Here is a 66,936-nt window from a genome sequence, read left to right as displayed (position 1 = left end):
ATCATCTTGAGGGCACAGCAGGTGCAGTAATAGGGACACGGCGGCAGCGGCTCAGTATTGGGGTATCAGCAGGATGAGGGGTCTGTGCAGGTTGGGAATAGATGGGGACGGGGCCCGAAATGTAAGGAGTCAAATGTGTCTTTGTTGTGATCTCTGCGGACCTGAGACTCTGAGTCCTGGATGGAGAAGTCGTCGTGTCGGTCTGGGCCAGATGGAAAAGACGGGAAAAGTGAACAATTTAATCAGAAAGAACATCAGCTGTAAGTCACTATATATAACCGTGCTGTGATCACTATGTTCTGAAGAACTGGCATCTAATAAATATGTGTCACCATATGGCGGTAATATCAGTGCTGGTCTTTGTATAGAGATTATTTTCAGTAACAGCGCGGTCATCTGCTGAGGTTCTCCTCCATCCACTATCTGGGTGCACCACCATAGTTGTAATCAGCGTTACCTGGTTAGGGGTCCACTCAGAAGTTTCGCCCCCCCCCTTGAACCAAAACCCTAGCTACGCCTCTGCGTACAGGAGTCAATAGCTGTAAGCCAGACACTGTGCGTCACACGTACCTGTGTGACTGGCGACCTATGCAAGCCCCATCTGCGTGCATTTGTACTGCACAGCCGCCCCCTCCATGAATTGGTCGGTGTGTGAGTGGCTTTTTCATCAGTATTTTGCACCTGTGCTGCCCCCTGCCTTTATGATGGGGCTGCTGTGTCCTGCTGCACTGATGTTGTAACCTGATGTTGGTGAGTAAGGATTATGACTTGTCTATGATGCTAAAGTGCTGGGTTTGGTGGAAGTGAATAGTTAATAAAATGCATTGTTGTTCGGCACGGTCGCCCCAGCATACAAAGAGAAGGTCGTTCTAGATGCTCGCATGGATATAGGACAGGCCGATCACGTTCTGGACAATTACAGCAGGTATGGGAGATTTTCTCATGACCCTACAGTGATCACCGGGCGAGCACAGAAAGGTGATTTTTTTTTTTTTTTTTCCTTGGCTTTAGGTGCAGAAATTTTTGCACATTTCTGCATCTTTTGGCAGCAAAAAACACCCGGTTTTGTGCAGATTTTTCCCCACTCATTAATCTGGGTGAAATTTGAAGCACAATCTCTGATTAAATCTGCAAGTCACAAATAAGCAGCGTGTGCAGGAGACTTCAGGATTCTCCTTTACTGGCATCAGGAACGACTGCGCTGCAAAACCGCAGTGTGTGCACACAGCCTAAACGTCCGCAGTGCAAGAAAGTCAAAATTGATCTTCATGTATTGAATTCATGTTTTAATAATTATGAATAATGAAATGGAAGAGCTCTTTTTTTTTTTTCTCCCCACAGTTTTCTGTGTCTTTCGTGCCCACACGCTGTTCATGATTAATTATTGCTGTTCCCATGCGATCGGTCTTTATGTCTCTTCTAAGTTCTTCCCAAGATCATAAAGTGTAGCTACGACTACGGCCGTACTCCGCGACATATACACAGCAGGTTTTTCTATCATATGGAAATACTTTTTTAATATTTCCAAAATAAAGATGAATTATTTTACCAGTGTAAGTGGCGATTATCGTCCTTTTCTCACCTGCAGGATTCGGCCCCGTGGTACGACGCTGATCTGAGCATCAATACTATAGAAACGTGGTGAGATCACACATTTTAACAAATGTTTGTGACACGGTTAAAGAAAAAAAAAAAAAACCCAAGCGCTTCAATCCAAACGTATGGAGCCGCCTCTTATCCCAACCAAAAGTTTGGCTCCTTTTCGAGAGTGATGGCCGTGAAAGCACCCATTGATTTAAATGCAAGAAACGTCATTTGTATAACTAATCGTTTCCAGTTGCGAGTATGAGAAGTATATAACTAAAAAATGCACTTGATTTACACACTTATAACTGCAGGTGGGAACTATAATAGTTATGCAAATTGTGTTTCTTCTATTTAAATCAAAGGGTGCGTACGTGCCGATCGCGCCCCAAAAGAGCCAAAATTGTGGGTGAAACTAGAGGTCGGGCTGGTGGCTGAGCAGAGACAGGAGGCGGCTTCCTCTGGTTACACTTCAGCGCTTTTTTTTTTTTAAGTGTTTGAGAGTGTAACTCCGGAGCGAGCGCAGTTTGGTGGATTTTCACTTTTTTTTTTTAGCAAATTGAATTTGATAGCTCAAACATGCCCCCGATCCATGAGCAGCTTGTATCCAGCACTGTGTAATCTCAGCCTGGTATCTTAGATTGTGAACTGCTGCAGTCGCCCGGGGTCCGAGCTGCAGAGGAGACGGGCACGTGTCTGATACGTGGTGCCCTGGAGGGACAGGTCTCCGCCCGCGGGCACGTGTCTGATACATGCTGCCCTGGATGTATAGGTCTCTGCCCACAGGAACGTGTCTGATACGTGCTGCCCTGGATGTATAGGTCTCTGCCCACAGGAACGTGTCTGATCCGTGGTTCCCTGGATGTATAAGTCTCTGCCCACAGGAACGTGTCTGATACGTGCTGCCCTGGATGTATAGGTCTCTGCCCACAGGAACGTGTCTGATCCGTGGTTCCCTGGATGTATAAGTCTCTGCCCACAGGAACGTGTCTGATACGTGGTGCCCTGGATGTATAGGTCTCCGCCCACGGGCACGTGTCTGATACGTGCTGCCCTGGATGTATAGGTCTCTGCCCACAGGCACGTGTCTGATACGTGCTGCCCTGGATGTATAGGTCTCCGCCCGCGGGCACGTGTCTGATACATGCTGCCCTGGATGTATAGGTCTCTGCCCACAGGAACGTGTCTGATACGTGGTGCCCTGGATGTATAGGTCTCTGCCCACAGGAACGTGTCTGATACGTGGTGCCCTGGATGTATAGGTCTCTGCCCACAGGCACGTGTCTGATACATGCTGCCCTTGATGTATAGGTCTCTACCCACAGGAACGTGTCTGATCCGTGCTGCCCTGGATGTATAGGTCTCTGCCCACAGGAACGTGTCTGATCCGTGGTTCCCTGGATGTATAAGTCTCTGCCCACAGGAACGTGTCTGATACGTGGTGCCCTGGATGTATAGGTCTCTGCCCACAGGAATGTGTCTGATACGTGGTGCCCTGGATGGACAGTTCTCTGCCAACGGGCACGTGTCTGATACGTGCTGCCCTGGAGGGACAGGCCTCTGCCCACAGGCACGTGTCTGATACGTGCTGCCCTGGATGTATAGGTCTCAGCCCACAGGCACGTGTCTGATACGTGGTGCCCTGGATGTATAGGTCTCTGCCTGCGGGCACGTGTCTGATACGTGCTGCCCTGGATGTATAGGTCTCTGCCCACAAGCACGTGTCTGATACGTGCTGCCCTGGATGTATAGGTCTCTGCCCACAGGCACGTGTCTGATACGTGGTGCCCTGGATGGACAGGTCTCTGCCCACAGGCACGTGTCTGATACGTGCTGCCCTGGATGTATAGGTCTCTGCCCACAGGAACGTGTTTTATACGTGCTGCCCTGGATGTATAGGTCTCAGCCCACAGGCACGTGTCTGATACGTGCTGCCCTGGATGTATAGGTCTCTACCCACAGGAACGTGTCTGATCCATGCTGCCCTGGATGTATAGGTCTCTGCCCACAGGAACGTGTCTGATATGTGGTGCCCTGGATGTAGAAGTCTCTGCCCACAGGAACGTGTCTGATACGTGGTGCCCTGGATGTATAGGTCTCTGCCCACAGGAACGTGTCTGATACGTGGTGCCCTGGATGTATAGGTCTCTGCCCACAGGAACGTGTCTGATACGTGGTGCCCTGGATGTATAGGTCTCTGCCCACAGGAACGTGTCTGATACGTGGTGCCCTGGATGTATAGGTCTCTGCCCACAGGAACGTGTCTGATACGTGGTGCCCTGGATGTATAGGTCTCTGCCCACAGGAACGTGTCTGATACGTGGTGCCCTGGATGTATAGGTCTCTGCCCACAGGAACGTGTCTGATACGTGGTGCCCTGGATGTATAGGTCTCTGCCCACAGGAACATGTCTGATACGTGGTGCCCTAGATGGACAGGTCTCTGCCAACGGGCACGTGTCTGATACGTGCTGCCCTGGAGGGACAGGCCTCTGCCCACAGACACGTGTCTGATACGTGGTGCCCTGGATGTATAGGTCTCTGCCTGCGGGCACGTGTCTGATACGTGCTGCCCTGGATGTATAGGTCTCTGCCCACAGGAACGTGTTTGATACGTGCTGCCCTGGATGTATAGGTCTCTGCCCACAGGCACGTGTCTGATACGTGCTGCCCTGGATGTGTAGGTCTCTGCTCACAGGCACGTGTCTGATACGTGGTGCCCTGGATGGACAGTTCTCTGCCAACAGGCACTTGTCTGATACGTGGTGCCCTGGATGTATAGGTCTCTGCCCACAGGCACGTGTCTGATACGTGCTGCCCTGGATGTATAGGTCTCTGCCCACAGGCACGTGTCTGATACGTGCTGCCCTGGATGGACAGGTCTCTGCCCACAGGCACGTGTCTGATACGTGCTGCCCTGGATGGACAGGTCTCTGCCCACAGGCACGTGTCTGATACGTGCTGCCCTGGATGGACAGGTCTCTGCCCACAGGCACGTGTCTGATACGTGCTGCCCTGGATGGACAGGTCTCTGCCCACAGGCACGTGTCTGATACGTGCTGCCCTGGATGGACAGGTCTCTGCCCACAGGCACGTGTCTGATACGTGCTGCCCTGGATGGACAGGTCTCTGCCCACAGGCACGTGTCTGATACGTGCTGCCCTGGATGGACAGGTCTCTGCCCACAGGCACGTGTCTGATACGTGCTGCCCTGGATGGACAGGTCTCTGCCCACAGGCACGTGTCTGATACGTGCTGCCCTGGATGGACAGGTCTCTGCCCACAGGCACGTGTCTGATACGTGCTGCCCTGGATGGACAGGTCTCTGCCCACAGGCACGTGTCTGATACGTGCTGCCCTGGATGGACAGGTCTCTGCCCACAGGCACGTGTCTGATACGTGCTGCCCTGGATGGACAGGTCTCTGCCCACAGGCACGTGTCTGATACGTGCTGCCCTGGATGGACAGGTCTCTGCCCACAGGCACGTGTCTGATACGTGCTGCCCTGGATGGACAGGTCTCTGCCCACAGGCACGTGTCTGATACGTGCTGCCCTGGATGGACAGGTCTCTGCCCACAGGCACGTGTCTGATACGTGCTGCCCTGGATGGACAGGTCTCTGCCCACAGGAACGTGTCTGATACGTGCTGCCCTGGATGGACAGGTCTCTGCCCACAGGCACGTGTCTGATACGTGCAGCCCTGGATGTATAGGTCTCTGCCCACAGGAACGTGTTTTATACGTGGTGCCCTGGATGTATAGGTCTCTGCCCACAGGCACGTGTCTGATACGTGCTGCCCTGGATGTATAGGTCTCTGCCCACAGGAACGTGTTTGATACGTGCTGCCCTGGATGTATAGGTCTCTGCCCACAGGAACGTGTCTGATACGTGGTGCCCTGGATGTATAGGTCTCTGCCCACAGGAACGTGTCTGATACGTGGTGCCCTAGATGGACAGGTCTCTGCCAACGGGCACGTGTCTGATACGTGCTGCCCTGGAGGGACACGCCTCTGCCCACAGGCACGTGTCTGATGCGTGCTGCCCTGGATGTATAGGTCTCTGCCCACAGGAACGTGTCTGATGCGTGCTGCCCTGGATGTATAGGTCTCTGCCCACAGGAACGTGTCTGATACGTGCTGCCCTGGATGTATAGGTCTCTGCCCACAGGAAAGTGTTTGATACGTGGTGCCCTGGATGTATAGGTCTCTGCCCACAGGAAAGTGTTTGATACGTGGTGCCCTGGATGTATAGGTCTCTGCCCACAGGAACGTGTCTTATACGTGGTGCCCTGGATGGACAGGTCTCTGCCATCGGGCACGTGTCTGATACGTGCTGCCCTGGATGGACAGGCCTCTGATACATGCTGCCTGTGGATTAGGCAGCACATTTGGTTCAGTCCGTCATTCGGGTCCGGAGCTCTTTGCACAGACCCCTGAGGAATCCACCCAGGACGTGCCGCCCCCTCCTCCTCTGCGGTGGCGAGTGGGACGTGCCGCCCCCTCCTCCTCTGCGGTGGCGAGTGGGACGTGCCGCCCCCTCCTCCTCTGCGGTGGCGAGTGGGACGTGCCGCCCCCTCCTCCTCTGCGGTGGCGAGTGGGACGTGCCGCCCCCTCCTCCTCTGCGGTGGCGAGTGGGACGTGCCGCCCCCTCCTCCTCTGCGGTGGCGAGTGGGACGTGCCGCCCCCTCCTCTGTGATTATACGGCAATGGAGCAGGGCTTTTTCCTTATTTATCATATACATCTCTGCTACCGCCGTGTATTTTCTGTACATACTGCATGATACAATCTGCCCTAAAATAGGAGAAATTCAGAACTGGAGATCAGACGGGATCAGTCTCCATGTACAGATGACGCGGGCTCGAGGTGACTGCTCTTACTGTGGAGAATCCTGCTCTTCATGCTCTGGGCAGAGAGGGGGCGCTCTTCTTATTTGATCCTTGTGGTTGAGGGTCTTTCCCTTCTATTAGTTTTATTCTCCTTTACAGTTTTCATGAAAACTGTTCTCTGCGGTTCCGTGCTCCCCTGTTAGGCCGCGGCCCCACTATCAGTATAAGGCCACAGCCCCACTATCAGTATAAGGCCACGGCCCCACTATCAGTATGAGGCCACGGCCCCACTATCAGTATGAGGCCACGGCCCCACTATCAGTATGAGGCCACGGCCCCACTATCAGTATGAGGCCACGGCCCCACTATCAGTATGAGGCCACGGCCCCACTATCAGTATAAGGTCACGGCCCCACTATCAGCATAAGGCCACAGCCCCACTATCAGTATTCAGTCAGTATTTGTTCTCAGGAGTGGGTGATAAATGCAGAATTGGTGACTTGTTTCTATTATACCTCTTCTCTGATTGTTCCTCACCTGGTTTTGGCTCCCACTCCTGAGAAAAAAATACTGACCGAATACTGATAGTGGGGCCGTGGCCTTATACTGATAGTGGGGCCGTGGCCTTATACTGATAGTGGGGCCGTGGCCTCATACTGATAGTGGGGCCGTGGCCTCATACTGATAGTGGGGCCGTGGCCTCATACTGATAGTGGGGCCGTGGCCTCATACTGATAGTGGGGCCGTGGCCTCATACTGATAGTGGGGCCGTGGCCTCATACTGATAGTGGGGCCGTGGCCTTCTCTGCTCCGTGTTTCTCTCTTGCTCCTCTGGTCTCTGTGGCTGCTGCTCTACTCTCTGTGGCTCCTCTGTTCCCCTCTGGTCTCTGTCCCCCCCCCCCCCCTCTGGTCTCTGTGGCTCCTGCTCTGTTCTCCCCTCTGGTCTCTGTGGCGCCTCTGTTCCCCTCTGGTGTCTCTGCCCCCCCCCCTTTTGGTCTCTGTTTCCACCCCTCTGGTCTCTGTGGCTCCTGCTCTGTCCCCCCCCCCCTCTGGTCTCTCTGGCCCCTGCTCTGTCCCCCCCCCCTCCTTTGGTCTCTGTTCCCCCCCCCCCTCTGGTCTCTGTTTCCACCCCTCTGGTCTCTGTGGCTCCTGCTCTGTCCCCCCCCCTCTCTGGTCTCTGTGGCTGCTCTTCTGTCCCTCCCCCCTCTCTGTGGCTGCTTCTCTGGCCCTCCCCCCTCTCTGTGGCTGCTCCTCTGGTCCCTCCCCCATCTCTGGTCTCTGTGGCTGCTCCTTTGCCCCCCCCCCTCTGGTCTCTGTGGCTGCTCCTCTGGCCCTCCCCCCCTCTCTGGTCTCTGTGGCTGCTCCTCTGGCCCTCCCCCCTCTCTGGTCTCTGTGGCTGCTCCTCTGCCCCTCTCTGGTCTCTGTGGCTGCTCCTCTGCCCCCCCCCTCTCTGGTCTCTGTGGCTGCTCCTCTGGCCCTCCCCCCTCTCTGGTCTCTGTGGCTCCTGCTCTGCCCCCCCTCCCCCTGGTCTCTGTTTCCCCTCTCTCTGGCTCCTGCTCTGTCCCCCCCCTCTCTGGTCTCTGTGGCTGCTCTTCTGTCCCTCCCCCTCTCTGGTTTCTGTGGCTGCTCCTCTGGCCCTCCCCCCTCTCTGTGGCTGCTCCTCTGGCCCTCCCCCCTCTCTGTGGCTGCTCCTCTGGCCCTCCCCCCTCTCTGTGGCTGCTCCTCTGGCCCTCCCCCTCTCTGTGGCTGCTCCTCTGGTCCCCCCCCCATCTCTGGTCTTTGTGGCTGCTCCTCTGGCCCTCCCCCCCTCTCTGGTCTCTGTGGCTGCTCCTCTGGCCCTCCCCCCTCTCTGGTCTCTGTGGCTGCTCCTCTGCCCCTCTCTGGTCTCTGTGGCTGCTCCTCTGCCCCCCCCTCTCTGGTCTCTGTGGCTGCTCCTCTGGCCCTCCCCCCTCTCTGGTCTCTGTGGCTGCTCCTCTGGCCCTCCCCCCTCTCTGGTCTCTGTGGCTGCTCCTCTGCCCCCCCTCTCTGGTCTCTGTGGCTGCTCCTCTGGTCTCTGTAGCTGCTCCTCTGGCCCTCCCCCCTCTCTGGTCTCTGTGGCTGCTCCTCTGGCCCTCCCCCCCCCTCTCTGGTCTCTGTGGCTGCTCCTCTGGCCCTCCCCCCCTCTCTGGTCTCTGTGGCTGCTCCTCTGGCCCTCCCCCCCTCTCTGGTCTCTGTGGCTGCTCCTCTGGCCCCCCCCCCCTCTCTGGTCTCTGTGGCTGCTCCTCTGGCCCTCCCCCCCTCTCTGGTATCTGTGGCTGCTCCTCTGGCCCTCCCCCCCTCTCTGGTCTCTGTGGCTGCTCCTCTGGCCCTCCCCCCCTCTCTGGTCTCTGTGGCTGCTCCTCTGGCCCTCCCCCCCTCTCTGGTCTCTGTGGCTGCTCCTCTGGCCCTCCCCCCCTCTCTGGTCTCTGTGGCTGCTCCTCCCCCCCTCTCTGGTCTCTGTGGCTGCTCCTCTGGCCCTCCCCCCTCTCTGGTCTCTGTGGCTGCTCCTCTGCCCCTCTCTGGTCTCTGTGGCTGCTCCTCCGGCCCCCCCTACCTCTCTGGTCTCTGTGGCTGCTCCTCTGGCCCTCCCCCCCTCTCTGGTCTCTGTGGCTGCTCCTCTGGCCCCCCCCCTCTCTGGTCTCTGTGGCTGCTCCTCTGGCCCCCCCCCCTCTCTGGTCTCTGTGGCTGCTCCTCTGGCCCCCCCCCCTCTCTGGTCTCTGTGGCTGCTCCTCTGGCCCTCCCCCCCTCTCTGGTCTCTGTGGCTGCTCCTCTGGCCCTCCCCCCCTCTCTGGTCTCTGTGGCTGCTCCTCTGGCCCTCCCCCCCTCTCTGGTCTCTGTGGCTGCTCCTCTGGCCCTCCCCCCCTCTCTGGTCTCTGTGGCTGCTCCTCTGGCCCTCCCCCCCTCTCTGGTCTCTGTGGCTGCTCCTCTGCCCCCCCCCTCTCTGGTCTCTGTGGCTGCTCCTCTGGCCCTCCCCCCTCTCTGGTCTCTGTGGCTGCTCCTCTGCCCCTCTCTGGTCTCTGTGGCTGCTCCTCTGGCCCCCCCTACCTCTCTGGTCTCTGTGGCTGCTCCTCTGCCCCCCCCCCTCTCTGGTCTCTGTGGCTGCTCCTCTGGCCCTCCCCCCCCTCTCTGGTCTCTGTGGCTGCTCCTCTGGCCCTCCCCCCCCTCTCTGGTCTCTGTGGCTGCTCCTCTGGCCCTCCCCCCTCTCTGTGGCTGCTCCTCTGGCCCTCCCCCCTCTCTGTGGCTGCTCCTCTGGCCCTCCCCCCTCTCTGTGGCTGCTCCTCTGGCCCTCCCCCCTCTCTGTGGCTGCTCCTCTGGCCCTCCCCCCTCTCTGTGGCTGCTCCTCTGGCCCTCCCCCCTCTCTGTGGCTGCTCCTCTGGCCCTCCCCCCTCTCTGTGGCTGCTCCTCTGGCCCTCCCCCCTCTCTGTGGCTGCTCCTCTGGCCCTCCCCCCTCTCTGTGGCTGCTCCTCTGGCCCTCCCCCCTCTCTGTGGCTGCTCCTCTGGCCCTCCCCACTCTCTGTGGCTGCTCCTCTGGCCCTCCCCCCTCTCTGGTCTCTGTGGCTGCTCCTCTGCCCCTCCCCCCTCTCTGTGGCTGCTCCTCTGCCCCTCTCTGGTCTCTGTGGCTGCTCCTCTGCCCCTCTCTGGTCTCTGTGGCTGCTCCTCTGCCCCTCTCTGGTCTCTGTGGCTGCTCCTCTGCCCCTCTCTGGTCTCTGTGGCTGCTCCTCTGCCCCTCTCTGGTCTCTGTGGCTGCTCCTCTGGCCCTCCCCCCCCTCTCTGGTCTCTGTGGCTGCTCCTCTGTCCCTCTCTGGTCTCTGTGGCTGCTCCTCTGTCCCTCCCCCCTCTCTGTGGCTGCTCCTCTGGCCCTCCCCACTCTCTGTGGCTGCTCCTCTGGCCCTCCCCCCTCTCTGGTCTCTGTGGCTGCTCCTCTGGTCCTCCCCCCCCTCTCTGTGGCTGCTTCTCTGGCCCTCCCCCCACTCTCTGGTCTCTGTGGCTGCTCCTCTGGCCCTCCCCCCACTCTCTGGTCTCTGTGGCTGCTCCTCTGGCCCTCCCCCCTCTCTGGTCTCTGTGGCTGCTCCTCTGGCCCTACCCCCCCTCTCTGGTCTCTGTGGCTGCTCCTCTGGCCCTCCCCACTCTCTGTGGCTGCTCCTCTGGGCCTCCCCCCACTCTCTGGTCTCTGTGGCTGCTCCTCTGGCCCTCCCCACTCTCTGTGGCTGCTCCTCTGGGCCTCCCCCCACTCTCTGGTCTCTGTGGCTGCTCCTCTGGCCCTCCCCACTCTCTGTGGCTGCTCCTCTGGGCCTACCCCCCCTCTCTGGTCTCTGTGGCTGCTCCTCTGGCCCTCCCTCCCCTCTCTGGTCTCTGTGGCTGCTCCTCTGGCCCTCCCCCTCCCTCTGGTCTCTGTGGCTGCTCCTCTGGCCCTCTCCCCTCCCCCCTCTCTGGTCTCTGTGGCTGCTCCTCTGGCCCTCTCCCCTCCCTCCTCTCTGGTCTCTGTGGCTGCTCCTCTGGCCCTCTCCCCTCCCCCCTCTCTGGTCTCTGTGGCTGCTCCTCTGGCCCTCCCTCCTCTCTGGTCTCTGTGGCTGCTCCTTTGTTGCTCCGCCCCGATTGGCTGTTCTGGCGGCAGGGGGCGTGTCCTTCGTGAGGGGCGTGTTATGTCGAGGCGTCTGTGAGGGGGTGGGGCGGCGCTGCTGACGTCACGTGTAGGCGCGCGCGGACGGAGTGCAGCCAATGGCGGCCGGGCCCGCCGGCGTCTCTTGGTTTGAATAATAATCGGGCTGAGACTGTGAGGAGACCGCGGACGGCGGAGAGCGGGGATTCCCGGTGCAGGTGAGCGGGGGCGGCGCCCGGTGCCGTCTGACGTCGTGTAAAGGCGCCAACAGGGCCCGAAGCTGTAACTGCGTCATCACCGGGAGGTGGAGGGAGGAGACCCCGGTGTGTGTGAGGGGGGGAGAGGAGACCCCCGGTATATATATGTGTGTGTGTGTGTGTGAGGAAGGGGGGAGAGGAGACCCCCAGTATGTGTGTGTGTGTGTGTGAGGAAGGGGGGAGAGGAGACCCCCGGGATATGTGTGTGTGAAGAAGGGGGGAGAGGAGACCCCCAGTATGTGTGTGTGAGGAAGGGGGGAGAGGAGACCCCCAGTATGTGTGTGTGTGAAGAAGGGGGGAGAGGAGACCCCCAGTATGTGTGTGTGAGGAAGGGGGGAGAGGAGACCCCCGGGATATGTGTGTGTGAGGAAGGGGGGAGAGGAGACCCCCGGGATATGTGTGTGTGAGGAAGGGGGGAGAGGAGACCCCCGGGATATGTGTGTGTGAAGAAGGGGGGAGAGGAGACCCCCAGTATGTATGTATGTGTGTGTGAGGAAGGGGGGAGAGGAGACCCCCAGTATGTGTGTGTGTGTGTGAGGAAGGGGGGAGAGGAGACCCCCAGTATGTATGTGTGTGTGAGGAAGGGGGGAGAGGAGACCCCCAGTATGTGTGTGTGTGTGAGGAAGGGGGGAGAGGAGACCCCCAGTATGTGTGTGTGTGAAGAAGGGGGGAGAGGAGACCCCCAGTATGTGTGTGTGTGAAGAAGGGGGGAGAGGAGACCCCGATATGTATGTGTGTGTGAGGAAGGTGGGAGAGGAGACCCCCAGTATGTGTGTGTGTGAGGAAGGGGGGAGAGGAGACCCCGATATGTATGTATGTGTGTGTGTGTGAGGAAGGGGGGAGAGGAGACCCCAATATGTATGTATGTATGTATGTGTGTGTGAGGAAGGGGGGAGAGGAGTCCCCGATGTGTGGAGCGGGGGGGGATGCACTGCGGCATATGGCGGTGCGCTATAAGATGAGCCCCAGTGATGTCTGTACAGCGCTGCGGCACATGACGGCGCTCTCTGAGCGAGTTACATAAATGGCTGTACCGTAGGGAATTTTCAGATAAGGCTATGTGCTCACGATGCAGATTTTTTACGCTTCTCCCTGGCAGGAAAAACTTATGCGGATTGTACATGTGGATTGTACATGCGTTTTTCCTGCCAGGGACATGCGGATGTGAAGCGTTCTTCACTTGCATTTCCGCATGCGGGTTGACAAGCGATTTTAGCATCACTTGGAAAGTGCTTGACAACTTGGTCACACTATAGAAATCCATGCAACCAGCATATATAGTGTGACCAAGTGATGGTTAAATAAGAATGGTAAAAAATAAACATTATACTCACCTTCCGATGGCCCCAGGACTTTTCTCTGCTGCGTCTGGTCTCTTGTACAGCTCGCAGTGGTCTAAAAGGACCTTCCATTATGTCGTTTAGTCATGTGACAGGTCACGCGACCGCTGACGGTGGTCGTGTGACCTGTCACCTGACTAAATGACGTCATGGAAGGTCCTTTTAGTCCATCGTGAGCCGCCCAACACACCGGACGCATTGCTATGGAGACCGGGGGCCATCGGAAGGTGAGTATAATGTATATATTTTTTTTATTTTAAATTCTTTTTTTCACAGGTTCTATGGTACCCGGGTCTGGATGAGTCTCCTGTCCTCCACACCCGGGTACCATCCGCACATTGAATCGCTTCATATCCGCATGTACATATGTAGTCATGCAGATATTAAGTGATTCAATGCAAGTTGAAGGTCAACTACAAGTCCCAGATTTCTCTCACCGTCGTTCTACAGGTCTCAGGACTGAAAGGTAAGATCTTTCCTCCTGCGTCCGGGTGCGGAGAGGTTTTCCTGCAGGCGTCCAGCTCCCTGCTTTTCGTGTCTGTAGATTCAGCCTCTTTTGTGGCCCATGGAGCAGTATCCGGCCTCTGGAGCCTCGCTCTTTGGAGGAGGCTGTTGCTCTGTCTGGTGTCGCCCCCTTGTGCTGCGTCCTAGATTTATTTTGCCTTTCTGTGCAGCTCACATCAGAAAGATGATGATCTCCCCGAAACAACGAATAGTTAATGTGGATCAATTATGTAAATGCAGGAGGCGACGAGTTCCCAGCACAATATTGTGTACAGAAATGGCATCAAACTGGCCTCTAACGTTCAGGACGGCTGAAGTCGTGCATGAAATTCAGCAGCGGATTGCAAATAACCTCCAAAAATCAACGCGCAGGCCGTCAGCAAGTTTGTGTATCTGAGATGGAGCAGCTTTCAGCCAAGAAGCCAACAAAATCTACAGCCAGAGGTTCAGGGAGGATAGAAAACTACCGAGGAGCCATCACCGGTGACAGATGAGCAGATCCACAAGGAGCCGCCTCCTGGACATCCACAGAGTGTGGGGGAGAACGGCGCCTCCTGTGGTCACATACAACCCCCACAACCTAAGGAAGAGTAGTGCTGAGCTTCAGCCCATGTTCCACAGGGACCACAGTCGGGAAGAAATATTCCCAGATCCACCGCTCCTGCTCCTCAAACAGCCACCTAACATGGGGGATCTCCTCGCCAGAAGTGTCCTGTCCCGTGGTGCACAAGGAGCCCGGATGAGCAAACGACACCAGAATACAAGGATGAATCTACAGACCCATGATAAGGGGTGAGCTGGAAAACATCCAAGCATCAGAATGACTGATCTACAGGTCATAGTACACAAAGGTGAATGTAAGAACCACAGAGGAATAAAACGGGACTTGTAGCTGGTCTGAGAGAAGTCCCACTGTTAGGGAAGAGGCCGACGGGGATTGCAATGCTTGGACTGGCCGGTGGCTCTCCCGACCCGAGACTGACGGCATGGATTTCTGTGCAGCTTGTCACACTTGGGCCAGTCGGAGCATTGCAATCCTCGCCGGAGTTATACGGCCGCCTGACTCTTCCTTTATGTTGAGCCCTTCTGTCAGTTATTACATGCAGACTCCAGATCATCAGCTCCTGCAGGTCCATTTCCACAGGCCGCCATGGTGTGAGTCTCGTTACACAGGACGATGCTCCACCGAGAGCCATGATCTGTGCTGCAGAAAAGATCATTTCTCCCTATGAAGGAGAATTGTTCTCGCACATCCGGCGATCGGCAGCCTGTTTACCCCCGTCCACCCCGTCCTGCTGTCCCCTCTCTAAGTTGTGCTCTTGTCTCAGTCGTCCATTTGTAAACGCTTCTGATGAAGGAGCCTCCGTGCTATGGAAGCTGCTAATAGGCCGTCTCCTGGCCCCCCGATAAAGGGCCGTCGTTCTAGCATATTTGTCCTTTTTTTGGGGGGAAGAAAAATCTACATAAATACTTTCCTATCGACGAAGGAACCACAATGTAATTTTTTTATTGTACATCCTACTAATGTTCCAGATTTGTAAATTCTGCCCGTATTGCCGCCGTGTGGCTGAGAGCCAGCTGTTCTGTTTGTTTTGTTGCTCCGTCCTGCAGCAATATGTGGACTGTAGTGGCTGCATTACCTCTTTTGTGCTGCAGGTGGTGCCCTCGCTGGGTTTATCTCCCTGTAGTGTTGACTTTCTGGGTGTTGTGCTGCTCTCGGTGTGACCTGTGCTTTCTGTATTGTAGTTGGCAGCTGTACCGCCCGCCCCGGGTGTACCTCGTGGTCTGCAGGGTTTGGTAAGAGACGCCTTCTGTGCAGATCAGCCATATAGACTGAAGGTATACCTCCCCTACATCAGTAACTGACGGCCAGGAATCCATGATGCTGACGTTGGTTTCTTGTTTGGCAATTTTATTATTTTATTTTTTTTTTTTTAACAGGTTTAACAAAAATAAAATAACATACACTGCAGCGAGGTGCCCTGGTGTGAATATGCTCAAAAGCAGCTGCAAAAGTTGTGAAACTGGCACAAAAATAGGCATCAAAGTGGGCACTGAAGGGTGTTATTGAAAGGGTTAAATGACTTTGGTCACTGATCTCACAATGCAGACCCACAGATCAGGGGCCCCACATCACATTCAGGTACCTCTATCCTGGCCCAAATATGTTCTGGGCATCAGAACTGGCATCAAAGTGGGCAGACAGTCAGTTTTGATTATTTGAGTAACTGGTGTCTTCAGGGGTTAAATGACTTTGGGCCACTGGTCTCACACCACCATTACATACATAGTGATTGCCCGCATCAAATTCAGGTCACTCTATCCTGGTCCAAAGGGGTTCTGGGCATCAGAATGGGCATCAAAGCGGGCAAATAGCCACTTTTCACAGATTTGAATAAGTGGTATTTTTCAGGGGTCAAATGACTTCGGGCCACTGATCTCACACCACTATTAAGTCATTTAACCCCTGAAAATACCACTTATTCAAATCTGTGAAAAGTGGCTATTTGCCCGCTTTGATGTATGTAATGGTGGTGTGAGATCAGTGGCCCAACGTCATTTAACCCTATGAATAACACCCTTTGATGCCCTTTTTTGTGCCAGTTTTGCAGCTGCTTTTAAGCATATTCACATCAGGGCACCTCACTGCAGTGTATTTTATTTTTGATGTTAAACCTGTAAAAAAAAAACAAAAAACTTGCAGAATAATAAACTAACTTCAGCATTGTCCGGAATCCCCTATTCTTTACACTGCAGGCTGTATCTGCCAATCCCCAGGGTTATGCTGCCCTGTTAGATCACAGTCCTACCTTTCATTAGCCCATCCTCCTCTGATACCGCATGCGGGGAGAGCAATCAGTTAGTGTCAGGCAGGCGAGCTGGGGGGCTCCTGAACGTTGGGGGCTCAGCCGCACTACTGTGATTGTATGAGATGTACAGATTGGGAAAACCTAGGTGAGCCAGCCCTGTAATCGGGGTCCTCGCCTCTGCGCAGCCCAAGCTTTTCACATCTGACGTCTGATTGTGTTTCTGCACATCCCGGGGCTGTGACATTTTGTTTTTCATGACATATTGTACTTTTAGTGGTAAAGTCAGGTTGATAAATTTTGTTTTATTTCTGAAAATATTGGAAATTTTAGAAAAACTTGCAATTTTCAAACTTCGGCAGCAACATTTGTGAAATGGGTGTTTTTTGTTTTAGGGACCACTTCACATTTGATGTCACTTTGAGGGGTTTATAAGTCAGAATCCCCCTCCCCAAATAAGACCCTATTTTAAAATGCACCCCACAAAGTACTCCGAACCGCATTCAGAAAGCTCGTTAACCCTTCAAATATTCACAAAAATCAACACACAGTGCCAGGAAGATTTTTTTATTTGTTAATTAACATGTTGATTCAGCCCCTAATTTTTGCAAGGGTTACAGGAAAAAAAAAATAAACACCGCTCTAAAGGTAGGGGGGCACACAAGTGGTCTGGAACAGACTGCAGACGCCAGGTGACATTGGAAGAGCCCCCGAAGTGCGAAAACCGCAGAAAACACCCCCCATAAGTGACCCCATTTTACATATAAAACCCCTCCATGAATACATCTAGGGGTGCAGTTATCATTGTGACACCCGTAGTGTCAATGAATTTTATATCATTGGGCGGTGAAGAAAAAATAATTTCATTTTAACCACTAAAATGTTGTTTTTGCCCCAGACTGTCCATCTTCACAAGGAGAAATGGGGGAAAAATGCCCACCACGTGTGGCTGCATAGTCTGTGGCCGCACGCCAGGGGAAGGAGGGGAGCGGCGCTTTGTGATTTGTAGGGTGCAGGTTCTTAAATATTTTGCGGCTGCCATTTGCAAAGAACCAGAACTGCAGCAACCAGCAATAGTGAGGTGTGTGTGTGTGTGTGTGTGTCCCCCCGTCCCTCCTCTTTCTTTGACTCTATGGCCACGGCCCCACTAGCAGTATTTGGTCAGTGGGAGCCAAAACCAGGAGTGGGTGATAAATGCAGAATTGGTGACTTGTTTCTATTATACCTTTTCTCTGATTGTTCCTCACCTGGTTTTGGCTCCAACTCCTGAGAAAAAAATACTGACCGAATACGGATAGTGGGGCCGTGGCCTTATACTGATAGTGGGGCCGTGGCCTATGGCCGGGGTCACAACACTGTATAACACGGCTGTGTACCATGCGATAAAACACAGCATAGCACTCGGCCCAGTGTTATACTATGGGGCTGCTCAGAGCAGCGATTATTTTCTCATGCTTATTGCGCAGCAGGCTGTGATTTGCAGAGAGACTCTTTTCACTCGCACCCATACAAGTCTATGGGTGCTAGTGAAACAGCGGACTGCACTCGGATATCAGCTCAGTTCAGTCTAATATACGCTGACTGGCCATGGAGGAGATGGGGAAATTACTTTCTCCATTTCCTCCGCAGCTCTGCTGCGATCCTCTCATGCTAGAGAATCGCAGCACAGACACTCTGCTCCTGATCGCAGCAGAGAAGGAGTCGAGGGTCATTAGCCTATCGTCCCGTGCGCTGGCGTGGCTCTGCGTCGGGTCCCGTGCGCTGGCGTGGCTCTGCGTCGGGTCCCGTGCGCTGGCGTGGCTCTGCGTCGGGTCCCGTGCGCTGGCGTGGCTCTGCGTCGGGTCCCGTGCGCTGGCGTGGCTCTGCGTCGGGTCCCGTGCGCTGGCGTGGCTCTGCGTCGGGTCCCGTGCGCTGGCGTGGCTCTGCGTCGGGTCCCGTGCGCTGGCGTGGCTCTGCGTCGGGTCCCGTGCGCTGGCGTGGCTCTGCGTCGGGTCCCGTGCGCTGGCGTGGCTCTGCGTCGGGTCCCGTGCGCTGGCGTGGCTCTGCGTCGGGTGCCGTGCGCTGGCGTGGCTCTGCGTCGGGTTCCGTGCGCTGGCGTGGCTCTGCGTCGGGTCCTGTGGCTCTGCTTCGGGTGCCGTGCGCTGGCGTGGCTCCGGCCTATGAGTGATTTCTGGACATAAGCGACGGATATTGCAGAGTGGAAATTGCAGATATGACATTGTAGTGGCCCCCCACACATTTCCATCTACATCTCTAAATTGTCTCTTCAGAGAGGAAGAGGACTAGAACTCTAGCGCCACCTATAGGAAGTAGCATCCCTAAAAGTCAATATCGACCCTTTAACGAGCCTTGTCATGCGACTTAGGATAAAAGCCAGAACCATAATCTCAATTTGCAGACAGTGTTTTGGGACACTGCCCCTCATCAGTGCGAAGTGTGAGATATGGTTTCGCTTAAGTGTCCTCACCTTGACGTGCTTAACAAGTCACTCTCCGCAAGGAGAAACATTTCACCTTGGATACCATCTAAGTCTCTGAAATACATGACCAGACGATCCTCCGTTCACTGAGGCAGTGGAGTTACCTGGCCTCCGTTCAGCAGTCTCCATCTTTTCAGAGGCGCACACAGAGGGTTTGTCTGTACGGGCCACCGCTGGGGAGGAGGCCGGGCCGTCCAGAGAGGCTCCATCTGCCGCCTTACAGTGAACGGATCCGGCGTTCAGCTTGTATTTTGGAGATTTACCTGGACGCCTTGCGGTGACCACTCACGGTAGAGCGCAGGATAAATGGCACCAGCGCATGAATGTTTCTATTTTTTTTGAGGCAGAAGAAGAAAAAATGGCAACTCAGCAGTTATTATTATTACTATTACTAATTATTACTATTGTTGTTTCTACTATTATTACTGTTACTGTTATTATTATTATTACTATTACTGTTATTATTACTATTATTATTTTCTTTGTTCAGTGATCGGACGATTGATGTTGTACTTTGTGTGTCGGGTCCATACATCCGGTAATGTGGACTCCCGGCTGCTGTCAGTCACAGCGGGGGGCGGAGATCGGGTATAAACTTCCAGGAGGGGTTTTCATAGTGAGCACACCCGCCAGGCCCGGTCTCGGATCTATTTAGTGCTGGATGATGTTTATACTGTGATGTCTGTGCATGTCGGGGATACGGGGGTCGTCTGCTCTCGGGGTCACCTGGCCCCGGTGTGATCAGGGGCCCTGACCTCGGAGGTCTGCACTTCACTGCGCCTTCATGCGATTGGTCGCTATAGCGGCCTTGCTCCCTCCAGCTGTGGCGGCACTACAACTCCCAGCATGCCCCGGCAGCTGCGCCGCCCCTCCTCCTGCAGGCCGCTATGAAGCGCCGCTCTTGCACAGCGCGGGGCATGCTGGGAGCTGTAGTCCGGGAGCGGATTGCTCCGTATTTCCCGCCGCAGCCGCCAGTCAGGACTCTTCATCATCCCACAATCCACCACGCCACCGCTGCGTCACTGCCCCGGAGCATGCTGGGATCTGGCATGCAAATACAAGCTGATCTGCCATGGAGGCTGCTCCGGGGGTCTTGCTCGCCCCCCGCCGAGCCCCGGGCGGCCGCTCCGCGCTGTGAGGCGGACTCTACTCCGTAAAGTTACCGCGCCCCTCCCCCGCTGCCGGGCGGCGTCTCCCCGGCCACAGCCGTACAGTGAGTTGTTTGCAGCAATTGTTGCTCCTGTTCATTATGCGGTGGAGAAGAAGGGGTTAATGCTGGACGTCACCGTGTAGAGCGGGTCTGTAAGGGGGTCACCAGCCCCCGATGTGCGAGACTGGGGGACAGGATGCTGCCAACCATCAGGGGGGAACAATGGGGGCAGGGGGGACTGGGGGGGGACAGGGTGCTGCCAATCATCAGGGGGGATCAATGGGGGCAGGGGGGGACAGGATGCTGCCAATCATCAGGGGGGAACAATGGGGGCAGGGGGGGGCTGGATGCTGCCAGTCATCAGGGGGGAACAATGGGGGGGGGGGGGGGGGGGGGGGCGGGACAGGGTGCTGCCAATCATCAGGGGGGAATAATGGGGCAGGGGGGACCCGCGGGGTGGGGGTGGGGGGCAGGATGCTGCCAGTCATCAGGGAGGAATAATGGGGGCAGGGGGGACCGGGTGCTACCAATCATCAGGGGGGAACAATGGGGCAGGGGGGACCCACGGGGGGGGGGGGGGCAGGATGCTGCCAGTCATCAGGGAGGAATAATGGGGGCAGGGGGGACCGGGTGCTGCCAATCATCAGGGGGGAATAATGGGGGTAGCGTACTGCCAGTCATCAGGGGGGAACAATGGGTGGGGGGTGGGACAGGGTGCTGCCAATCAGGGGGAACAATGGGGCAGGGGGGACCCACGGGGGGGGGGGCAGGGTGCTGCCAGTCATCAAGAAGGAATAATGGGGGGTAGGGTGCTGCCAATTATCAGAGGGAAATAATGGGGGGGGGGCAGGGTGCTGCCAATCATCGGGGGAATAATGGGGGGGCAGGGTGCTACCAATTATCAGGGGGAAACAATGGGGGGGGCAGCGTGCTGCCAATCATCAGGGGGGAATAATGGGGGGGGGCAGGGTGCTGCCAGTCATCAGGGGGGAATAATTGGGGGTAGGGGGCTGCCAATTATCAGGGGGAAATAATGGTTGGGCAGGGTGCTGCCAATCATCAGGGGGAAATAATGGGGGGGGCAGGGTGCTGCCAATCATCAGGGGGGAATAATGGGGGGGCAGGGTGCTGCCAGTTATTAGGGGAGATCCTGCGGGGGATGGGGGCAGAGTGCTGCTAATTATCGCGGGGGGGGGATATTGGGGGGGCAGAGTGCTGCTAATCATCTGAGGAGGATCGGGTGCTGCCAATCATTAGCAGGTGCAGATACTGGGGGCAGTTTGCGGGTGCAGGGGCTTTTCTTACGGTACGTCTGACGTCTAGTTGCCGCTGGGGACGGATCATCCACTGCAGTGTCCTGTGTGTGATCAGGCACCGTCCGTCCGTCCGCTCTTTGGTCGCACAGCTCAGTTTCTCTTTATATTTCACAAACCTCAAATAAAAAATCTAATTCTTGTGACCACGGCCCTCTTTTCGCTGAACGCTCATAGCCTGATCCACCACTAACAACCAATCAGGTTCCTCCATTTGGCTTTTCTTGCTGTGGTGTGTTTTTTTTTTTTTTTTTGCATTTAACGAGAAAAATATGAATAAGGAAAATTGTGCAACTTTGACCCAATTGAATTGTGTAACGATGTTGTGCTGAGCGCGGCCTCCGGTGCAGCAGGGGGCGCTGTGTACACCAAGCTGCATCACTGCAATTTTCTGAAAAACGTGACTTTTCATTTCCTTAAATTTTTTTTTTTTTTTTTTTACATATCTGATAACTGTCAGTGAATGGGAACGTTGTGCCTCCACAAGCCTTTGTGGTTCATAGATTACAATCTCCATTCACTGGTAGCAAGCAGAGATCTTGGCAGTGGTGTATATTGTCTGCACCTGCAGGCGCGGCAGTGAAGGGGTTACTACTCTTATCACATTACTGGGTGGACTTTGTATGAATGGTGAGCATCTGCCACTGCCTTCTTTGCCTGAGACCTTCGGGAAGGCGGCTGCCTGCACCAGCAGTGGGAGCAGCTGCTTAATGCAACATGTGCAGGGCAGGTTCCCAGCAGCACAGAGGATTTCAGGAGAGGTTCCAGACTGTTTTTGGAGCAGGGTTAGCCGTCAGATGCAATGATATGATTGCTAAGGTCTATGTAACCTGACGATTGCTTCTCTCCCCACAGGAGATCACAGATTCCCGGACTCCCAAAGCCTGAAAAGATGTCGCTGCGCGGGGCCTTGATGGAGTCTCTGCTGACATGGGTAAGGCCTGATGGTCACTACACATTACACCTGCACCGGCATGGACTCTACCCCACGTCCCGTGGTCAGGATTGCCCGTCCTGCATGCTGAGACGTTGCACTGCAGACTGCTCCACCTGACCCCGGTACCTGCGTCAGCTGTGGTCAGGATTGCCCGTCCTGCAGGCTGAGACGTTGCACTGCAGACTGCTCCACCTGACCCCGGTACCTGCATCAGCTGTGATCAGGATTGCCCTTCTTGCAGGCTGAGACGTTGCACTGCAGACTGCTCCACCTGACCCCGGTACCTGCGTCAGCTGTTGTCAGGATTGCCCGTCCTGCAGGCTGAGACGTTGCACTGCAGACTGCTCCACCTGACCCCGGTACCTGCGTCAGCTATGGTCAGGATTGCCCGTCCTGCAGGCTGAGACGTTGCACTGCAGACTGCTCCACCTGACCCCGGTACCTGCATCAGCTGTGATCAGGATTGCCCTTCTTGCAGGCTGAGACGTTGCACTGCAGACTGCTCCACCTGACCCCGGTACCTGCGTCAGCTGTTGTCAGGATTGCCCGTCCTGCAGGCTGAGACGTTGCACTGCAGACTGCTCCACCTGACCCCGGTACCTGCGTCAGCTATGGTCAGGATTGCCCGTCCTGCAGGCTGAGACGTTGCACTGCAGACTGCTCCACCTGACCCCGGTACCTGCGTCAGCTGTGATCCGTCGGGGGCTTTGCAGCTCTGTCTGCCGGTCGATCCGTCCAAAAATCTTATTTGAGCACCGCTCATGTTTTGGCCCGAGTAGTCACAGTACACCGCGGTGTCGAGCAGTGACTTTATATCTCATGCGTCGTCCGGCCCTGGAGATTTTAGGAAGAAGCAAAGGTGACTTAACAAACTACAGTGTCTTATCCCTGTCCATCAGGGGTGGTGCTGGGCGGTTGAGAAGAGGGTCCCTGGATGCCCGGTGATGCTGATCGGAGGGGGTCCGACTGCTGGGACCCCTGCCCCCCACCTATCGCAACAGGGAGTATTTATTGCGTTACAAAGTGGGGTGGCCAATCTTATGCCTGACTGCTCTCTGTTCATTCCCTATGGGGCTCCCGGAGAAAGCAGAGGACAGCGTGGAGCCGCTGCCGGCCGTGCGTCCCGCTTCCCCCATCGGAAGTGAGTGCAGCTGCGCGTCCCGCTCTCCCCTCCCCATAAATGGGGTTAAAAGTCCCCAGATCAGTGTGAGTCGCAGTGTTCGGACCCCATCGATCATCAATTCATCACCGGGGGGAGAACACGTCACCGGTGCCTCTGATGTAGTGGGGACGTCTGCACCTCCTAAACTTTCCATGTTTCCACCAGGTCAACAGCTTGAAAGTGGATGAGGCCATCGAGCGTCTCTCCCAGATGCAGGATCTGAGCATCTTCATCAAAATCATCACTAAACTGTAAGTAATGCCCACCCTGTAGCTGTAAGGCTTGCCCCATAGTGACGGTATGTCCCCCACCCCCTCTCTAGGGGGGCTGTTCTGTAATCCCTGATTTCCTCCAATTATTAGAGCCTTTTGTACCTGTGGGCTTTCTACATGTGCCACCTATTGCACATCATGAATGATGGGAGTTGTATTCCTCTGCATGTTCGCGGCCGTACAGGGCTGTGGGTAATGATTTGGCTACTGTCCCACAGACGTTCCAACAGACCAGTTCCCATCAATAGAAAGTAATTAAATCGTGATACCCTAGACATGGCGGCGATCACCGGGGCTTCTATAATTCATGATCACACATTAGATGAAGCAGAGCTGGACATCCGGCATATGGGATCTGTGCTGATCAACCATGTACATGTGTTATAGGAACGGGAACCTGGAGGAAGCCGCCCGGATCCTAAAGCAGCCGACGGAAGAAAGACTGAAGTTCTTACAGAGTAAGATCACTGGATGATTAGTGACAGCGATGTACAAGCGGGGTAATCTGTGCAGTCACTGTGTACATACTTTACATTACTGATCCTGAGTTACATCCTGTATTATACTCCAGAGCTGCACTCACTATTCTGCTGGTGCAGTCACTGTGTACATACATTACATTACTGATCCGGAGTTACATCCTGTATTATACTCCAGAGCTGCACTCACTATTCTGCTGGTGCAGTCACTGTGTACATACTTTACATTACTGATCCTGAGTTACCTCCTGTATTATACTCCAGAGCTGCACTCGCTATTCTGCTGGTGCAGTCACTGTGTACATACATTACATTACTGATCCTGAGTTACATCCTGTATTATACTCCAGAGCTGCACTCACTATTCTGCTGGTGCAGTCACTGTGTACATACATTACATTACTGATCCTGAGTTACCTCCTGTATTATACTCCAGAGCTGCACTCGCTATTCTGCTGGTGCAGTCACTGTGTACATACATTACATGACTGATCCTGAGTTACATCCTGTATTATACTCCAGAGCTGCACTCACTATTCTGCTGGTGCAGTCACTGTGTACATACATTACATTACTGATCCTGAGTTACATCCTGTATTATACTCCAGAGCTGCACTCACTATTCTGCTGGTGCAGTCACTGTGTACATACATTACATTACTGATCCTGAGTTACATCCTGTATTATACTCCTGAGCTGCACTCACTGTTCTGCTGGTGCAGTCACTGTGTGCATACATTACATTACTGATCCTGAGTTACATCCTGTATTATACTCCAGAGCTGCACTCACTATTCTGCTGGTGCAGTCACTGTGTACATACATTACATTACTGATCCTGAGTTACATCCTGTATTATACTCCAGAGCTGCACTCACTATTCTGCTGGTGCAGTCACTGTGTACATACTTTACATTACTGATCCTGAGTTACCTCCTGTATTATACTCCAGAGCTGCACTCACTATTCTGCTGGTGGAGTCCCTGTGTACATACATTACATTACTGATCCTGAGATATAGCCTGTATTATACTCCAGAGCTGCACTCGCTATTCTGCTGGTGCAGTCACTGTGTACATACATTACATTACTGATCCTGAGTTACATCCTGTATTATACTCCAGAGCTGCACTCACTATTCTGTTGGTGCAGTCACTGTGTACATACATTACTGATCCTGAGTTACCTCCTGTATTATACTCCAGAGCTGCACTCACTATTCTGCTGGTGCAGTCACTGTGTACATACATTACATTACTGATCCTGAGTTACCTCCTGTATTATACCCCAGAGCTGCACTCACTATTCTGCTGGTGCAGTCACTGTGTACATACATTACTGATCATGAGTTACAGCCTGTATTATACTCCAGAGCTGCACTCACTATTCTGCTGGTGCAGTCACTGTGTACATTACATTACTGATCCTGAGTTACATCCTGTATTATACGCCAGAGCTGCACTCACTATTCTGCTGGTGCAGTCACTGTGTACATACATTACATTTACTGATCCTGAGTTACCTTCTGTATTATACCCCAGAGCTGCACTCACTATTCTGCTGGTGCAGTCACTGTGTACATACATTACATTACTGATCCTGAGTTACATCCTGTATTATACCCCAGAGCTGCACTCACTATTCTGCTTGTGCAGTCACTGTGTACATACATTACTGATCCTGAGTTACATCCTGTATTATACTCCAGAGCTGCACTCACTATTCTGCTGGTGCAGTCACTGTATACATACATTACATTACTGATCCTGAGTTGCATCCTGTATTATACTTCAGAGCTGCGCTCACTATTCTGCTGGTGCAGTCACTGTGTACATACATTACATTACTGATCCTGGGTTACATCCTGTATTATACTCCAGAGCTGCACTCATTATTCTGCTGGTGCAGTCACTGTGTACATAAATTAAATTACTGATCCTGAGTTACATCCTGTATTATACTCCAGAGCTGCACTCACTATTCTGCTGGTGCAGTCACTGTGTACATACATTACATTACTGATCCTGAGTTACATCCTGTATTATACTCCAGAGCTGCACTCACTATTCTGCTGGTGCAGTCACTGTGTACAAACATTACATTACTGATCCTGAGTTACTTCCTGTATTATACTCCAGAGCTGCGCTCACTATTCTGCTGGTGCAGTCACTGTGTACATACATTACATTACTGATCCTGAGTACCCTCCTGTATTATACTCCAGAGCTGCACTCACTATTCTCCTAGTGCAGTCACTGTGTACATACATTACATTACTGATCCTGAGTTACTTCCTGTATTATACTCCAGAGCTGCACTCACTATTCTGCTGGTGCAGTCACTGTGTACATACATTACATTACTGATCCTGAGTTACTTCCTGTATTATATTCCAGAGCTGCGCTCACTATTCTGCTGGTGCAGTCACTGTGTACATACATTACATTACTGATCCTGAGTACCCTCCTGTATTATACTCCAGAGCTGCACTCACTATTCTGCTGGTGCAGTCACTGTGTACACACATTACATTACTGATCCTGAGTTACATCCTGTATTATACTCCAGAGCTGCACTCACTATTCTGCTGGTGCAGTCACTGTGTACATACATTACATTACTGATCCTGAGTTACATCCTGTATTATACTCCAGAGCTGCACTCACTATTCTGCTGGTGCAGTCACTGTGTACATACATTACATTACTGATCCTGAGTTACATCCTGTATTATACTCCAGAGCTGCACTCACTATTCTGCTGGTGCAGTCACTGTGTACATACATTACATTACTGATCCTGAGTTACATCCTGTATTATACTCCAGAGCTGCACTCACTATTCTGCTGGTGCAGTCACTGTGTACATACATTACATTACTGATCCTGAGTTACATCCTGTATTATACTCCAGAGCTGCACTCACTATTCTGCTGGTGCAGTCACTGTGTACATACTTTACATTACTGATCCTGAGTTACATCCTGTATTATACTCCAGAGCGGCACTCACTATTCTGCTGGTGCAGTCACTGTGTACATACATTACTGATCCTGAGTTGCATCCTGTATTATACTCCAGAGCTGCGCTCACTGTTCTGCTGGTGCAGTCACTGTGTACATACATTACATTACTGATCCTGAGTTACCTCCTGTATTATACCCCAGAGCTGCGCTCACTATTCTGCTGGTGCAGTCACTGTGTACATACATTACATTACTGATCCTGGGTTACATCCTGTATTATACTCCAGAGCTGCACTCATTATTCTGCTGGTGCAGTCACTGTGTACATAGATTACATTACTGATCCTGAGTTACATCCTGTATTATACCCCAGAGCTGCGCTCACTATTCTGCTGGTGCAGTCACTGTGTACATACATTACTGATCCTGAGTTACCTCCTGTATTATACTCCAGAGCTGCACTCACTATTCTGCTGGTGCAGTCACTGTGTACATACATTACATTACTGATCCTGAGTTACATCCTGTATTATACTCCAGAGCTGCACTCACTATTCTGCTGGTGCAGTCACTGTGTACATACATTACATTACTGATCCTGTGTTAACTCCTGTATTATACTCCAGAGCTGCACTCACTATTCTGCTGGTGCAGTCACTGTGTACATACATTACTGATCCTGAGTTACATCCTGTATTATACCCCAGAGCTGCGCTCACTATTCTGCTGGTGCAGTCACTGTGTACATACATTACTGATCCTGAGTTACCTCCTGTATTATACTCCAGAGCTGCACTCACTATTCTGCTGGTGCAGTCACTGTGTACATACATTACATTACTGATCCTATGTTAACTCCTGTATTATACTCCAGAGCTGCACTCACTATTCTGCTGGTGCAGTCACTGTGTACATACATTACTGATCCTGAGTTACATCCTGTATTATACTCCAGAGCTGCACTCACTATTCTGCTGGTGCAGTCACTGTGTACATACATTACATTACTGATCCTGTGTTAACTCCTGTATTATACTCCAGAGCTGCACTCACTATTTTGCTGGTGCAGTCACTGTGTACATACATTACTTATCATGAGTTACATCCTGTATTATACTCCAGAGCTGCACTCACTATTTTGCTGGTGCAGTCACTGTGTACATACATTACTTATCATGAGTTACATCCTGTATTATACTCCAGAGCTGCACTCACTATTTTGCTGGTGCAGTCACTGTGTACATACATTACTTATCATGAGTTACATCCTGTATTATACTCCAGAGCTGCACTCACTATTCTGCTGGTGCAGTCACTGTGTACATACATTACTGATCCTGAGTTGCATCCTGTATTATACTCCAGAGCTGCACTCACTATTCTGCTGGTGCAGTCACTGTGTACATACATTACTTATCATGAGTTACATCCTGTATTATACTCCAGAGCTGCACTCACTATTCTGCTGGTGCAGTCACTGTGTACATACATTACATTACTGATCCTGGGTTACATCCTGTATTATACCCCAGAGCTTCTCTCACTATTCTGCTGGTGCAGTCACTGTGTACATAAATTAAATTACTGATCCTGAGTTACATCCTGTATTATACTCCAGAGCTGCACTCACTATTCTGCTGGTGCAGTCACTGTGTACATACATTACATTACTGATCCTGAGTACCCTCCTGTATTATACCCCAGAGCTGCACTCACTATTCTGCTGGTACGGTCACTGTGTACATACATTACATTACTGATCCTGAGTTACATCCTGTATTATACTCCAGAGCTGCACTCACTATTCTGCTGGTGCAGTCACTGTGTACATACATTACATTACTGATCCTGAGTTACATCCTGTATTATACTCCAGAGCTGCACTCACTATTCTGCTGGTGCAGTCACTGTGTACATACATTACATTACTGATCCTGAGTTACCTTCTGTATTATACCCCAGAGCTGCACTCACTATTCTGCTGGTGCAGTCACTGTGTACATACATTACTTATCATGAGTTACATCCTGTATTATACTCCAGAGCTGCACTCACTATTCTGCTGGTGCAGTCACTGTGTAAATACATTACATTACTGATCCTGAGTTGCATCCTGTATTATACTCCAGAGCTGCGCTCACTATTCTGCTGGTGCAGTCACTGTGTACATACATTACATTACTGATCCTGGGTTTCATCCTGTATTATACCCCAGAGCTGCACTCACTATTCTGCTGGTGCAGTCACTGTGTACATACATTACATTACTGATCCTGAGTACCCTCCTGTATTATACCCCAGAGCTGCACTCACTATTCTGCTGGTGCAGTCACTGTGTACATACATTACTGATCCTGAGTTACATCCTGTATTATACTCCAGAGCTGCACTCACTATTCTGCTGGTGCTGTCACTGTGTACATACATTACATTACTAATCCTGAGTTACATCCTGTATTATACTCCAGAGCTGCACTCACTATTCTGCTGGTGCAGTCACTGTGTACACACATTACATTACTGATCCTGAGTCACATCCTGTATTATACTCCAGAGCGGCACTCACTATTCTGCTGGTGCAGTCACTGTGTACATACATTACATTACTGATCCTGAGTTACATCCTGTATTATACTCCAGAGCTGCACTCACTATTCTGCTGGTGCAGTCACTGTGTACATACATTTCTGATCCTGAGTTACCTTCTGTATTATACCCCAGAGCTGCACTCACTATTCTGCTGGTGCAGTCACTGTGTACATACATTACTGATCATGAGTTACATCCTGTATTATACTCCAGAGCTGCGCTCACTGTTCTGCTTGTGCAGTCACTGTGTACATACATTACATAACTGATCCTGAGTTACCTTCTGTATTATACTCCAGAGCTGCACTCACTATTCTGCTGGTGCAGTCATTGTGTACATACATTACATTACTGATCCTGGGTTACATCCTGTATTATACTCCAGAGCTGCACTCATTATTCTGCTGGTGCAATCACTGTGTACATACATTATATTACTGATCCTGAGTTACATCCTGTATTATACTCCAGAGCTGCACTCACTATTCTGCTGGTGTAGTCACTGTGTACATACATTACATTACTGATCCTGAGTTACCTCCTGTATTATACTCCAGAGCTGCCCTCACTATTCTGCTGGTGCAGTCACTGTGTACATACATTACATTACTGATCCTGAGTTACATCCTGTATTATACTCCAGAGCTGCACTCACTATTCTGCTGGTGCAGTCACTGTGTACATACATTACTGATCCTGAGTTACCTCCTGTATTATACTCCAGAGCTGCACTCACTATTCTGCTGGTGCAGTCACTGTGTACATACATTACATTACTGATCCTGAGTTACCTTCTGTATTATACCCCAGAGCTGCACTCACTATTCTGCTGGTGCAGTCACTGTGTACATACATTACATTACTGATCCTGAGTTACATCCTGTATTATACTCCAGAGCTGCACTCACTATTCTGCTGGTGCAGTCACTGTGTAAATACATTACATTACTTATCCTGAGTTGCATCCTGTATTATACTCCAGAGCTGCGCTCACTATTCTGCTGGTGCAGTCACTGTGTACATACATTACATTACTGATCCTGAGTTACATCCTGTATTATACTCCAGAGCTCCACTCATTATTCTGCTGGTGCAGTCACTGTGTACATACATTACATTACTGATCCTGAGTTACCTTCTGTATTATACCCCAGAGCTGCACTCACTATTCTGCTGGTGCAGTCACTGTGTACATACATTACATTACTGATCCTGAGTTACATCCTGTATTATACTCCAGAGCTGCACTCACTATTCTGCTGGTGCAGTCACTGTGTAAATACATTACATTACTTATCCTGAGTTGCATCCTGTATTATACTCCAGAGCTGCGCTCACTATTCTGCTGGTGCAGTCACTGTGTACATACATTACATTACTGATCCTGAGTTACATCCTGTATTATACTCCAGAGCTGCACTCACTATTCTGCTGGTGCAGTCACTGTGTACATACATTACATTACTGATCCTGAGTTACATCCTGTATTATACTCCAGAGCTGCACTCACTATTCTGCTGGTGCTGTCACTGTGTACATACATTACATTACTGATCCTGAGTTACATCCTGTATTATACTCCAGTGCTGCACTCACTATTCTGCTGGTGCAGTCACTGTGTACATACATTACATTACTGATCCTGAGTTACATCCTGTATTATACTCCAGTGCTGCACTCACTATTCTGCTGGTGCTGTCACTGTGTACATACATTACATTACTGATCCTGAGTTACATCCTGTATTATACTCCAGAGCTGCACTCACTATTCTGCTGGTGCAGTCACTGTGTACATACATTACATTACTGATCCTGAGTTACATCCTGTATTATACTCCAGAGCTGCACTCACTATTCTGCTGGTGCAGTCACTGTGTACATACATTACATTACTGATCCTGAGTTACATCCTGTATTATACTCCAGTGCTGCACTCACTATTCTGCTGGTGCAGTCACTGTGTACATACATTACATTACTGATCCTGAGTTACATCCTGTATTATACTCCAGAGCTGCACTCACTATTCTGCTGGTGCAGTCACTGTGTACATACATTACATTACTGATCCTGAGTTACATCCTGTATTATACTCCAGAGCTGCACTCACTATTCTACTGGTGCAGTCACTGTGTACATACGTTACATTACTGATCCTGAGTTACCTCCTGTATTATACTCCAGAGCTGCACTCACTATTCTGCTGGTGCAGTCACTGTGTACATACATTACATTACTGATCCTGAGTTACATCCTGTATTATACTCCAGTGCTGCACTCACTATTCTGCTGGTGCAGTCACTGTGTGCGTACGTTTGTAGCCGGAGTGCAGACTACACTTCTCAGAGGATAAATCCCCAGAGAAAGCTGTGCGGCCTCAGAGTGAGTTGGGAATACTGGGTTATTTCTGATAATATGTCTGCAGAATTGTGCTTGCAGCTCTGGAGTATAAAATGAGCTGCAGGTTTATACCCTGTTGCGTGTGGAGGTGGAGACAGTAGATGACGTCTTGCTTTGTGGCTGATGGTAGGAGGAGGCTGAGCGTCTTTCCCTCTTGTTCCTCGCACAGGACACTGCCGATGCGGCTCTAAAGCTGAGGATTTGGTGCAGTGGCAGAAGATTGTACATGGAGAGAACAGTGATCTGGAGATATGTAAGGTGAGTGATGGGAGCTGAGATACAGGCAGCTGCTGTAGGCTTAATAGCAGATCTGGGATGTTCTGATAAGCCTTTATAATAATGGGAGGGGGTCGGGACCCTGAGCCTAGAAAGTGCTGCTGCTTCTGGCTGGTGTCAGTAAGGTCACATGCAGCGACATCAGCGCTGACTTCACGAGACGATCATGTGAGGGTTCTGTGCTGCGACCAAGGGACAGCCACATACTATCCAGTACCACCAGGTGGCGCTGTGCTCCGGAGTATGCGGACATCCACACAGTATTCAGGACCACCAGGTGGCGCTGTGCTCCGGATTGTATGTAGCACTGACTCTTTCACCTCCGTCCTCCCCGCAGGTCATTGTTCTCCTTTTCTACGTCTCCAACATGAAGAGTAAGGACGTTCAGGAGTGGGAGACGTTCGATCACAAGACGCAGGTGAGTCCCTGTGGTGGAGGGGTGGGTGTGATCTGAGTGCAGATGCTGACGTCCCCGTGCTCTCCTGCAGACTGAGCTCGCCTCCATCCTGAGGTTTGTGCTGGATAATGAAGATGATCTGTCGCTGGATGATAAACTGATCAGCTTCCTACAGGGAAAAGGTAGGAGGGGGTCGGCCGGGTCACATTACATGATGCAGGATGGATGAGCGAGCGCGGCCCCTCTGCAGGTGCCGCAGATGAGCTCACTGCGACATGGGACTATCTGCAGCCCCATGTAAACCCCAGGCAACCTTGTGATTAAGTCAAACACCTCCTGATTGGCCAGGTCCCCCTTTGCTGTCTGGTCCTTGTCTGATATGACAGCTGATAATACCTGGAGGAAATGTTATCTGCACCTCGCATGTTCTTAACCCCTTCCTGACAGCACATCCTGGTACGTCCTATGTGATGCACGGGTGGATGCAGCGTCCCGGGGCTGTTTTGTACAGCCAGCACTGCTGATTAACCATTCACATGCTGATGTAAATTTCTGACCTCGGCATTTAAAGGGCACCATTGTCTCGTGCAATCGTCCCAGTGTCTTTTATCCGCCTGAGATCGCAGACAGCCAGTGTGTCGCCATTACACACACACACACACACACACACACACACACACACACACACACACACACACACACACACACACACACACACACGTACTTATATTTGTATGTTTTTGAGTAAAATGTACATTGTTGTTTTATTCTGTAAACTACAGACGACAAGTCTCCGAAATTCAAAGTGAAAAATTTTGTATTTATTTGCAGCAAATGAGAAATTGTCAAAATAATAAAAAGAGAAGCAGAGAGCCAGAGCTTTCAGACCTAAAATAATGCAGAGAAAACCAGTTATTATTCATTTAGAAACAACAATCCTCATGTTTTAAAGTGTGAAACAACTGACAATATGTCTTATATTCTAGGGTCTTCACAGTAGCCACCTTTTGCTTTGATGACTGCTTTGCACACTCTTGGCATTCTCTTGATGAGCTTCAAGAGGTAGTCACCGGAAATGGTCTTCCAACAATCTTGAAGGAGTTCCCAGAGATGCTCAGCACTTGTTGGCCCTTTTTCCTTCACTCTGCGGTCCAGCTCACCCCAAACCATCTAGATTGGGTTCAGGTCTGGTGACTGTGGAGGCCAGGTCATCTGGCGTAGCCCCCCATCACTCTCCTTCTTGGTCAAATAGCCCTTACACAGCCTGGAGGTGTTTGGGGTCATTGTCCTGTTGAAAAATAAATGATGGTCCAACTAAACGCAAACCGGATGGAACAGCATGCCGCTGCAAGATGCTGTGGTAGCCATGCTGGTTCAGTATGCCTTCAATTTTGAATAAATCCCCAACAGTGTCACCAGCAAAGCCCCCCACACCATCACACCTCCTCCTCCATGCTTCACGGTGGGAACCAGGCATGTAGAGTCCATCCGTTCACCTTTTCTGCGTCGCACAAAGACACGGTGGTTGGAACCAAAGATCTCAAATTTGGACTCATCAGACCAAAGCACAGATTTCCACTGGTCTAATGTCCATTCCTTGTGTTCTTTAGCCCAAACAAGTCTCTTCTGCTTGTTGCCTGTCCTTAGCAGTGGTTTCCTAGCAGCTATTTTACCATGAAGGCCTGCTGCACAAAGTCTCCTCTTAACAGTTGTTGTAGAGATGTGTCTGCTGCTAGAACTCTGTGTGGCATTGACCTGGTCTCTAATCTGAGCTGCTGTTAACCTGCGATTTCTGAGGCTGGTGACTCAGATAAACTTATCCTCAGAAGCAGAGGTGACTCTTGGTCTTCCTTTCCTGGGGCGGTCCTCATGTGAGCCAGTTTCTTTGTAGCGCTTGATGGTTTTTGCAACTGCACTTGGGGTCACTTTCAAAGTTTGCCCAATTTTTCGGACTGACTGACCTTCATTTCTTAAAGTAATGATGGCCACTCGTTTTTCTTTACTTAGCTGCTTTTTTCTTGCCATAATACAAATTCTAACAGTCTGTTCAGTAGGACTATCAGCTGTGTATCCACCAGACTTCTGCACAACACAACTGATGGTCCCAACCCCATTTATAAGGCAAGAAATGCCACTTATTAAACCTGACAGGGCACACCTGTGAAGTGAAAACCATTTCCGGTGACTACCCCTTGAAGCTCATCAAGAGAATGCCAAGAGTGTGCAAAGCAGTCATCAAAGCAAAAGGTGGCTACTTTGAAGACCCTAGAATATAAGACATATTTTCAGTTGTTTCACACTTTTTTGTTAAGTATATAATTCCACATGTGTTAAAACTCATACTTTTATTTATCAAATGAGTTGTAAAATGATTAGATAATATCGTCCAGACATTGAGAAGGTTAGAAATAATGATTTTTATTAGAAGGAATAATTTTCTCCTTCACACTTTGCTTTGGTCACAGAATGCTCCTTTGCAGCAGTTCCAGCATTGCAGACCTTTCTAGCTGTTAATTTGCTGAGGTTTCTTGAGACATTTCCCCCCATGCTTCCTGAAGCCCCTCCACAAGTTGGATTGGCTTGATGGGCACTTTTTGCACCATACGGTCAAGCTGCTCCCACAACAGCTCAATGGGGTTGAGATCTGGTGACTGCGCTGGCCCCTCCATTACAGATAGAATACCAGCCGCCTGCTTCTTCCCTATAGTTCATGTATAATTTGGAGGTATGCTTTGGGTCATTGTCCTGTTGTAGGATGAAATTGGCTCCAATCAAGCGCTGTCCACAAGGTATGGCATGGCGTTGCAAAATGGGGTGATGGCCTTCCTTATTCAAAATCCCATTTATCTTGTACAAATCTCTCACTTTACCCGCACCAAAGCAACCTAAGACCATCACATTACCTCCACCATGCTTGACAGATGGCGTCAGGCACTCTTCCTGCATCTTTTCAGTTGTTCTGCATCTCACAAATGTTCTTCTGTGTGATCCAAACACCTCAAACTTTGATTCGTCTGTCCATAAAACTTTTTTCCAATCTTCCTCTGTCCAATGTCTGTGTTCTTTTGCCCATATTAATATTTTCCTTTTATTAGCCGCTCTCAGATATGGCTTTTTCTTTGCCCCTTTGCCCTGAAGGCCAGCATCCCAGAGTCGCCTCTTCACTGTAGACTTTGACACTGGCGTTTTGCGTGTACTATTTAATGAATCCGCCAGTTGAGGAGCTGTGAGGCGTCGATTTCTCACACTAGAGACTCTAATGTCCTTGTCTTGTTGCTCAGTTGTGCAGCGCGGAGCCCACTTCTCTTTCTACTCTGGTTAGAGCCTGTTTGTTCTCTCCTATAATGTCCTTGTCTTGTTGCTCAGTTGTGCAGCGGGGCGCCCACTTCTCTTTCTACTCTGGTTAGAGCCTGTTTGTGCTCTCCTATAATGTCCTTGTCTTGTTGCTCAGTTGTGCTGCGCGGAGCCCACTTCTCTTTCTTCTCTGCTTAGATCCTGTTTGTGCTCTCCTATAATGTCCTTGTCTTGTTGCTCAGTTGTGCAGCGGGGCGCCCACTTCTCTTTCTACTCTGGTTAGAGCCTGTTTGTGCTCTCCTCTGAAGGGAGTAGTACACACCGTTGTAGGAAATCTTCAGTTTCTTGGCAATTTCTCGCATGGAATAGCCTTCATTTCTAAGAACAAGAATAGACTGTCGAGTTTCACATTTTCTCTTTTTCTGGCCATTTTGAGAGTTTCATAGAACAAACAAATGTAATGCTCCAGATTCTCAACTAGCTCAAAGGAAGGTCAATGTTATAGCTTCTCAAATCAGCCAAACTGTTCTCAGCTGGGCTAACATACTTGTGCAAGGGTTTTCTAAACCTCCATTAGCTTCTTACACAGTTAGCAAACACAATGTACTGTTAACCCCTTCGCGACCTTGTGATTTTCCGTTTTTGCATTTTCGTTTATTGCTCCCTTGTTCCCAGAGCCATAGCGTTTTTATTGTTTGGTCAATATGGCCATTTGAGGGTTTATGTTTTGCGGGACAAGTTGTACTTTTGAACAACATTACTGGTTTTACCATATCATGTACGGGAAAAAAATTCCAAGTGCGGTGAAATTGCAAAAAAAGTGCAATACCACAGATGTGTTTTTCTTATTTATTTTACCACGTTCACTGAATGCTAAAATTGACCTGCCAACATTATTCTCCAGGTCAGGATGAGTTTGTAGACAGCAAACATCTATAGTTGCTTTTTTATTTAAGTGGTGAAAAAAAATTCCAACGTTTGCTTAAAAAAAAAAAAAAAAAAAAATAGCGCCATTTTCCAAGACTCGTAGCGTCTCCATTTTTCGGGATCTGGGGCCGGGTGAGGGCTTATTTTTTGCGTGTCGAGCTGACGTTTTTATGGATACCATTTTGGGGTAGATCCGATGTTTTGATCGCCCATTATTGCATTTTATTGCAATATTTCGGCGACCAAAAAACGTAATTATGGCGTTTAGAATTTTTTTTCTCATTACGCCGTTTACTGATCGGATTAATTCTTTTTTTATATTGATCGGATGATTCTGAACGCGGCGATACAAAATATGTGTATGGGGGATTATTTATTTTATTTTGAATGGGGCAAAAGGGGGGTGATATAAACTTTTATATTTGTTTAATATTTTTAAAAACATTTTTTTTCACTTTTTGCATTCTTCTATAGTCTCCATCGGAGACTAGAAGCAGCACTTGTATGATTGCCTCTGCTACATAGAGGTGATCAGCAGATCACCTGTATGGAGCAGAAATGCTCCTGTGCTATGAGCGCCGACCACTAGGTGGCGCTCATAGCGATCAGCACATGACAACCACTGGGGTCTGCTGCAGACCCAGGGTTGTCATGCCCACCCATCAGTGACCCGTTATCAGGTGACGGGGTCACCAATGGGCGGGGTAAGTGACGTACTTCCGGCGCAGCGATGTTAAATGCCGCTGTCAGATTGACAGCGGCATTTAACATGTTAACAGCCGCGGCTTTTGCAGGCACATGTCAGCTGTAAGAATCAGCTGACATGTGCCCGGTTCAGTGAGGGCTCAGCGCCAGAGCCCTCACTGAACCGGGGGTGATGGCCTGGGGCGTACTAATACGTCACAGGCTGTAAAGGGGTTAAAACACTGAAGTGGAGGTTGTTGGAAATGGGCCTCTCTACACCTATGTAGATATTGCAATAAAAACAAGACGTTTGCAGCTAGAATAGTCATTTACCACATTAACAATGTATAGAGTGGATTTCTGATTCATTTAACCCCTTTACGACATAGGGCGTATTAGTACGTATCTGTGCCCTGGGACTTATGGACCAGATACGTATTTATACGCCCTGGCGATTTCGTCCGCACACAGGCTGTGCGGGCGCGATCGCCGCCGGGTGTCAGCTGATAGTACCGGGTGTCAGCTGTGACAATGTGCAGGGAGCGGTCCCGCACCGCTCCTGGCACATTAACCCCCGCAATGCTGCGATCGAAGTCGATCGCAGCATTGCGGTGGCAAGGGGAGGTGATCGCCGATACTCACCTCCTCTTCCGGCTTCCAGGATGTTGCCATGACGACCCAATGGCAGGTGCTCCATTCCTGTGCCATGCAAGCGATCAGAGAAAAAAAAGTGAAAGTCCCATAGTGGGACAAAGAATAAAAGTAAAAAAAACTGTCAGTGAAAAAAAAAAATTGTAAAAATATTTAAAAAAAAATAATCCACCAAAAATAAAAATATAATCATCAATAAATATTATTATAAAAAAAACAAACAATAAAAGTACACATATTTGGTATCACCGCGTCCGGAACGACCTGACCTATAAAACTGTCCCACTAGTTAACCCCTTCAGTGGACACGGTAAAAAAAATAAATAAAGCATTGTTTTTTGCTTCGTTTTTTATCACCTTACCGCCAAACAAAAAATGAATAACACGCGATCAAAAAGACTAATGTAAATAAAAACTAGATGGTGGCCCGATTCTAATGCATCGGGTATTCTAGAATATGTATGCGGCCGACCAGGCGCAATCAGCAATGCAGTGTTAAAGTTTGGCACCTATATCGCAGATTGGTCACGGCCGGCGGTCGCGACCAATCAGCAGAGCGTTGTTTAAATTTGTCACCAAAATTACGGATTGAACGTGCCCGGCGACCGCGACCAATCAGGAGAGCGTTGTTTAAATTTGGCACCAAAATCGCTGATTGGTCGCTGACGCCAGACGCGACCAATGAGCAGAGCGGCGTTTAAATTTGCCGCCCATCTCGTTCATTGGTCACGGCCGGCCACCGCGACCAAGCAGCAGAGCGTTGTTTAAATTTGGCGCCAAGCTCGCTGATTGGTCGCGGCTGGCTTCCGCGACCAATTAGCACAGCAGTGTTTAAATGTGGCGTCAAAATTGGTGATTGGTCACGGGCAGCGGCCGCGACCAATCAGCAGAGCGGTGTTTAACTTTAGCGCCAAGCTCGCTGATTGGTCGCGGCTGGCTTCCGCGACCAATTAGCACAGCAGTGTTTAAATGTGGCGTCAAAATTGGTGATTGGTCGCGGCCGCTGCCCGTGACCAATCAGCAGAGCGGTGTTTAACTTTAGCGCCAAGATCACTGATTGGTCGCGTGCGGAGAGCGCGACCAATCAGCGAATTGTATTGGTGAGGAGCTGGGAGCGGAATCGTATTAGTGAGGACCAGGGAGCGCCGCTGCCTGTGCGGATACTTCCACTGCGAGAACCCGGGACATGAGCGGGCGCTCGGAGCAGAAGTATCCGGACCCGCAGCGCCGCTCCCCGGTCCTCCCTTCACACCCTAGCCGCTGATGTCCCCACAGTAGCCGCACGGTGTTACAAAGGTCCGGACATTTGTGTTAAAAATCGCTGATTGGTCGCTGGCGCTGCCCGCGACCAATCACCGATTTGGGCGCCAAATTTAAATATCGACCGCGACCAATCACCGATCTTGGCTCCACATGTAAACACCGCTGTGCTGATTGGTCGCCGACGCTGGGCACGACCAATCACCGATTTTGGCGCCACATTTAAATAGCGTCCGCGACCAATCAGTACAGCGGTGTTTAAATGTGGAGCCAAGATCGGTGATTGGTCGCGGCCGATATTTAAATTTGGCGCCCAAATCGGTGATTGGTCGCGGGCAGCGCCAGCGACCAATCAGCGATTTTTAACACAATTGTCTGGACCTTTGTAACACCATGCGGTTACTGTGGGGACATCAGCGGCTAGGATGTGAAGGGAGGACCAGGGAGCGGCGCTGCGGGTCCGGATACTTCTGCTGGGAGCGCCCGCTCATGTCCCGGGTTCTCGGAGCGGAAGTATCCGCACAGGCAGCGCCGCTGATATCCATGCGGCAAGGGTGTGAAGGGAGGACCGGGGAGCTGCGCTGACATCCAATTGGTCGCGGCCGCTATTTAAATGTACCGCACAAATCGGTGATTGGTCGCCGTCTTGGCCCGCGACCAATCACTGATCTTGCCGCAAAAGTTAAACACTACTGTGCTGATTGGTCGCGGACGCTGCCCGCGACCAATCACCGATTTGGGCGCCAAATTTAAATATCGACCGCGACCAATCACCGATCTTGGCTCCACATTTAAACACCGCTGTGCTGATTGGTCGCTGCCAATATTTAAATGTGGCGCCCAAATCGGTGATTGGTCGCGGACAGAAATCCCGCGGCGCTGATTGGCCGCTGCCGGACCAATGAGCGACGTGGGATTTCCTGGACAGACAGACAGACAGACTGGATAAGACAATTATAGATAGATAGATAGATAGATATAGATGGTACTGCTGAAAACGTCATGTCGTCCCGCAAAAAACAAGCCGCCATACAGCTCCATCATCCGAAAAATAAAAAAGTTCTAGCTCTCAGAATAAAGCGATGCTAAAAAATAATTTTTTTCTATAAAATTGCTTTTGTTATGTGCTTCACAAATTGATTCGTAAAAATGAAAGTGTTTTTTTTCCCACTTTTTCATTTCATTTTTACGAATCAATTTGTGAAGCACCTGGGGGTTCTAAGTGCTCACTATGCATCTAGATAGGTGCCTTGGGGGGTCTAGTTTCCAAAATGGGGTCACTTGTGGGGGGTTTCCACTGTTTAGGCACACAGGGGCTCTCCAAACCCAACATGGCGTCCGCTAATTATTCAGACCAATTTTACAATCAAAAAGTCAAATGGCGCTCCTTCCCTTCCGAGCCCTGCCGTGCGCCCAAACAGTGTTTTTTCCCCACATATGGGGTATCTGCGTGCCCAGGGGAAATTGCACAACAAATTTTGGGGTCCATTTTATCCTGTTACCCCTGCGAAAATAAAAAAAATTGGGTCTAAAGTAACATTTTTGTGAAAAAAGTTAAATGTTAATTTTTCTCTTCCACATTCCAAAAATTCCTGTGAAGCACCTGAAGGGTTAATAAAGTTCTTGAATGTGGTTTTGAGCACCTTGAGGGGTGCAGTTTTTAGAATGGTGTCACTTTTGGGTATTTTCTGTCATAAAGACCCCTCAAAGTGACTTCAAATATGATGTGGTCCCTAAAAAAATGGTTTTGTAAACTTTGTTGGAAAAATGAGAAATCGCTGGTCAACTTTTAACCCTTATAGCTCCCTAACAAAAAAAAATTTGGGTTCCAAAATTGTGCTGATGTAAAGTAGACATGTGGGAAATGTTATTTATGGACTATTTTGTGTGACATATCTCTCTGGTTTAAGGGCATAAAAATTCAAATGTTGAAAATTGCAAAATTTTCTACATTTTCACCAAATTTCCATTTTTTTCACAAATAAACGCAAGTGATATCGAAGAAATTTTACCACAATCATGAAGTACAATATGTCATGAAAAAACAATCTCAGAACCAGGAGGATCCGTTGAAGCTCCAGAGTTATTATCTCATAAAGTGACAGTGGTCAGAATTGTAAAAATTGGCCCGGTCATTAACGTGCAAACCACCCTCGGGGGTAAAGGGGTTAATATTAGCTTCATTGAAAAAAAAAAAAAAAGTGCTTTTTTCAAAAATAATGAAATTTCTAAATGACCCCAAGCTTATGGGGGGAAAAAAAAAAAAAAAAAAAAAAAATATATATATATATATATATATATATATATATATATATATATATATATATATATATATATATATATATATATATATATATATATATATATATATATATATATATATATATATATAATATATATAAATAAATTAAATATTTACATCTTTTATTCAACAGTTTTTTAAAAAAAAGTAACTATTTTTTATCTAAAATTATAATTTTTAAAGTTTTGATATTTTCCACTTTTAAACACTAGGGGGAGCAGCTGCTGAAATCGGGCATAAAAATCCCAGTGTACTGTAAGATCGCTTTATGGCTGTAGTAAATGTGGGCGGGGTCTCTACTGTGTTGAAGTGCGGTCCACTTCATAGTCTGATTGGACTCTTAAGATACTTGGCATCGCCCCCTCTGTATTTTCTTTTGTTTCCTGTCTGAGGTCTTGCTTGCGTTCACTATATACCGTAGTACAGAGTATTGCAGTGTATATTGAAGCTCGGCCTGTGTGATATATATCAGCCATGGAGCGAAGTGTCAGAACCGCTCTTTCATTTTACCGCCATCCAATAAGTGTCATGAAATGCAATCAGCAAGTTGTCTGGAAATGGTGTCACTGACCAGATTTACACACAACCCCAATGTAAGTGCTCAGCGTAGAGCGCAGGATAAAGGGGGCGCAGGTCTTAGAATGGGGTCTTGTGTAGGGTTTTTGACATTTAGGCTCCTGTTAGTCACTTCAGTAGTGAGGTGGTCCCTAATATAACAGATGTATACATTTCCATAGTGAATGTGGGTGATCTTCTGGAGCTTTGATGTATATCCATTGTCTGCTCCAAATTAAACTGTAAAATCTAAGTACATGTAAAAAGAGAGAACCACGCTGAAGCTTGCTGTTGGGATAGGACTCCTGGCATTCACATTCTAGGTGGCTAAAACTAACACTTTATTTTGTTTCTTTGTTATTTCTTAGTCTTTAGACAAAGACCTTCCAAAACCGTCTTTCCATAGACTTGCATTACAGAGAAGAGAGAGATGCAGACGGAAGCTAAGATGGAGTCAGGATAGATAGAAATCCTTCTCTCACACACTTACAGAAATATTTCGGCTCCTAGACATTTTTTTTCCCTTTTACCTGCTGTTCTACTTCCGGGTCTGTGAACTGAGTGTTCTCCTCTTTCCCCCGGCAGAGCGGGTCCTCTCCTCCGGTGACAGCGCCTCCAGCTCCGATGAGACCATGTCCCCCAATGTGACAGCGAGGAAGACACAGGTGCGCTTCCTGGAGCTGCACCGCGTCGCCTCATCGTCCACTATGAAAAGGTAACCTTCCCTGTCTAATGTCCGCCCGGATACTTAAAGGGATCCTGTCATCACATTTGCGCTGCTCGAACCACAGACGCAACCTTGAAAAGTTGTCTGGGAACGATGCTTCTTAACAGACTCGTCTGAGGCCGGCAGCGGGCTGCTCCCCCACATGAGCCCTTTGATTGACAGGTCTATCTATGTGCACATAAGAGACCTGTCAAACAACTGGGGCAGGAAGAAGCCTCAGGGACCGTCCTAGGACCCCACAGCCAAGACTCATCGTCCAGACAACTTGTCAAAGTAGGTATTCTCCGAAACCCGCGGCGTCCTAGAGTAACACAGGCGGTGGAGCCACGGTGTGAACAGCAAGAATCTGATGGCGGGTTTCCCCTGACGGCGGCTCGCGCTACTCTCTCTCCTTTCCCTCTGATGGCGGCTCGCGCTACTCTCTCTCCTTTCCCCTGATGGCGGCTCACGCTGCTCTCTCTCTCCTTTCCCCTGATGGCGGCTCACGCTGCTCTCTCTCTCCTTTCCCCTGATGGTGGCTATCGCTGCTCTCTCTCTCCTTTCCCCTGACGGCGGCTCGCGCTGCTCTCTCTCTCCTTTCCCCTGACGGCGGCTCGCGCTGCTCTTTCTCTCCTTTCCCCTGACGGCGGCTCGCGCTGCTCTCTCTCTCCTTTCCCCTGACGGCGGCTCGCGCTGCTCTCTCTCTCCTGTCCCCTGACGGCGGCTCGCGCTGCTCTCTCTCTCCTGTCCCCTGACGGCGGCTCGCGCTGCTCTCTCTCTCCTTTCCCCTGACGGCGGCTCGCGCTACTCTCTCTCCTTTCCCCTGATGGCGGCTCACGCTGCTCTCTCTCTCCTTTCCCCTGATGGCGGCTCACGCTGCTCTCTCTCTCCTTTCCCCTGATGGTGGCTATCGCTGCTCTCTCTCTCCTTTCCCCTGACGGCGGCTCGCGCTGCTCTCTCTCTCCTTTCCCCTGACGGCGGCTCGCGCTGCTCTCTCTCTCCTTTCCCCTGACGGCGGCTCGCGCTGCTCTCTCTCTCCTTTCCCCTGACGGCGGCTCGCGCTGCTCTCTCTCTCCTTTCCCCTGACGGCGGCTCGCGCTGCTCTCTCTCTCCTTTCCCCTGACGGCGGCTCGCGCTGCTCTCTCTCTCCTTTCCCCTGACGGCGGCTCGCGCTGCTCTCTCTCTCCTTTCCCCTGACGGCGGCTCGCGCTGCTCTCTCTCTCCTTTCCCCTGACGGCGGCTCGCGCTGCTCTCTCTCTCCTTTCCCCTGACGGCGGCTCGCGCTGCTCTCTCTCTCCTTTCCCCTGACGGCGGCTCGCGCTGCTCTCTCTCTCCTTTCCCCTGACGGCGGCTCGCGCTGCTCTCTCTCTCCTTTCCCCTGACGGCGGCTCGCGCTGCTCTCTCTCTCCTTTCCCCTGACGGCGGCTCGCGCTGCTCTCTCTCTCCTGTCCCCTGACGGCGGCTCGCGCTGCTCTCTCTCTCCTGTCCCCTGACGGCGGCTCGCGCTGCTCTCTCTCTCTCCTTTCCCCTGACGGCGGCTCGCGCTGCTCTCTCTCTCTCCTTTCCCCTGACGGCGGCTCGCGCTGCTCTCTCTCTCTCCTTTCCCCTGACGGCGGCTCGCGCTGCTCTCTCTCTCCTTTCCCCTGACGGCGGCTCGCGCTGCTCTCTCTCCTTTCCCCTGACGGCGGCTCGCGCTGCTCTCTCTCTCCTTTCCCCTGACGGCGGCTCGCGCTGCTCTCTCTCTCCTTTCCCCTGACGGCGGCTCGCGCTGCTCTCTCTCTCCTTTCCCCTGACGGCGGCTCGCGCTGCTCTCTCTCTCCTTTCCTCTGACGGCGGCTCGCGCTGCTCTCTCTCTCCTTTCCCCTGACGGCGGCTCGCGCTGCTCTCCTGTCCCCTGCAGTTCGCCCCTGGACTCGCCCTCTTCTCCGATGAGCGAGGTGCTGCACATGCCGCAGTTCCAGATTCGGCGGCTCCGGAAGCAGCTGATCGAGGGACGAGACTTGCGGGATGAGCTGGAGCTCGAGCTCTCCGAGACTAAGAAGCGGCTGGCAGAAAAAGGTAAGCGGTGGAGATTCCTCAGGAGGGCGCCGCGTCCTGTGTGAGGAGATCACAGCGTCCATGTTAGATCACTTATCGGCTGTTAGATACCAACACCCGTGTTCCTTTATGGCCTTTCCAGAAGCGCAGATTTACCTTATGCAGCAGCGGATCGAGCGTCTGGTGATCCTGAACGAGAAGCAGGAGGATCAGCAGGAGCCGCGAGAGCTGGAGGAGCTGCGGGAGAAGAACGAGAGGTGAGACGCCGGCTCCTGACGCCGTAGCTCCACCGTGACATTTTCTGATGACTTTGTGGAAAGTTGTATTTTTTTTTTTTAATTTGCCACCATTTATGATATATGAAAAACCCTGACATGGACTGGTGAGTCGGGTATAAAACATGAATGAAAAACATGACGAGAAAAATGGTGACTGTCGCTTTTTTTTTTTATTTTTTAATATGTGTCTGTCATAAGACCGGGCCTCATAGAGCGAGGTCGGTGACAATTGTCAGAGCTACCGAAATGCAGAGAGGCAAATCGTAATAAAGTATATTCTCAACGCCCGATCAGCCCTGGTCATTAATGGGTTAATGTTACCGGATCCTTGTATATAGAGTTCACTGTACATCTCTGTCCATCAGCCTCATGATCCGACTCCGGGACACCCTGAAGCAATGTCAGGACTTAAAGACGGACCGGAACCAGCTGGAGAGGAAGAACGACCAATTCTCCGAGGAGCACAGAGACCTCTCCTACAAGGTGAGCGCCTTGTCCTCCATCGTAGAGGCTGCCCCCCCATTAGAAGGGATGTTTCTGATCTGCGACCATCTTATTCTGTCCTGTGGGGTCGCTCGCTCGGCTCCTCCGTTGCGTGCCGAAGCCGTGGGGTCGCTCGCTCGGCTCCTCCGTTGCATGCCACAGCGGTGAAATCATGTGCTCGGATCCTCCATTGCGTGCCGGAGCTGTGGGGTCGCTCGCTCGGCTCCTCCGTTGCGTGCCGGAGCTGTGGGATCGCTCGCTCGGCTCCTCCGTTGCGTGCTGTAGCCGTGGGGTCGCTCGCTCGGCTCCTCCGTTGCCTGCCGGAGCTGTGGGATTACCATCAGAGGACAGAAGAGACCAAGGGCAGAGCGAGACTCTAAAGCTGGAGTGGTCTTCTGTTGGGGGCCACAGTCTTCTGCTCTGGGCGGCATCTTGTTGTGCGCTGACATCCATTCACATTCTCCGCAGGTCCGGGACTTGTCCGGTCGCTTAGCTGAGCTGCAGGAGGCTCTGAATGAAACCACTGAGGAGCACGAGGCGTCGGTGGTCGGGTGGCAGAAGCAGCAGAATCGGCTGGAGGCTGAGCTGAACTTGGCAATAACAGAAAAGGTAAAAAACCGCCACGTGCGCCGGTCGGAGGGAACGCCCGACTCTTACTGCTCACGGGCCGTTGGTGGCACACGAGTCTCCACGTCGTTGAGATCAATACTCCTTCTTCTGGTGGAAGGATGGCTTTTTTTCTTGGGACTTTGATCATTGATGAGGACTCAGCAGAAAGTCTATAGTAAAAATAGTTGGTTTTTTAGTTTAATCCTGGGGATAAAATTGTAGGGGAGGGAGAAAAGAAAAAGAGAGCGTTACCTAATCCTGATGAAGGCTCTATGAGCAGAAACGCGTTGTGTGAATTGTCTGACCAATTTCAATGTATAGCAGTGATCTTCTCTTGATCGCATATTTTTATTAAATCCAGATTTATTTATTTTTTTAATATCCGGACCACGGGAAAAAACAGAAGTCTCATTACCCATTGGGGAACTCCTCATTCAATGGGAGCGCCTCCAGGATCTAACTCCCAAATCTGGCTTTTAGTTTAGCGACACAATGGTAGTCTCTCTTGTGGATCTGCTCAGAATCTGCACATGTCCTTCATGTCACGCTGAGATTTCCTTTCCCTTTACAATGTGGGTGGTGTTATTAAATTCTGATCACTGAATTGTGTCACAGATTCTCATTGTGGATCCACATTGAAAAATCTGCAGCATGTCATTGCATCCCAAGTCTCCTCCTTATCAGAGACGAGCCCAAGCAATGGCAGACACCGCGTGCTCATGTATGGTGACCTCGTCTCCTATCCGGTGTCATGATGACAGTGGGAGTCTGATCCATGCCTGCTGCTTCTTCACAGCTTATCTGTGTCATGGCTCCCTGCACACTCCTGGACATGTCACAGAGAAGGTGCAGGTTGAATCCCTCCCATGGTATCTTCCTCGCCCCATTCTCCCTCGGTAGTTTCCCACAGCCTGTCCTGTTGCTCTCATCACTTTTCTAACACACACAGCCTGAAGGAAGTCTCGGGACGTCTGCTGCTGACTCTGTAGGACACAACCCCAGCAGACCCCCTTAGTTTGCCCATTCCTCGGGCTGTGGAGGCGCGTGCAATACAGGAGCTCTGCCAAGGGAAAGCAGTATAAAGCAGTGTTTCCATTTGTTTGTCATTTCCACCGTCTTGTACTTTATGGCTTTTTTTGTTCCCGTTGCAGAAAAGTCTGGAGGAACGAAACCAGATTCTTCAAGAAAAAATCTCCATGTTGGAAGAGCAACTGAAGAAGATAGGAGAAAGCGAGTCTCAAGATAAAGGGGAGAGATTGGGGGATGTCCTCAAGGTATGATGTACTGCGTGATGGAAGGGCTGGGCGGCCGGGATGAGCTCGGTGCACATTTTTTGTCCTCCTTATCTGTGACATTGCTGCTTGCTGACCATTTTTCTTCTCTTTTTTTTGTTTTAGCTGGAAAATTTACAGCAAGAAGTTGTCTCTCTGAACGTCAAATCATCGGAGCTTGAAGCTCAGATCTCAAGCATGGAAGAGGAGAAGATGGCGGTGAAGGCGGACGCTGAGGCACAGAAGTCACGCTTCGAATCTGAAAAGATGCAGCTCCAGGATATTGTCACCAACCTGCAGACGTCCTTGTCAGAGATCACCTTCCAGAAGGAGAAGCAGGACCAGGACGCCCGGCGCCAGGAGGAGACGCTTACCTGTCAGATCACTACCCTGAAGCTGGAGATCTCCAAGCTGAAGATGTCCCTGACGCGGAAGGATCAAGAGCTTTCTGGTCTCCAGGCAGAAGTGGAAGACGAGCGGAGGCAGAGAGGACAACTGGAGCTCGTCCTGCAGAAGCAAGAGGAGTCCTCCAAGAAGAGCATCGCCGAACTCGGCCATCAGGTGGAACATCTCGACAGCACGCTGAGGCAGACGGAGGGCAAACTGCTGGAGATAAACGAGCAGCTGGGACTGAACACCCAGCAGATGCTCAGTGTACAGCAGGAACGGGATAAATGTGCCGACGAGAGGGACTCCACCATCACCATGTTCAACGAGTATAAGAAGGCCAAGGAGGAAGAAGTGACCTCTCTGGGGAAGACGTGCCAGGCCTTACAAGGCGACCACCAAGCTGGTGTGGTAGCGGTGGAAGAGCTGAAGAAGGAGAAAGCGGAGCTGGCCCTGAAAGTTCGGGAGCTGGATGCCACCATTCTGGACCTGCTGGACAAATGTCACCACCTAGACGCAGAAAACGACGCACAGGACAAGTCTCACGCGGCTGCTCTGGAGTCGCTCAAGACACGGATCTCTGAACAGGAGGCGCAGATGAAAATCTATGAGCAGAAAGTGTCTGGGATGGAGCTGCTGGGCGAAGAAAACGCAGAAATGAAAGAACAACTCCTCTCCTTAAAGGAAATGTTGGAAAAGGAGAGAGAGACGTCTGCTTCACTCGAGAGCGAGCGGAAGAAAAGTGCTGAGCTGGAAGGAAAAGTGAAAAGCCTACGGGAACGACGAGACCAGGCCATCGCTAACCTCGACAAGGAGAAATCTGCTGTCGTGAAACTGGAATCTCGGGTCACACAACTAGGAGAAGAATTCCAAGCAAAAACTGACAACCTGCAGGAGAAGCTGTCCGAATCATCCGCTGCCACCCGACAACGAGAGGAGGAGATCGGTAAACTGACAAAGGAAATGTGCACCTGGAAAGAGCGAGCCGACAGCTCCCGTCAGGCGGAAGTGCGCCTCCAAAGCTTGAAAAAAGAGCACGACGAGGTCTGCCAGCAGCTGGCCAACGAGAGGCTAAAGGTGTCGCGTCACGAGGCCGCCTGCTCCGCGCAGCTCGATCAGGTGCGTCACCTGGAGGCCGAGCTCTCGGCAGCCAAGGCTCAGCTCGGAGAGAAGGAAGCGCAGGAGAAGACGCTGCTTCATACCATCCGCTCCACCGAGGAGAAGCTCCGCTCCGCTCAGCAGGAGGACGCAGAACGCGTGTCTCAGCTGGAAATTACCTGCAGCAACAAAGCACAAGAGCTTCAGGCCCTCGCCAAGGAGCTTTCTGGCGAGAAGCAAAAAATAGCAAATTTACAGGCCGAATTAAAGCGTCTGGAAGAACAGAAATCTGAGAAGATCGCGGCGTTGGAGTCAAAAATAAGTTCAATGCGAAAAGCGAGAACACAAAGCGAACAAGCCCTTCAGGAACTGTCCGCAGACTTGGATGAGAAGAAGACGTCCATCAAAGAGGCCCATGAGAAGCATCAGCAGGAGCTTCTCCGGAGAGAGGACGAACATCGCTGCCTGGCAGGAGAGCGGGATAAAGTCCTCCAAGACCTCAAGACCGAGCAGGAGGCTAAGCGGGAAGCCGAGGCCCAGCTCCAGAAATACATGGACGGACACAAGAACGAGTTCTCGGCTCTACAGAACGAACTGTCGCGCTCTCTCGATCTGATCACAATGAAGGAGAGCGAGCTGGAGAGACTGACCAAAGAAGTGGCCTCTAGGGAGGAAGATGTCCAGCTGGGGAAACGCCACGCAGACGGCCTCACGGAGGAGGTCGACGTCCTAAAAAAACGCTCTGTCTCTCAGGACGAGGAGATAAAGCGCTATATCAAAAAGGTGAAGGACGCGGAGACTGAGACTAACAGCTTGAAAGCTGCGCTGCCTGGAATACACGGGCAGGTCACGCGTTTGGAGCAAGAGCTTCAAAGCAAAGTTAGAGAAGTGGCTTCTGTGCAGCAGCAGTATCAGGCGACTGTTGGGGAAGTGCAAGCTCTTCAGTCTAGGACTGCAGAACTAGAAAGCAGGTGCAGCGGGCTAGAAGACGCAGTGAATGTCGCTCGTAAGGAAGCAGCCGAGGCAAAAACCAACGCATCCGAAAAGGCTTCAGCATCTGAGCAGCATCAAAAGGGAATGCAGACGCTGGCAGCGGAGGTGCAGCAGGAGCGGCAGAGGACCTGCGAGCTCGGGAAGCAGCTAGACGAGTCTCGAGCTTTGCAAACTGAGACCGAAGCGTCCTTGGAAGCGTTGAAGAAAGAGCTGTTTCATAAAGTTCAGGAATTAGAGCAAAGCCAGAAGACACTGAGCGAATCGAGCCGAGATCTGACGAGTGCCCGGTCTGCAGCTCAGGAACGCGAGAAGGAGCTGTCTGAAACCAAGGAGCAAGCTGCCTACCATCAGAAGGAAGCAGAGAGAAAGAAGGAACAGATCCAAAGTCTGCAGAAGGAGCTGAATAACATGGCTACCAAGCTTGCCAGCAGTGAGCGCAGCTCCGGAGAATCCAAGGAACTTCTCACCAGAGAATCCAGTCGGAGCAGCAAGCTTGCAGAACAGCTGAGGACAGCCCAGGGAAAGCTGGAAGCGTCTTCCAAGGAAGTTCTTGACAAGCAAGCTACCATTCAGAGTCTCACAGCGGAGGCGTCGTCCTACCAAGATGAAGCTGGAAAGCAAAGGGCAACTGTCGAGGGGCTTCAGAAGACCCTCTCATCCTGCCAGGCAAGTACCGCAAGTCTGGAGAAGGATATTAAAAGCTGGCAGGAGAAGTTCAGCCAGAAGGAGGCGGAAATGTCCGGCGTCCAACACCAGCTCCTGGAATTGGAGTCCATTCAAAGCCTCTACCAAGAAATGAAGGCTGAGCAGAGTCAGCGGGAAAGCCGACACCAGGAGGAACGTCTGCAAAACCAGGCGACGGTGGAGAGTCTACAGCAGCAGCTAGAGAAAAGCAAAGCCGAGGCGGCATCCGTGTTATCCCTGAAAGGAGCTCTGGATCAGAAGGAGAAGATGTTGGAGACTCTTCAGAAGGAGATGAAGGATCATCGGGAGCAGATCACCTCGCTGCAGGAGGAGATCAAGCACCAGGCCGGAGAGAACGAGACCCTGTCCCAGGCCTACATGCAGGAGGTGAAGAAGGTGCAGACCGAACTGGCCGAGAAGGTGGAGAAGCACGAGCAGGAACTGGAGACGCTGCGGCTGCAGTACGAGAAGAAGACCTCCGAGGGCGAGGGGCAGCTGCAGGACATCAGCAGCAAGTACGAGCACGCCAAAGCCCAGATCCTGGACGACAGGCAGAAGTTCCAGGAGGAAAAGCAGAAACTGCTGACCCAGGTATCCTGCTCCTTCCTCTGAGTCTGGGCGTCTGCACCTTGTGGTGCACCATAAGTCTCAGCCTGCCCGGCACAGGGGGGCTGCAGGCTAAGAATCATTCTATAGACAAACAATATGGCCGCCATTCAGGGGCTAGACTATAGTGGGTGCAAGGGTCATAGTTATCTGGGGGCCCAAAAGGTCCATATGAGAAGACCAATTATTTCTGTGATGGTTTAGGAGCGGGGGTGGTGTTTTTAGTTTTTGCCCAGGAGTTTCTCAGTTACCCCCAATGCAATCATTATCGCCCATCTGCTGCAGGTGTGAAAGGGGTTGTCCAGGATTAGAAAAACATGACAGCATTTTTTTTAAATTTATTTTTTTACACCCCTGTCACGGGTTGAGATTGATATATTACAGCTTTGCCTCATTAAAGTGAATTGGAATAGGCTGCAATACCACCTATGGACACGGGTGCAGGGGTGGCGCTGTTTTCAGACTGAACCGGCAATTTTTGTTAGTTTGTCCATTAATGGCCACCCGTCAGACTGAGAGTGTAGCTGTTTAAGGGGGGTGTCCACCTACAACAAATAGTCTGATGTAAAGATAATGCACTTTTATTACCAAAGACCCCTCAGATCATAAGGAATTAGCACCCTACTTCTAATGACAGCCCCCCGCTCCCGACAGAAGGAAGGACAGTTGTAGTGATAGCTCTGCATAGTGTATGCTTTTCAATGCCGCGTTGTGGATTCGGGGTTCCCAGGAGCAGCAGGGTGCCTGTCCCCTTAGATGTGAGTGTGGGGTCACTATGGCGGAGCTCATCTTCACCAGGACACCCATCCCCTTAGATGTGTGGGGTCACCAGGAAGCCCGTCCCCTGAGATGTGAGTGTGGGGTCACCAGGAAGCCCGTCCCCTGAGATGTGAGTGTGGGGTCACCAGGAAGCCCGTCCCCTGAGATGTGAGTGTGGGGTCACCAGGAAGCCCGTCCCCTGAGATGTGAGTGTGGGGTCACCAGGAAGCCCGTCCCCTGAGATGTGAGTGTGGGGTCACCAGGAAGCCCGTCCCCTGAGATGTGAGTGTGGGGTCACCAGGAAGCCCGTCCCCTGAGATGTGAGTGTGGGGTCACCAGGAAGCCCGTCCCCTGAGATGTGAGTGTGGGGTCACCAGGAAGCCCGTCCCCTAAGATGTGAGTGTGGGGTCACCAGGAAGCCCGTCCCCTGAGATGTGAGTGTGGGGTCACCAGGAAGCCCGTCCCCTGAGATGTGAGTGTGGGGTCACCAGGAAGCCCGTCCCCTGAGATGTGAGTGTGGGGTCACCAGGAAGCCCGTCCCCTGAGATGTGAGTGTGGGGTCACCAGGAAGCCCGTCCCCTGAGATGTGAGTGTGGGGTCACCAGGAAGCCCGTCCCCTGAGATGTGAGTGTGGGGTCACCAGGAAGCCCGTCCCCTGAGATGTGAGTGTGGGGTCACCAGGAAGCCCGTCCCCTGAGATGTGAGTGTGGGGTCACCAGGAAGCCCGTCCCCTGAGATGTGATGTGAGTGTGGGGTCACCTTGGCGGAGCTCATCCTCACCAGGACACCCGTCCCCTTAGATGTGAGTGTGGGGTCAAGAGGACACCCGTCCCCTTAGATGTGAGTGTGGGGTCACCAGGAAGCCCATCCCCTTAGATGTGAGTGTGGGGTCAAGAGGACACCCGTCCCCTTAGATGTGAGTGTGGGGTCACCAGGATGCCCGTCCCCTTAGATGTGAGTGTGGGGTCACCAGGACGCCCATCCCCTTAGATGTGAGTGTGGGGTCATTATGGCGGAGCTTGTCCTCACCAGGACACCCGTCCCCTTAGATGAGAGTGTGGGGTCATCAGGACACCCGTCCCCTTTGATGTGAGTGTGGGGTGGGTCACCATGGCGGAGCTCGTCCTCACAAGGACTCCCGTCCCCTTAGATGGGAGTGTGGGATCACCAGGACGCCCGCCCCCTGAGATGTGAGTGTGGGGTCACTATGGCGGAGCTCATCCTCACCACAACACCCGTCCCCTTAGATGTGAGTGTGGGGTCACCAGGACGCCCGTCCCCTGAGATGTGAGTCTGGGGTCACTATGGCGGAGCTCGTACTCACAAGGACACTTATCCCCTTAGATGTGAGTGTGGGGTCACCAGGATACCCTTCCCCTTAGATGTGAGTGTGGGGTCACTATGGCGGAGCTCATCCTCACCACGAGACCCTTCCCCTTAGATGTGAGTGTGGGATCACTATGGCAGAGCTCAACCTCACCATGACACCCGTCCCCTTAGATGTGAGTGTGGGGTCACCAGGACGCCCGTCCCCTGAGATGTGAGTGTGGGTTCACTATGGCGGAGCTCGTCCTCACCAGGACACCCGTCCCCTTAGATGTGAGTGTGGGGTCATTATGGCGGAGCTTGTCCTCACCAGGACACCAATCCCCTTAGCTGTGAGTGTGGGGTCACCAGGACACCCTTCCCCTTAGATGTGAGTGTGGGGTCACTATAGTGGAGCTCGTCCTCACAAGGACACTTGTCCCCTTAGATGTGAGTGTGGGGTCACTATGGCGGAGCTGAGCCTCACCAGGGCGCCCGTGCCCGTCCCCTTAGATGTGAGTGTGGGGTCACTATGGCGGAGCTCGTCCTCACCACAACACCCGTCCCCTTAGATGTGAGTTTGGGGTCACCAGGACACCCGGCCCCTTAGATGTGAGTGTGGAGTCACTTTGGCGGAGCTCGTCCTCACCAGGACACCCGTCCCCTTAGATGTGTGGGGTCACCAGGACACCCGTCCCCTTAGATGTGTGGGGTCACCAGGAAGCCCGTCCCCTGAGATGTGAGTGTGGGGTCACCAGGACGCCCGTCCCCTTAGATGTGAGTGTGGGGTCACCATGGCGGAGCTCATCCTCACCAGGACACCTGTCCCCTTAGATGTGAGTGTGGGGTCACCAGGACTCCTTTCCCCTTAGATGTGAGTGTGGGGTCTTTATGGCGGAGCTCATCCTCACCAGGACCCCCGTCCCCTGAGAGTGTGGGGTCACCAGGAAGCCCGTCCCCTGAGATGTGAGTGTGGGGTCACCAGGAAGCCCGTCCCCTGAGATGTGAGTGTGGGGTCACCAGGAAGCCCGTCCCCTTAGATGTGAGTGTGGGGTCACCAGGAAGCCCGTCCCCTTAGATGTGAGTGTGGGGTCACCAGGACGCCCGTCCCCTTAGATGTGAGTGTGGGGTCACCATGGCGGAGCTCATCCTCACCAGGACACCTGTCCCCTTAGATGTGAGTGTGGGGTCACCAGGACTCCTTTCCCCTTAGATGTGAGTGTGGGGTCTTTATGGCGGAGCTCATCCTCACCAGGACACCCGTCCCCTGAGATGTGAGTGTGGGGTCACCAGGATGCCCGTCCCCTGAGATGTGAGTGTGGGGTCACCAAGAAGCCCATCCCCTTAGATGTGAGTGTGGGGTCATTATGGCGGAGCTTGTCCTCACCAGGACACCCGTCCCCTTAGATGAGAGTGTGGGGTCATCAGGACACCCATCCCCTTTGATGTGAGTGTGGGGTGGGTCACCATGGCGGAGCTCGTCCTCACAAGGACACCCGTCCCCTTAGATGGGAGTGTGGGATCACCAGGATGCCCGCCCCCTTAGATGTGAGTGTGGGGTCTTTATGGCGGAGCTCATCCTCACCAGGATGCCCGTCCCCTGAGATGTGAGTGTGGGGTCACCAGGATGCCCGTCCCCTGAGATGTGAGTGTGGGGTCACCAGGATGCCCGTCCCCTGAGATGTGAGTGTGGGGTCACCAGGATGCCCGTCCCCTGAGATGTGAGTGTGGGGTCACCAGGATGCCCGTCCCCTGAGATGTGAGTGTGGGGTCACCAGGATGCCCGTCCCCTGAGATGTGAGTGTGGGGTCACCAGGATGCCCGTCCCCTGAGATGTGAGTGTGGGGTCACCAGGATGCCCGTCCCCTGAGATGTGAGTGTGGGGTCACCAGGATGCCCGTCCCCTGAGATGTGAGTGTGGGGTCACCAGGATGCCCGTCCCCTGAGATGTGAGTGTGGGGTCACCAGGATGCCCGTCCCCTGAGATGTGAGTGTGGGGTCACCAGGATGCCCGTCCCCTGAGATGTGAGTGTGGGGTCACCAGGATGCCCGTCCCCTGAGATGTGAGTGTGGGGTCACCAGGATGCCCGTCCCCTGAGATGTGAGTGTGGGGTCACCAGGATGCCCGTCCCCTGAGATGTGAGTGTGGGGTCACCAGGATGCCCGTCCCCTGAGATGTGAGTGTGGGGTCACCAGGATGCCCGTCCCCTGAGATGTGAGTGTGGGGTCACCAAGAAGCCCATCCCCTTAGATGTGAGTGTGGGGTCATTATGGCGGAGCTTGTCCTCACCAGGACACCCGTCCCCTTAGATGAGAGTGTGGGGTCATCAGGACACCCATCCCCTTTGATGTGAGTGTGGGGTGGGTCACCATGGCGGAGCTCGTCCTCACAAGGACACCCGTCCCCTTAGATGGGAGTGTGGGATCACCAGGATGCCCGCCCCCTTAGATGTGAGTGTGGGGTCTTTATGGCGGAGCTCATCCTCACCAGGATGCCCGTCCCCTGAGATGTGAGTGTGGGGTCACCAGGATGCCCGTCCCCTGAGATGTGAGTGTGGGGTCACCAGGATGCCCGTCCCCTGAGATGTGAGTGTGGGGTCACCAGGATGCCCGTCCCCTGAGATGTGAGTGTGGGGTCACCAGGGCGTCCGTCCCCTGAGATGTGAGTGTGGGTTCACTATGGCGGAGCTCGTCCTCACCAGTACACCCGTCCCCTTAGATGTGAGTGTGGGGTCACTATGGCGGAGCTCGTCCTCACCTCTCCCTTCATGTCGCAGGTGGATCAGTTGGAGGCAGTGAAGAAGGAGCAGTCTGACCAGGTAACGGGTGTATCCGCCTCTCGCCTCCAGCTCCTTAAACGGTGACTGTGCATGCCGCTAACACCCCCGCTCTGCGCCATCTCTGGGCTCTCGCTCCGCAGCGGTTTTTCCTTGCGAACTGTTTGCCCCGGGGCCGCAGCAGAAAATGGGACCCCGTTGCGGCGTGAGCTGAATGTGCCGCGTCCGTCCCTCCCGCTCTTGTAGTTGAATAAATTCTGCTGTGGAGAGAAAAAAAAAAAATCCAATGACCAAATCTCACACAGGTTAGAAAACTTCCATTTCTTCGGCATCTTCTGCTTCCAAGCTGTGAATCTCCTCTTCCCTGTGATTCCCTGTAATTGTGGGCTGGCTGGCTGGCTGGCTGGCGCGGCTGGCTGGCTGGCTGGTTGGCCGGTGCGGCTGGCTGGCTGGCTGGCCGGCCGGTGCGGCTGGCTGGCTTCTAGTACATGTTACACAATGCCTGCTCCATGATTCCTCCCTGTAATTCTGAGCCGCAGCCGCTCACAAGCCCCCCATATCCAGGGCCGAGTCTGAATGATCCCCTCCCCCACCCTCCGCTCCTCTTGTGTGCACCTGATTATTATCCTGGGACGCAGAATCCTGCACGAACCTGCAAACAGTTTCCAATGAAGACGGCAGCATGGCCCTGCGTTAGTCCGGGGGAGGGGGAGACTGCAGTGCATGCTGGGAGCGGGCGCAGGGCCGCTGGTACACGCTGCATTAATCTCATGGCTGTGGACACGGTGCGCTCCTGTCAGCGTAGGATCGCGGTAACACTGGATGGGTCAGTGCAGTGGTCCGCAGCCTGGTGGTCTCCAGTAGTTCCCTGCTCATGTTGGGGGCTGTAGTTTTGCAAATAGGTGGCGGGTGATCCTTCTGCTAAAGTTTAAGACCACTAGGATAGCAGCTGGGGGAGGCATGGTGCACCAGTGCATGCTGGGGGTTGTAGCTTTACACATGTTGAGCATGTGAAGATCAGTGCATGCTGGGAGTAGTAGTTCTGCGGACCACAGGTTGGGTTAGTGGCTGTGGAGACATCGGTCTTCTGGCCTAGAAGTGCAGATCCACCGCTGACACGAGTGCATCTGCCGCCACCTTGTGATTGGTTTCCGTTCCTCGTGTCCTCGCTCACCGACGTCTTCTGCATTTTCGGTTTTGCAGGTGCAAGATCTGAACAAACAGCTGGAGAAGACCACGGAGCACTACAAGTCACAGGTGGGTCTTTATTCTCCATGGGGGGTCCTCAGCGCCTCCTCGGCAGCATTGTGGGGTTCTCTGCAGACTCTGATACCGTCCTATAAGACATAGTCACTGTGTCTGAGAGGTGAGGGGGTCTGTGCCCCCCGCCGGACCCCTGTGTCAGACAGTTCCCCCTCCTGCGCTTGCTCCATTATCTCATAAAGTAAGTGCTGAAGTTTGCGTCATGAATATATAAACCTCCGGGGTCTCGTCGCCTCCATCGCTACTCGCCCACCTCTGTTCTTTCCTCCCCAGATGGAGAAAGCGAAGGTTCACTATGACGTGAAGAAGCAGCAGAGCCAGCAGCTGAGCGAGGAGCTGCAGAGCGTCACCCGGGAGCAGGAGACTCTGCGCAAGGAGAACGCAGAGCTCAAGGCAGAGTCCGAGCGGAGCAGCAAGGAACTACAGCGCTCGCTGCTGCAGAACAAGGAGGCCGAGAAAAACTGCAAGACCCTGACGGGCCAGGTGCGGAGCCTGGAGGCTCAGGTGAGGCTCTGCTGCTGGGCTCCGAGGCAGGACCGACGCTCCGCTCTATAGTGTCACCGCTATGCCACGTGTGCTCCGCAACGGCTCAGACTAGTGACCTAACAGGCCATGTGGGTGCAATGGGTGGCATATGGGTCCATGTGTAAACCGCAGCATGTACTCATCTAGACGGTTTATCGGATGAGAACGTGTTGGTTTCATAGTTGCAGCTGTCAGACGAGGACATGTGAACGCGGCCCGACTCTGCAACATTATTCTGCATCAGCTTCTTGTATGGCCGCCGCTCTGCTCCCTCTGTGAATCGTGGGTGGTTTCGCCGGTTGTGCACCAACCAGAGGAGACTTAATTTACAGAAATCCTTCATCCTCAGTGTTCACACACACCGTTTCCATTTATGACGTCTTCTTCCCGCAGGTGGAGAACGCGAATCGTCAGCTCGGTGAGCTCGTGAAGACTCAACCCTCCGATGCCATGAAGAGCCGGGAGACCCAGCGCTCACCACGGGTCACCCGGAGCCACGCAGACGTCAGCATAGACAGCCTGGACATGAGCGACGAGGAGGAAGACCCCCCGAACTCCACCAGGTAATGGTGATGGCGCTCTGTACGAGGTGCGCCGGCGGCTCTGTACGAGGCGCGCTGGCCAATGGTGACGGCGGCTCTGTACGAGGCGAGCCGGCTAATGGTGACGGCGGCTCTGTACGAGGCGAGCCGGCCAATGGTGACGGCGGCTCTGTACGAGGCTCGTCGGCCAATGGTGACGGCGGCTCTGTACGAGGCTCGTCGGCCAATGGTGACGGCGGCTCTGTACGAGGCGAGCCGGCTAATGGTGACGGCGGCTCTGTGCGAGGCTCGTCGGCCAATGGTGACGGCGGCTCTGTGCGAGGCTCGTCGGCCAATGGTGACGGCGGCTCTGTGCGAGGCTCGTCGGCCAATGGTGACGGCGGCTCTGTGCGAGGCTCGTCGGCCAATGGTGACGGCGGCTCTGTGCGAGGCTCGTCGGCCAATGGTGACGGCGGCTCTGTGCGAGGCTCGTCGGCCAATGGTGACGGCGGCTCTGTACGAGTTGCAGATCACTTCATACTTCTGAACAATGCGGGAAAGATTGGGGGAGGGTTACAGTAACGATATGGAAAGCCAGTGATTGGGGGGGAATGTTACTTCTGATGGTCTCCAGACTCCTCTCTACTTGTTCCCTTTTATAGGAAGAACGGTCGCTCTCATCAGCTCCCTTCCAAATCCACTGCTAAGTCCAGCAGCCCCAAGGCCCCCGCGGCCAACCGGCTCCCCAGGAAAGTGGAGTCCCTGGAAAGCCTGTACTTCACCCCCATCCCCACCCGCGTGCGCTCCAAGCTGGACAGCAGCATCGGCTCCATCCCCGACCTGTCCCTGGACTCCTCCAAGAAGACGCGCTCGGCCCGGAGGCGGACCACCCAGGTCATTAACATAACCATGACGAAGGTGAGTGGAGGCCGGGGACCCAGTAACTTGTTTTCTGCTTGGGGATCTTTTGGTGGTAGGAGTGGTGGTGGTGGTAGTGGTCCTGGCAGCGCTGGTGATGGTAGTAGTGGTAGTGGTCCTGCAGTGCTGGTGGTGGTAGTAGTGGTAGTGGTCCTGGCAGCGCTGGTAGTGGTAGTGGTCCTGGCAGCGCTGGTGGTGGTAGTGGTCCTGCAGCGCTGGTGGTGGTAGTAGTGGTAGTGGTCCTGCAGTGCTGGTGGTGGTAGTAGTGGTAGTGGTCCTGGCAGCGCTGGTGGTGGTAGTGGTCCTGCAGCGCTGGTGGTGGTAGTAGTGGTAGTGGTCCTGCAGTGCTGGTGGTGGTAGTAGTGCTAGTGGTCCTGGCAGCGCTGGTGGTGGTAGTAGTGGTAGTGGTCCTGCAGCGCTGGTGGTGGTAGTAGTGGTAGTGGTCCTGCAGTGCTGGTGGTGGTAGTAGTGGTAGTGGTCCTGGCAGCGCTGGTGGTGGTAGTAGTCCTGCAGCGCTGGTGGTGGTGGTAGTAGTGGTAGTGGTCCTGCAGTGCTTGTGGTGGTAGTAGTGGTAGTGGTCCTGGCAGCGCTGGTGATGGTAGTAGTGGTAGTGGTCCTGCAGTGCTGGTGGTGGTAGTAGTGGTAGTGGTCCTGGCAGCGCTGGTGGTGGTAGTAGTCCTGCAGCGCTGGTGGTGGTGGTAGTAGTGGTAGTGGTCCTGCAGTGCTTGTGGTGGTAGTAGTGGTAGTGGTCCTGGCAGAGCTGGTGGTGGTAGTAGTAGTCCTGGCAGAGCTGGTGGTGGTAGTAGTGGTAGTGGTCCTGGCAGTGCTGGTGGTGGTAGTAGTGGTCCTAGCAGAGCTAGTGGTGGTGGTAGGAGTAGTGGTCCTGGCAACGCTGGTTGTGGTGGTAGGAGTAGTGGTCATGGCTGCGATGGTGGGAGAAGTTATATCGTCACTCGTGACCTCATTGAACGTTTACTACACAGAGCACCAAGGAGGAAGGAGAACCAGAAAGCCCCAACACCTCGTTCTACAGCCTCCGCTCCGCGCCCTCGCAGCAGAACCTGCACCAGCCGCAGGACAGCCGCCGCCGCGGAGGAGGGAAGCCGCAGCCGGCCTCCTCCGCTCCTGCCCTCACCAGCCTGCCCTCGCTGGAGTCGCTGGTGAAGCCCGAGCACACGTCGTCTGACGACAGCCTGAACAACTCTGTGCTGCTGAGTCTGCCGGGCTACCGGCCCACCACCCGCAGCTCTGCCCGTCTGTCCCAGGCCGGAGGTGAGTGACAGCCGCTCCACCGGTATACAGCATCCCCCCCTAGTGATGGAGAGCGTGCGGGCTCATCGTCTGCTGCTCGGGGGCCACACACAATCCTCCGCGTGGATCTCAGACGTAGCGGTGATCTTGGCGCTCGCTGACGTCACTCCTCACCTTTTCCCATGTTTTGTAGCCTCAGGTCGGAGCAGCTTCTATGTGAACACGTGTCAGGATGAGCCGGAGCCCCAGGAGGACTGGAGTAGAATAGCCGAACTGCAGCAGCGGAACCGGGCCTGCCCCCCGCACCTGAAGACCAGCTACCCCCTGGAGTCCAGGGTAGGTGTTTCTGAGCGGTGGTCTCTTGTGGGGCCTTCTGTATAGTGATGGTGCCGCGAGGTTCTTGCGTTCCCTCATACAAAGCTGCCTCTTTCCCAGACGACTCTCCTGACCTCCTCCATCACTGATGAAGAGGTGAAGACCGGCGACCCCCAGGAGACGCTGCGACGAGCCACGTTGCTGCCCTCACAAATCCAGGAGTCTGTGGGCAGCACCAGGAGGATGACGCTGGCATCCCCCGGGACCGAGCATTCGTGGGCAGGAGGCGGCATCACCACGCGGCAGCAGAGGAAGCGCGTGTCCGAGGAGCCTCATTACGGGCCGGACACTCCGGAGGTAAGGGGGGAGTCCGGGGGTCCCTGGTTATTTTCCACCCCTCCCTTTTATAATTTATATCTAACATGACCCAACTTCTGTTTCATCCTTAGTCTAAGAAGTCGGCCAGCTGCTTTCCCCGACCAATGACCCCGAAAGAAAAGCCTGAGACGCGAAGATCGTCCACCGCAGAAAGCAAAGCCGGCGCCAGCCAGCAGGTGAGACGCGGCCGGGGTACGGCAGAGACCGGATCCCGGGGGGCCGCTGGAGCGCGGCCGGGGTACGGCAGAGACCGGATCCCGGGGGGCCGCAGGAGCGCGGCCGGGGTACGGCAGAGACCGGATCCACTGGAGCGTCCCGCCATATACAGCACAGCATCTTCCGCAGCCTCCTCTCTTTGTGCAGTGTCGCCTGTAGATGTATTTGCATTCAGCTCCGGTTTTCTTTTCCTCCTTCATTAGTCGCACCCCGGTCGCCGTCAGACCACGGCCTTCAGCATTCTCAATACCCCTAAGAAACTGGGGAGCAGCTTGAAGAGGGGTCTCAGCAAAATTTCCACCCCCAAGTCTACACCTCAGGGACGTGGAGGCACCAGCAAAGGCCCGCTCCTCGCCCTCCGCAAGTCTCCCAACAGAAAGTCCCCACGAGGACCTGGGAAGTCCCCGAAGAACACAAAGGTCAGTGCGATGCCAGGGGGGAGGGGGGGGATCGTCGGTGCAATGCGGGGGGCTGCGGTTTAGGGGCCCCGGGCTTCTCTGCTGGGCTTCCTGACTGCTCGTCTATCAGTGCTTTCTGAGGTGTCGGGGTGCTGATCCCATTCTGTACAGTCGGTGTCGGACATTCCTCATACACAGATACAGTCCTGTCTCTACGTCTGGCTGTGACTGTGGTCGGACTCTGCGCTTTTCTCTCCTCATTACTTGCTGTTTCGGGGTGTAATATTTGTGGATTTTCTCCCGTACAGGAGATTCCACATCCTAATGCACAGGTAACAGTGGAGGGTGCGGTGTCTGCTCTGGATGGTCCACTGTGTGGGGTCACTACTGTAGCCCCTCTAGAGCTGTTCTCACCTCCTTCTGTAGCACGTCCTCACCCGATATCAGCGGCCGCCAGACATTGCCTGACTGTAATGACACTTTGGCTTTGACTGTGTGGCACCTGGGGACGCTGGGCGGCGCCGTCCACGGCCGGCACCTGGGGACGCTGGGCGGCGCCGTCCACGGCCGGCACCTGGGCGGCACCGTCCACTGCCGTTGCTAATGTGTTTTTTTTCTTTTTTCTTTCCTTCCCAGAAAAAGAACAAGTGAGGCCGTGGACGGAGCAGCTCTCCATTTCTGTGGACAGACTCATCTCTGGGTATGGCCGCCTCGTAGTGTCCGATCACCGCACACTCTCTGCTTTGTGGCCCCGGACCCCTCTGCTCCATCAGCGGGACCGGCGACCTCCATCCCTGGACTATAAGGCTTGCATTTCGTGCTCTCGCCTCCGGTGTGCGGCAGTTTTATTTTACTCGGTGGATACGAAGAAAACATTTAGTGCCTTATTGCTGTGGCTTCTGTAATTTAGCTAATTTTTTTTTTCTATTTATTAAAAATGTTAGTGCCCCTCGGGCTCCTCTCACGTTATCTGCACATCTGGGGCCCAGCGGGATTATCCCAGACCATTGGCGATCACCCCTCCCTAGAAGTCAGAAGCCCCGGTGTCGTCCTCCTTCCAAGTAGAACGTGTTGTCACGTCGCCCGTCCTCCTCCGTGCATTGCAGCACTGCAGCTCTATTAGCGGATTGTTGTCTGCACAATCAGCAGAGGCTGAAGATGAGAGATGTCAGGCACACAGCGAGGAACGTGCAGAGAGCCCAGCGGGTCCTTAGTTTCTTCCATTCTCAAGGTTTTGCATTGCTCTGCTCAATCTCCAATAACATCAGGAGTGGCCGGGGGGTGACCTCCTGCGCGGCGGCTGTCCGGTGGGCAAGCTCCGCAGACCGGGGAAAGTTTATCTTCCATTTGCTTTTACCATTCATTCTACAGTAGGGTTGCTGTTCCTTTAAGATAATCCCCTGCATCCTGTGTGCTCGTCCTGTGGCGTGGGTTGGATGGGTAGAGTAAGGACCACGGCCGGCACACGATTGCCCGCTGGGACTTTGGTCCTAATCTGACAGCACAGAGAAGGGCTCCACATGTAAGGTCTCCTCTGCCCCCATCCTGCAGAACCGTGGGGTCCGGTGTAGTCTGTACCCCCACACACGCGCGCGCGCACACACACACACACACACACACCTTCCTTACTCATGGTGTCGACCCCCTCTCATGGCGGTGCAGGATGTGTGGGGGGCGAAGCACAGGGCGTCTGGACTTAATGAAATTTGATGACAGAGATTTAGGACTTTGATATTTTTCTACGTGTCATCGCTTTCTCCCACTCTGTACAGGTGCCAGCGCTGAGGATGATGGGGGTTGTTGTCCGTCCTGATGTAATCTCTGAGATTCCCTCTGTTGTCATTTGTATTTTTGTAAATAAAGTTATATATGCTCGTGACCTAGCTTCTGCTCTGCTTTACTCCCACGTGACTGCACCCGCAGGGATGAGATCGGGGATCATAACCAACCAGAGAAGCATCGGGTTGTGCTGTAATGCCTCCTGCTCTACCGTGGTCTCCAGAGCTGCAGTCTGCCTCCTGCTCTACCGTGGTCTCCAGAGCTGCAGTCTGCCTCCTGCTCTACCGTGGTCTCCAGAGCTGCAGTCTGCCTCCTGCTCTAGCGTGGTCTCCAGAGCTGCAGTCTGCCTCCTGCTCTAGCGTGGTCTCCAGAGCTGCAGTCTGCCTCCTGCTCTAGCGTGGTCTCCAGAGCTGCAGTCGCCTCCTGCTCTACCGTGGTCTCCAGAGCTGCAGTCTGCCTCCTGCTCTACTGTGGTCTCCAGAGCTGCAGTCTGCCTCCTGCTCTACTGTGGTCTCCAGAGCTGCAGTCTGCCTCCTGCTCTAGCGTGGTCTCCAGAGCTGCAGTCTGCCTCCTGCTCTAACGTGGTCTCCAGAGCTGCAGTCTGCCTCCTGCTCTAGCGTGGTCTCCAGAGCTGCAGTCTGCCTCCTGCTCTAGCGTGGTCTCCAGAGCTGCAGTCTGCCTCCTGCTCTAGCGTGGTCTCCAGAGCTGCAGTCTGCCTCCTGCTCTACCGTGGTCTCCAGAGCTGCAGTCGCCTCCTGCTCTAGCGTGGTCTCCAGAGCTGCAGTCTGCCTCCTACTCTAGCGTGGTCTCCAGAGCTGCAGTCTGCCTCCTGCTCTAGCGTGGTCTCCAGAGCTGCAGTCTGCCTCCTGCTCTAGCGTGGTCTCCAGAGCTGCAGTCTGCCTCCTGCTCTAGCGTGGTCTCCAGAGCTGCAGTCTGCCTCCTGCTCTAGCGTGGTCTCCAGAGCTGCAGTCGCCTCCTGCTCTAGCGTGGTCTCCAGAGCTGCAGTCTGCCTCCTGCTCTAGCGTGGTCTCCAGAGCTGCAGTCTGCCTCCTGCTCTAGCGTGGTCTCCAGAGCTGCAGTCTGCCTCCTGCTCTAGCGTGGTCTCCAGAGCTGCAGTCTGCCTCCTGCTCTAGCGTGGTCTCCAGAGCTGCAGTCTGCCTCCTGCTCTAGCGTGGTCTCCAGAGCTGCAGTCTGCCTCCTGCTCTAGCGTGGTCTCCAGAGCTGCAGTCTGCCTCCTGCTCTAGCGTGGTCTCCAGAGCTGCAGTCTGCCTCCTGCTCTAGCGTGGTCTCCAGAGCTGCAGTCTGCCTCCTGCTCTAGCGTGGTCTCCAGAGCTGCAGTCTGCCTCCTGCTCTAGCGTGGTCTCCAGAGCTGCAGTCTGCCTCCTGCTCTAGCGTGGTCTCCAGAGCTGCAGTCTGCCTCCTGCTCTAGCGTGGTCTCCAGAGCTGCAGTCTGCCTCCTGCTCTAGCGTGGTCTCCAGAGCTGCAGTCTGCCTCCTGCTCTAGCGTGGTCTCCAGAGCTGCAGTCTGCCTCCTGCTCTAGCGTGGTCTCCAGAGCTGCAGTCTGCCTCCTGCTCTAGCGTGGTCTCCAGAGCTGCAGTCTGCCTCCTGCTCTAGCATGGTCTCCAGAGCTGCATTCTGCCTCCTGCTCTAGCGTGGTCTCCAGAGCTGCAGTCCGCCTCCTGCTCTAGCGTGGTCTCCAGAGCTGCAGTCCGCCTCCTGCTCTAGCGTGGTCTCCAGAGCTGCAGTCTGCCTCCTGCTCTAGCGTGGTCTCCAGAGCTGCAGTCCGCCTCCTGCTCTACCGTGGTCTCCAGAGCTGCAGTCTGCCTCCTGCTCTAGCGTGGTCTCCAGAGCAGCAAAAGGAGAAGAAAGCAGTACAATATGGATGTGCACAAGTGAATATAATATGAAATATTTTTATCGGAACCAAAAAATGAATACGCCATAAAACAATTGCAATAAAAAAATAAATTACCCACCACAAAGATTCCAACATGAATATACATGTACAAAATATAGAAGAAAAGTAAGTGAATCCCATCCACAGATACTGGGTGACGATCTATTCTGGTATATGAGGTATCTGCTGGATATTGGGGGCCGGTACACACTCATATTAAAGTGCAGACATTACAGCTAATAAAATGTGAAAACTGATATAAATATGAGAGAGCAGACAACAATGCAGAAATAAATGAAGGCATAAATCACAGTATAAGGCCCAGAAAGAAATGTGGTGTAATGGTTAAAGACACTGAACAGATATATAATACGCTGCTGAAAAAAAATAAAGGGAACCTTTACATTGTGTTGTTTAACTCCAAATCAATCACACTTCTGTGACATCTACCTGTCCTGTTATGAAGCGACACTGATTGTGAATGAATTTCTCTGGCTGTTGCGCAAATGGAACAGACAACTGGTAGAAATGATCGGCAATTAGCAAGATTCCCGCTATAAAGGAGCGGTTCTGCAGGTGGGGACCCCTGACCATTCTCTGTTCTCATCCCTTTTTGCTGTTGTTTTGGTCACTTTTGCATTTTGTCATTGCTCTCACCCCTAGAGGTACAGGAGCATGAGGCGGTGTCTACAACCCACAGAAGTTGCTCGGGTAGTGCAGCTCATCCAGGATGGCACATCAATGTGAGCTGTGGAAAGAAGGGCAGCTGTGTCTGTCAGCACAGAGTCCGGAGCATGGAGCAGATACCGGGCAGGAGGGCAACAACCCAGCAGCAGCACCGCTACCTCCTCCTTTGTGCAAGGAGAGCAGTGCCAGAGCCCTGCAAAATGACCTCCAGCCGCCACTAACATCTACGTGTCTGCTTAGACTGTCATAAGCAGACTCCATGAGAGTGGGATGAGGCCCGACGTCCACAAGTGGCTGCTGTGCTTACAGACAAGGCTTATTAGACCAGGCTGAGATATGGTGGAAAATCTCTAAATCCGTAACTACAGGCGAGTTACAGAAAAAAAACATGGTGATAAGTTTGTGTATATTATAATATGTAACAAAGATGGCGTCAATCCCCCGGCTGCTCCCTGTTTGACTCCACCCCGTACATTGTCCTTTAAGGATGGACATGTATGCAGGAACCAGAATTCATATTGGGTGGAGACCTGTTGTGTATGTGGTGCCCCCTGCTGGCACATAGAAACCATTAACACTCCTAAGACAGGACTGTACTTTTTTTTTTTGTTATCGCTCCACAATCACATAGTGTGGCCCGCCTGACCAGTGCCCCAAGTGCTACGCCCCACAAGTCTCGGCCAGGCGCCCAATCAATATTATGCCTGCACTGGATGTGACCAACGCCCCTTCAGGCCCTGCCCTGCCCTCCAGCTCCTCCCCTGAC

General features: G+C 52.7%; 1 protein-coding gene across 3 annotated transcripts; it reads left to right on the top strand.

The window, feature by feature from the left end:
* The first annotated feature begins 11,075 nt into the window (after window positions 1-11,075).
* NUMA1 (nuclear mitotic apparatus protein 1) lies at window positions 11,076-63,686 on the top strand. 3 transcript variants are annotated; one of them, XM_073661166.1, is made up of 25 exons: window positions 11,076-11,246; window positions 21,734-21,812; window positions 23,143-23,228; window positions 23,637-23,707; window positions 31,853-31,941; window positions 32,297-32,377; window positions 32,448-32,538; window positions 42,615-42,744; window positions 44,636-44,793; window positions 44,915-45,029; window positions 45,416-45,533; window positions 46,002-46,142; window positions 47,294-47,416; window positions 47,540-51,166; window positions 56,023-56,064; window positions 57,226-57,279; window positions 57,559-57,789; window positions 58,204-58,373; window positions 58,994-59,249; window positions 60,233-60,521; window positions 60,694-60,836; window positions 60,936-61,172; window positions 61,265-61,369; window positions 61,613-61,828; window positions 62,444-63,686. In XM_073661166.1, exons 2-25 carry the CDS (start codon window positions 21,771-21,773, stop codon window positions 62,456-62,458), a joined length of 6,630 nt encoding a protein of 2,209 aa, XP_073517267.1. In that variant the 5' UTR covers window positions 11,076-11,246; window positions 21,734-21,770; the 3' UTR covers window positions 62,459-63,686. The 3 variants fall into 3 exon arrangements, with proteins under 3 accessions (XP_073517267.1, XP_073517268.1, XP_073517266.1); XM_073661167.1 differs by lacking the exon at window positions 11,076-11,246 and adding an exon at window positions 19,415-19,628; XM_073661165.1 differs by lacking the exon at window positions 11,076-11,246 and adding an exon at window positions 21,581-21,639.
* The last annotated feature ends 3,250 nt before the right edge of the window (window positions 63,687-66,936 follow it).

Source organism: Phyllobates terribilis, unplaced genomic scaffold, assembly GCF_046119375.1.
Source record: "Phyllobates terribilis strain yellow unplaced genomic scaffold, ASM4611937v1 Scaffold_2__4_contigs__length_985480577, whole genome shotgun sequence".
Lineage (NCBI taxonomy): Eukaryota > Metazoa > Chordata > Amphibia > Anura > Dendrobatidae > Phyllobates > Phyllobates terribilis.
This window is presented reverse-complemented; position numbering and strand designations above follow the sequence as displayed.

What these genes read in the sequence shown, in the direction of transcription:
- NUMA1 (XM_073661165.1), top strand. Translation starts at nt 21,596, where the DNA reads ATGTGCAGGGCAGGTTCCCAGCAGCACAGAGGATTTCAGGAGAG. An exon ending in ACTTGGCAATAACAGAAAAG is followed by an intron (nt 46,143 to 47,293) that starts GTAAAAAACCGC and finishes TTCCCGTTGCAG; the next exon opens with AAAAGTCTGGAGGAACGAAA. An exon ending in GATTGGGGGATGTCCTCAAG is followed by an intron (nt 47,417 to 47,539) that starts GTATGATGTACT and finishes TTTTTGTTTTAG; the next exon opens with CTGGAAAATTTACAGCAAGA.